We start from the raw sequence: 72,089 nt of genomic DNA on the forward strand, positions 1-72,089 counted from the left end.
CCACTACCACTATCAGATTAGAGCCATAAGGGAGACTAGACATCTACCACCCCACTACCACTATCAGACTAGAGTCATAAGGGAGACTAGACATCTACCACCCCACTATCAGATTAGAGCCATAAGGGAGACTAGACATCTACCACCCCACTACCACTATCAGATTAGAGCCATAAGGGAGACTAGACATCTACCACCCCACTACCGCTGTCAGATTAGAGCCATAAGGGAGAATAGACATCTACCACCCCACTACCACTATCATATTAGAGCCATAAGGGAGACTAGACATCTACCAACCCACTACCACTATCAGATTAGAGTCATAAGGGAGACTAGACATCTACCACCCCTCTACCACTATCATATTAGAGCCATAAGGGAGACTAGACGTCTACCACCCCACTATCAGATTAGAGCCACAAGGGAGTCTAGACATCTACCACTATCAGATTAGAGCCATAAGGGAGACTAGACATCTACCACCCCACTACCACTCTCAGATTAGAGCCATAAGGGAGACTAGACATATACCACCCCACTACCACTATCAGATTAGAGCCATAAGGGAGACTAGACATCTACCACCCCACTATCAGATTAGAGCCATAAGGGAGACTAGACATCTACCACTATCAGATTAGAGCCATAAGGGAGACTAGACATCCACCCCACTACCACTATCAGATTAGAGCCATAAGGGAGCCTAGACATCTACCACCCCACTACCACTATCAGATTAGAGCCATAAGGGAGCCTAGACATCTACCACCCCACTACCACTATCAGATTAGAGCCATAATGGAGACTAGACATCTACCACCCCACTATCAGATTAGAGCCATAAGGGAGACTAGACATCTACCACCCCACTACCACTATCAGATTAGAGTCATAAGGGAGACTAGACATCTACCACCCCTCTACCACTATCAGATTAGAGCCATAAGGGAGACTAGACATCTACCACCCCATTATCAGATTAGAGCCATAAGGGAGAATAGACATCTACCATTATCAGATTAGAGCCATAAGGGAGACTAGACATCTACCACCCCACTACCACTAACAGATTAGAGTCATAAAGGAGACTAGACATCTACAACCCAGCTATCAGATTAGAGCCATAAGGGAGACTAGACATCTACCACTATCAGATTAGAGCCATAAGGGAGTCTAGACATCTACCACCCCACTATCAGATTAGAGCCATAAAGGAGACTAAACATCTACCACCCCACTACCACTATCAGATTAGAGCCATAAGGGAGCCTAGACATCTACCACCTCACTACAACTATCAGATTAGAGTGATAAGGTAGACTAGACATCTACCACCCCACTACCACTATCAGATTAGAGTCATAAAGGAGACTAGACATCTACCACCCCACTATCAGATTAGAGCCATAAGGGAGACTAGACATCTACCACTATCAGATTAGAGCCATGAGGGAGACTAGACATCTACCACCCCACTATCAGATTAGAGCCATAAAGAAGACTAGACATCTACCACCCTCTACCAGATTAGAGCCATAAGGGAGACTAGACATCTACAACGCCACTACCACTATCATATTACAGCCATATGGGAGAATAGACTTCTACCACCCCACTACCACTATCATATTAGAGCCATAAGTGAGACTAGACATCTACCACCCCTCTACCACTATCAGATTAGAGCCATTAGGGAGACTAGACATCGACCACTATCAGATTAGAGCCATAAGGGAGACTAGACATCTACCACCCCACTACCACTATCAGAATAGAGCCATAAGGGAGACTAGACATAGACCACCCCACTATCAGATTAGAGCCATAAGGGAGACTAGACATCTACCACGATCAGATTAGAGCCATAAGGGAGACTAGACATCTACCACCCCACTACCACTATCAGATTAGAGCCATAAGGGAGACTAGACATCTACCACCCCACTACCACTATCAGATTAGAGTCATAAGGGAGAATAGACATCTACCACCCCTCTACCACTATCAGATTAGAGCCATAAGGGAGACTAGACATCTACCACCCCACTATCAGATTAGAGCCATACGGGAGACTAGACATCTACCACTATCAGATTAGAGCCATAAGGGAGACTAGACATCTACCACCCCACTACCACTATCAGAATAGAGCCATGAGGGAGACTAGACATATACCACCCCACTATCATATTAGAGCCATAAGGGAGACTAGACATCTACCACTATCAGATTAGAGCCATAAGGGAGACTAGACATCTACCACCCCACTACCACTATCAGATTAGAGCCATAATGGAGACTAGACATCTACCACCCCACTATCAGATTAGAGCCATAAGGGAGACTAAACATCTACCACCCCACTACCACTATCAGATTAGAGCCATAAGGGAGACTAGACATCTACCACCCCACTACCACTATCAGAATAGAGTCATAAGGGAGACTAGACATCTACCACCCCACTATCAGATAAGAGCCATAAGGGAGACTAGACATCTACCACCCCACTACCACTATCAGATTAGAGCCATAAGGGAGACTAGACATCTACCACCCCACTACCACTGTCAGATTAGAGCCATAAGGGAGACTAGACATCTACCACCCCATTACCACTATCATATTAGAGCCATAAGGGAGACTAGACATCTACCACCCCACTATCAGATTAGAGCCACAAGGGAGTCTAGACATCTACCACTATCAGATTAGAGCCATAAGGGAGACTAGACATCTACCACCCCACTACCACTCTCAGATTAGAGCCATAAGGGAGACTAGACATATACCACCCCACTACCACTATCAGATTAGAGCCATAAGGGAGACTAGACATCTACCACCCCACTATCAGATTAGAGCCATAAGGGAGACTAGACATCTACCACTATCAGATTAGAGCCATAAGGGAGACTAGACATCCACCCCACTACCACTATCAGATTAGAGCCATAAGGGAGCCTAGACATCTACCACCCCACTACCACTATCAGATTAGAGCCATAAGGGAGCCTAGACATCTACCACCCCACTACCACTATCAGATTAGAGCCATAATGGAGACTAGACATCTACCACCCCACTATCAGATTAGAGCCATAAGGGAGACTAGACATCTACCACCCCACTACCACTATCAGATTAGAGTCATAAGGGAGACTAGACATCTACCACCCCTCTACCACTATCAGATTAGAGCCATAAGGGAAACTAGACATCTACCACCCCATTATCAGATTAGAGCCATAAGGGAGAATAGACATCTACCATTATCAGATTAGAGCCATAAGGGAGACTAGACATCTACCACCTCACTACCACTATCAGATTAGAGCCATAAGGGAGACTAGACATCTACCACCCCACTACCGCTGTCAGATTAGAGCCATAAGGGAGACTAGACATCTACCACCCCACTACCACTATCAGATTAGAGCCATAAGGGAGACTAGACATCTACCACCCCACCACCACTATCAGATTAGAGCCATAAGGGAGACTAGACATCTACCACCCCACTACCACTATCAGATTAGATCCATAAGGGAGACTAGACATCTACCACCCCTCTACCACTATCAGATTAGAGTCATAAAGGAGACTAGACATCTACCACCCCACTACCACTATCATATTAGAGCCATAAGGGAGACTAGACATCTACCAACCCACTACCACTATCAGATTAGAGTCATAAGGGAGACTAGACATCTACCACCCCTCTACCACTATCAGATTAGAGCCATAAAGGAGACTAGACGTCTACCACCCCACTATCAGATTAGAGCCACAAGGGAGTCTAGACATCTACCACTATCAGATTAGAGCCATAAGGGAGACTAGACATCTACCACCCCACTACCACTCTCAGATTAGAGCCATAAGGGAGGCTAGACATCTACCACCCCACTACCACTATCAGATTAGAGCCATAAGGGAGACTAGACATCCACCACCCCACTATCAGATTAGAGCCATAAGGTAGACTAGACATCTACCACTATCAGATTAGAGCCATAAGGGAGACTAGACATCCACCCCACTACCACTATCAGATTAGAGCCATAAGGGAGCCTAGACATCTACCACCCCACTACCACTATCAGATTAGAGCCATAATGGAGACTAGACATCTACCACCCCACTATCAGATTAGAGCCATAAGGGAGACTAGACATCTACCACCCCACTACCACTATCAGATTAGAGTCATAAGGGAGACTAGACATCTACCACCCCTCTACCACTATCAGATTAGAGCCATAAGGGAGACTAGACATCTACCACCCCATTATCAGATCAGAGCCATAAGGGAAACTAGACATCTACCATTATCAGATTAGAGCCATAAGGGAGACTAGACATCTACCACCTCACTACCACTATCAGATTAGAGCCAAAAGGGAGACTAGACATCTACCACCCCACTACCGCTGTCAGATTAGAGCCATAAGGGAGACTAGACATCTACCACCCCACTACCACTATCAGATTAGAGCCATAAGGGAGACTAGACATCTACCACCCCACTACCACTATCAGATTAGAGCCAAAAGGGAGAGTAGACATCTACCACCCCACTACCACTATCAGATTAGAGCCATAAGGGAGACTAGACATCTACCACCCCTCTACCACTATCAGATTAGAGCCATAAGGGAGACTAGACATCTACCACCCCACTATCAGATTAGAGCCATACGGGAGACTAGACATCTACCACTATCAGATTAGAGCCATAAGGGAGACTAGACATCTACCACCCCACTACCACTATCAGAATAGAGCCATAAGGGAGACTAGACATATACCACCCCACTATCAGATTAGAGCCATAAGGGAGACTAGACATCTACCACTATCAGATTAGAGCCATAAGGGAGACTAGACATCTACCACCCCACTACCACTATCAGATTAGAGCCATAATGGAGACTAGACATCTACCACCCCACTTCCACTATCAGATTAGAGCCATAAGGGAGACTAGACATATACCACCCCACTACCACTATCAGATTAGAGTCATAAGGGAGACTAGACATCTACCACCCCACTATCAGATTAGAGCCATAAGGGAGACTAGACATCTACCACCCCACTACCACTATCAGATTAGAGCCATAAGGGAGTCTAGACATCTACCACCCCACTACCGCTGTCAGATTAGAGCCATAAGGGAGACTAGACATCTACCACCCCACTACCTCTATCAGATTAGAGCCATAAGGGAGACAAGACATCTACCACCCCACTACCACTATCATATTAGAGCCATAAGGGAGACTAGACATCTACCACCCCACTACTACTAACAGATTAGAGTCATAAAGGAGACTAGACATCTACCACCCCACTACCACTATCATATTAGAGCCATAAGGGAGACTAGACATCTACCAACCCACTACCACTATCAGATTAGAGTCATAAGGGAGACTAGACATCTACCACCCCTCTACCACTATCAGATTAGAGCCATAAGGGAGACTAGACGTCTACCACCCCACTATCAGTTAGAGCCACAAGGGAGACTAGACATCTACCACTATCAGATTAGAGCCATAAGGGAGACTAGACATCTACCACCCCACTACCACTCTCAGATTAGAGCCATAATGGAGACTAGACATCTACCACCCCACTATCAGATTAAAGCCATAAGGGAGACTAGACATCTACCACCCCACTACCACTATCAGATTAGAGTCATAAGGGAGACTAGACATCTACCACCCCTCTACCACTATCAGATTAGAGCCATAAGGGAGACTAGACATCTACCACCCCATTATCAGATCAGAGCCATAAGGGAAACTAGACATCTACCATTATCAGGTTAGAGCCATAAGGGAGACTAGACATCTACCACCTCACTACCACTATCAGATTAGAGCCAAAAGGGAGACTAGACATCTACCACCCCACTACCACTATCAGATTAGAGCCATAAGGGAGACTAGACATCTACCACCCCACTACCACTATCAGATTAGAGCCATAAGGGAGACTAGACATCTACCACCCCACTACCACTATCAGATTAGAGCCAAAAGGGAGACTAGACATCTACCACCCCACTACCACTATCAGATTAGAGCCATAAGGGAGACTAGACATCTACCACCCCTCTACCACTATCAGATTAGAGCCATAAGGGAGACTAGACATCTACCACCCCACTATAAGATTAGAGCCATACGGGAGACTAGACATCTACCACTATCAGATTAGAGCCATAAGGGAGACTAGACATCTACCACCCCACTACCACTATCAGAATAGAGCCATAAGGGAGACTAGACATATACCACCCCACTATCAGATTAGAGCCATAAGGGAGACTAGACATCTACCACTATCAGATTAGAGCCATAAGGGAGACTAGACATCTACCACCCCACTACCACTATCAGATTAGAGCCATAATGGAGACTAGACATCTACCACCCCACTATCAGATTAGAGCCATAAGGGAGACTAGACATATACCACCCCACTACCACTATCAGATTAGAGTCATAAGGGAGACTAGACATCTACCACCCCACTATCAGATTAGAGCCATAAGGGAGACTAGACATCTACCACCCCACTACCACTATCAGATTAGAGCCATAAGGGAGTCTAGACATCTACCACCCCACTACCGCTGTCAGATTAGAGCCATAAGGGAGACTAGACATCTACCACCCCACTACCACTATCAGATTAGAGCCATAAGGGAGACAAGACATCTACCACCCCACTACCACTATCATATTAGAGCCATAAGGGAGACTAGACATCTACCACCCCACTACTACTAACAGATTAGAGTCATAAAGGAGACTAGACATCTACCACCCCACTACCACTATCATATTAGAGCCATAAGGGAGACTAGACATCTACCAACCCACTACCACTATCAGATTAGAGTCATAAGGGAGACTAGACATCTACCACCCCTCTACCACTATCAGATTAGAGCCATAAGGGAGACTAGACGTCTACCACCCCACTATCAGTTAGAGCCACAAGGGAGACTAGACATCTACCACTATCAGATTAGAGCCATAAGGGAGACTAGACATCTACCACCCCACTACCACTCTCAGATTAGAGCCATAAGGGAGACTAGACATCTACCACCCCACTACCACTATCAGATTAGAGCCATAAGGGAGACTAGACATCTACCACCCCACTATCAGATTAGAGCCATAAGGAAGACTAGACATCTACCACTATCAGATTAGAGCCATAAGGGAGACTAGACATCTACCACCCCACTACCACTATCAGATTAGAGCCATAAGGGAGCCTAGACATCTACCACCCCACTACCACTATCAGATTAGAGCCATAAGGGAGCCTAGACATCTACCACCCCACTACCACTATCAGATTAGAGCCATAATGGAGACTAGACATCTACCACCCCACTATCAGATTAGAGCCATAAGGGAGACTAGACATCTACCACCCCACTACCACTATCAGATTAGAGTCATAAGGGAGACTAGACATCTACCACCCCTCTACCACTATCAGATTAGAGCCATAAGGGAGACTAGACATCTACCACCCCATTATCAGATTAGAGCCATAAGGGAGACTAGACATCTACCACCTCACTACCACTATCAGATTAGAGCCATAAGGGAGACTAGACATCTACCACCCCACTACCGCTGTCAGATTAGAGCCATAGGGGAGACTAGATATCTACCACCCCACTACCACTATCAGATTAGAGCCATAAGGGAGACTAGACATCGACCACCCCACTACCACTATCAGATTAGAGCCATAAGGGAGACTAGACATCTACCACCCCACTACCACTAACAGATTAGAGTCATAAAGGAGACTAGACAACTACCACCCCACTACCACTATCATATTAGAGCCATAAGGGAGACTAGACATCTACCAACCCACTACCACTATCAGATTAGAGTCATAAGGGAGACTAGACATCTACCACCCCTCTACCACTATCAGATTAGAGTCATAAGGGAGACTAGACATCTACCACCCCACTATCAGATTAGAGCCATAAGGGAGACTAGACATCTACCACCCCACTACCACTATCAGATTAGAGCCATAAGGGATACTAGACATCTACCACCCCACTATCAGATTAGAGCCATAAGGGAGACTAGACATCTACCATCTACCACTATCAGATTAGAGCCATAAGGGAGACTAGACATCTACCACCCCACTACCACGATCAGATTAGAGCCATAAGGGAGACTAGACATCTACCACCCCACTACCACTATCAGATTAGAGCCATAAGGGAGACTAGACATCTACCACCCCACTATCAGATTAGAGCCATAAGGGAGACTAGACATCTACCACCCCACTACCACTATCAGATTAGAGCCATAAGGGATACTAGACATCTACCACCCCACTATCAGATTAGAGCCATAAGGGAGACTAGACATCTACCACTATCAGATTAGAGCCATAAGGGAGACTAGACATCTACCACCCCACTACCACTATCAGATTAGAGCCATAAGGGAGACTATACATCTACCACCCCACTACCACTATCAGATTAGAGCCATAATGGAGACTAGACATCTACCACCCCACTATCAGATTAGAGCCATAAGGGAGACTAGACATCTACCACCCCACTACCACTATCAGATTAGAGCCATAAGGGATACTAGACATCTACCACCCCACTATCAGATTAGAGCCATAAGGGAGACTAGACATCTACCACTATCAGATTAGAGCCATAAGGGAGACTAGACATCTACCACCCCACTACCACGATCAGATTAGAGCCATAAGGGAGACTATACATCTACCACCCGACTACCACTATCAGATTAGAGCCATAATGGAGACTAGACATCTACCACCCCACTATCAGATTAGAGCCATAATGGAGACTAGACATCTACCACCCCACTATCAGATTAGAGTCATAAGGGAGACTAGACATCTACCACCCCACTATCAGATTAGAGGCATACGGGAGACTAGACATCTACCACCCCACTACCACTATCAGATTAGAGTCATAAAGGAGACTAGACATCTACCACCCCACTACCACTATCAGATTAGAGTCATAAAGGAGACTAGACATCTACCACCCCACTATCAGATTAGAGCCATAAGGGAGACTAGACATCTACCACCCCACTACCACTATCAGATTAGAGTCATAAGGGAGACTAGACATCTACCACCCCACTATCAGATTAGAGCCATAAGGTAGACTAGACATCTACCACCCCAATACCACTATCAGATTAGAGCCATAAGGGAGACTAGACATCTACCACCCCACTACCACTAACAGATTAGAGTCATAAAAGAGACTAGACATCTACCACCCCACTACCACTATCATATTAGAGCCATAAGGGAGACTAGACATCTACCACCCCACTACCACTATCAGATTAGAGCCATAATGGAGACTAGACATCTACCACCACACTATCAGATTAGAGCCATAAGGGAGACTAGACATATACCACCCCACTACCACTATCAGATTAGAGTCATAAGGGAGACTAGACATCTACCACCCCACTATCAGATTAGAGCCATAAGGGAGACTAGACATCTACCACCCCACTACCACTATCAGATTAGAGCCATAAGGGAGACTAGACATCTACCACCCCACTACCACTGTCAGATTAGAGCCATAAGGGAGACTAGACATCTACCACCCCACTACCACTATCCGATTAGAGCCATAAGGGAGACTAGACATCTACCACCCCACTACCACTATCAGATTAGAGCCATAAGGGAGACTAGACATCTACCACCCCACTACTACTAACAGATTAGAGTCATAAAGGAGACTAGACATCTACCACCCCACTACCACTATCATATTAGAGCCATAAGGGAGACTAGACATCTACCAACCCACTACCACTATCAGATTAGAGCCATAAGGGAGACTAGACATCTACCACCCCACTACCACTATCAGATTAGAGCCATAAGGGAGACTAGACATCTACCACCCCACTATCAGATTAGAGCCATAAGGAAGACTAGACATCTACCACTATCAGATTAGAGCCATAAGGGAGACTAGACATCTACCACCCCACTACCACTATCAGATTAGAGCCATAAGGGAGCCTAGACATCTACCACCCCACTACCACTATCAGATTAGAGCCATAAGGGAGCCTAGACATCTACCACCCCACTACCACTATCAGATTAGAGCCATAATGGAGACTAGACATCTACCACCCCACTATCAGATTAGAGCCATAAGGGAGACTAGACATCTACCACCCCACTACCACTATCAGATTAGAGTCATAAGGGAGACTAGACATCTACCACCCCTCTACCACTATCAGATTAGAGCCATAAGGGAGACTAGACATCTACCACCCCATTATCAGATTAGAGCCATAAGGGAGACTAGACATCTACCATTATCAGATTAGAGCCATAAGGGAGACTAGACATCTACCACCTCACTACCACTATCAGATTAGAGCCATAAGGGATACTAGACATCTATCACCCCACTACCACTATCAGATTAGAGTCATAAAGTAGACTAGACATATACCACCCCACTACCGCTGTCAGATTAGAGCCATAAGGGAGACTAGATATCTACCACCCCACTACCACTATCAGATTAGAGCCATAAGGGAGACTAGACATCGACCACCCCACTACCACTATCAGATTAGAGCCATAAGGGAGACTAGACATCTACCACCCCACTACCACTAACAGATTAGAGTCATAAAGGAGACTAGACAACTACCACCCCACTACCACTATCATATTAGAGCCATAAGGGAGACTAGACATCTACCAACCCACTACCACTATCAGATTAGAGTCATAAGGGAGACTAGACATCTACCACCCCTCTACCACTATCAGATTAGAGCCATAAGGGAGACTAGACATCTACCACCCCACTATCAGATTAGAGCCATAAGGGAGTCTAGACATGTACCACCCCACTATCAGATTAGAGCCATAAGGGAGACTAGACATCTACCACCCCACTACCACTATCAGATTAGAGCCATAAGGGAGACTAGACATCTACCACCCCACTACCACTATCAGATTAGAGCCATAAGGGATACTAGACATCTACCACCCCACTATCAGATTAGAGCCATAAGGGAGACTAGACATCTACCACTATCAGATTAGAGCCATAAGGGAGACTAGACATCTACCACCCCACTACCACGATCAGATTAGAGCCATAAGGGAGACTATACATCTACCACCCCACTACCACTATCAGATTAGAGTCATAAAGGAGACTAGACATCTACCACCCCACTATCAGATTAGAGCCATAAGGGAGACTAGACATCTACCACCCCACTACCACTATCAGATTAGAGCCATAAGGGAGACTAGACATCTACCACCCCACTATCAGATTAGAGCCATAAGGTAGACTAGACATCTACCACCCCACTACCACTATCAGATTAGAGTCATAAGGGAGACTAGACATCTACCACCCCACTATCAGATTAGAGCCATAAGGGAGACTAGACATCTACCACCCCAATACCACTATCAGATTAGAGCCATAAGGGAGACTAGACATCTACCACCCCACTACCACTAACAGATTAGAGTCATAAAAGAGACTAGACATCTACCACCCCACTACCACTATCATATTAGAGCCATAAGGGAGACTAGACATCTACCAACCCACTACCACTATCAGATTAGAGTCATAAGGGAGGCTAGACATCTACCACCCCTCTACCACTATCAGATTAGAGTCATAAGGGAGACTAGACATCTACCACCCCACTATCAGATTAGAGCCATAAGGGAGGATAGACATCTACCACCCCACTATCAGATTAGAGCCATAAGGGAGCCTATACATCTACCACCCCACTACCACTATCAGATTAGAGCCATAAGGGAGACTAGACATCTACCATCCCACTACCACTATCAGATTAGAGCCATAAGGGAGACTAGACATCTACCACTATCAGATTAGAGCCATAAGGGAGTCTAGACATCTACCACCCCACTACCACTATCAGATTAGAGTCATAAGGGAGACTAGACATCTACCACCCCACTATCAGATTAGAGCCATAAGGGAGACTAGACATCTACCACCCCACTATCAGATTAGAGCCATAAGGGAGCCTATACATCTACCACCCCACTACCACTATCAGATTAGAGCCATAAGGGATTCTAGACATCTACCACCCCACTACCACTATCAGATTAGAGTCATAAGGGAGACTAGACATCTACCACCCCACTATCAGATTAGAGCCATAAGGGAGACTAGACATATACCACCCCACTACAACTATCAGATTAGAGCCATAAGGGAGACTAGACATCTACCACCCCACTACCGCTGTCAGATTATAGCCACAAGGGAGACTAGACATCTACCACCCCACTACCACTATCAGATTAGAGCCATAAGGGAGACTAGACATCTACCACCCCACTACTACTAACAGATTAGAGTCATAAAGGAGACTAGACATCTACCACCCCACTACCACTATCATATTAGAGCCATAAGGGAGACTAGACATCTACCAACCCACTACCACTATCAGATTAGAGCCATAAGGGAGACTAGACGTCTACCACCCCACTATCAGATTAGAGCCACAAGGGAGACTAGACATTTACCTCTATCAGATTAGAGCCATAAGGGAGACTAGACATCTACCACCCCACTACCACTCTCAGATTAGAGCCATAAGGGAGACTAGACATCTACCACCCCACTACCACTATCAGATTAGAGCCATAAGGGAGACTAGACATCTACCACCCCACTATCAGATTAGAGCCATAAGGGAGACTAGACATCTACCACTATCAGATTAGAGCCATAAGGGAGACTAGACATCCACCCCACTACCACTATCAGATTAGAGCCATAAGGGAGCCTAGACATCTACCACCCCACTACCACTATCAGATTAGAGCCATAAGGGAGCCTAGACATCTACCACCCCACTACCACTATCAGATTAGAGCCATAATGGAGACTAGACATCTACCACCCCACTATCAGATTAGAGCCATAAGGGAGACTAGACATCTACCACCCCACTACCACTATCAGATTAGAGTCATAAGGGAGACTAGACATCTACCACCCCACTATCAGATTAGAGCCATACGGGAGACTAGACATCTACCACCCCACTACCACTATCAGATTAGAGTCATAAGGGAGACTAGACATCTACCACCCCACTATCAGATTAGAGGCATACGGGAGACTAGACATCTACCACCCCACTACCACTATCAGATTAGAGTCATAAGGGAGACTAGACATCTACCACCCCACTACCACTATCAGATTAGAGTCATAAAGGAGACTAGACATCTACCACCCCACTACCACTCTCAGATTAGAGCCATAAGGGAGACTAGACATCTACCACCCCTCTACCACTATCAGATTAGAGCCATAAGGGAGACTAGACGTCTACCACCCCACTATCAGATTAGAGCCACAAGGGAGACTAGACATCTACCACTATCAGATTAGAGCCATAAGGGAGACTAGACATCTACCACCCCACTACCACTCTCAGATTAGAGCCATAAGGGAGACTAGACATCTACCACCCCACTACCACTATCAGATTAGAGCCATAAGGGAGACTAGACATCTACCACCCCACTATCAGATTAGAGCCATAAGGAAGACTAGACATCTACCACTATCAGATTAGAGCCATAAGGGAGACTAGACATCTACCACCCCACTATCAGATTAGAGCCATAAGGGAGTCTAGACATCTACCACCCCACTATCAGATTAGAGCCATAAGGGAGACTAGACATCTACCACCCCACTACCACTATCAGATTAGAGCCATAAGGGAGACTAGACATCTACCACCCCACTACCACTATCAGATTAGAGCCATAAGGGATACTAGACATCTACCACCCCACTATCAGATTAGAGCCATAAGGGAGACTAGACATCTACCACTATCAGATTAGAGCCATAAGGGAGACTAGACATCTACCACCCCACTACCACGATCAGATTAGAGCCATAAGGGAGACTATACATCTACCACCCGACTACCACTATCAGATTAGAGCCATAATGGAGACTAGACATCTACCACCCCACTATCAGATTAGAGCCATAAGGGAGACTAGACATCTACCACCCCACTACCACAATCAGATTAGAGTCATAAGGGAGACTAGACATCTACCACCCCACTACCACTATAAGATTAGAGTCATAAGGGAGACTAGACATCTACCAACCCACTACCACTATCAGATTAGAGTCATAAGGGAGGCTAGACATCTACCACCCCTCTACCACTATCAGATTAGAGCCATAAGGGAGACTAGACATCTACCACCCCACTATCAGATTAGAGCCATAAGGGAGGATAGACATCTACCACCCCACTATCAGATTAGAGCCATAAGGGAGCCTATACATCTACCACCCCACTACCACTATCAGATTAGAGCCATAAGGGAGTCTAGACATCTACCACCCCACTACCACTATCAGATTAGAGTCATAAGGGAGACTAGACATCTACCACCCCACTATCAGATTAGAGCCATAAGGGAGACTAGACATATACCACCCCACTACAACTATCAGATTAGAGCCATAAGGGAGACTAGACATCTACCACCCCACTACCGCTGTCAGATTATAGCCACAAGGGAGACTAGACATCTACCACCCCACTACCACTATCAGATTAGAGCCATAAGGGAGACTAGACATCTACCACCCCACTACTACTAACAGATTAGAGTCATAAAGGAGACTAGACATCTACCACCCCACTACCACTATCATATTAGAGCCATAAGGGAGACTAGACATCTACCACCCCACTACCACTATCAGATTAGAGCCATAAGGGAGACTAGACGTCTACCACCCCACTATCAGATTAGAGCCACAAGGGAGACTAGACATTTACCTCTATCAGATTAGAGCCATAAGGGAGACTAGACATCTACCACCCCACTACCACTCTCAGATTAGAGCCATAAGGGAGACTAGACATCTACCACCCCACTACCACTATCAGATTAGAGCCATAAGGGAGACTAGACATCTACCACCCCACTATCAGATTAGAGCCATAAGGGAGACTAGACATCTACCACTATCAGATTAGAGCCATAAGGGAGACTAGACATCCACCACCCCACTATCAGATTAGAGCCATAAGGGAGACTAGACATCTACCACCCCACTACCACTATCAGATTAGAGTCATAAGGGAGACTAGACATCTACCACCCCACTATCAGATTAGAGCCATACGGGAGACTAGACATCTACCACCCCACTACCACTATCAGATTAGAGTCATAAGGGAGACTAGACATCTACCACCCCACTACCACTATCAGATTAGAGTCATAAAGGAGACTAGACATCTACCACCCCACTACCACTCTCAGATTAGAGCCATAAGGGAGACTAGACATCTACCACCCCTCTACCACTATCAGATTAGAGCCATAAGGGAGACTAGACGTCTACCACCCCACTATCAGATTAGAGCCATAAGGGAGACTAGACATCTACCACTATCAGATTAGAGCCATAAGGGAGACTAGACATCTACCACCCCACTACCACTCTCAGATTAGAGCCATAAGGGAGACTAGACATCTACCACCCCACTACCACTATCAGATTAGAGCCATAAGGGAGACTAGACATCTACCACCCCTACCACTATCAGATTAGAGCCATAAGGAAGACTAGACATCTACCACTATCAGATTAGAGCCATAAGGGAGACTAGACATCTACCACCCCACTATCAGATTAGAGCCATAAGGGAGTCTAGACATCTACCACCCCACTATCAGATTAGAGCCATAAGGGAGACTAGACATCTACCACCCCACTACCACTATCAGATTAGAGCCATAAGGGAGACTAGACATCTACCACCCCACTACCACTATCAGATTAGAGCCATAAGGGATACTAGACATCTACCACCCCACTATCAGATTAGAGCCATAAGGGAGACTAGACATCTACCACTATCAGATTAGAGCCATAAGGGAGACTAGACATCTACCACCCCACTACCACGATCAGATTAGAGCCATAAGGGAGACTATACATCTACCACCCGACTACCACTATCAGATTAGAGCCATAATGGAGACTAGACATCTACCACCCCACTATCAGATTAGAGCCATAAGGGAGACTAGACATCTACCACCCCACTACCACTATCAGATTAGAGTCATAAGGGAGACTAGACATCTACCACCCCACTATCAGATTAGAGGCATACGGGAGACTAGACATCTACCACCCCTCTACCACTATCAGATTAGAGCCATAAGGGAGACTAGACATCTACCACCCCACTATCAGATTAGAGCCATAAGGGAGTCTAGACATCTACCACCCCACTATCAGATTAGAGCCATAAGGGAGACTAGACATCTACCACCCCACTACCACTATCAGATTAGAGCCATAAGGGAGACTAGACATCTACCACCCCACTACCACTATCAGATTGGAGCCATAAGGGAGACTAGACATCTACCACCCCACTATCAGATTAGAGCCATAAGGGAGACTAGACATCTACCACTATCAGATTAGAGCCATAAGGGAGACTAGACATCTACCACCCCACTACCACGATCAGATTAGAGCCATAAGGGAGACTATACATCTACCACCCGACTACCACTATCAGATTAGAGCCATAATGGAGACTAGACATCTACCACCCCACTATCAGATTAGAGCCATAAGGGATACTAGACATCTACCACCCCACTACCACTATCAGATTAGAGTCATAAGGGAGACTAGACATCTACCACCCCACTATCAGATTAGAGGCATACGGGAGACTAGACATCTACCACCCCACTACCACTATCAGATTAGAGTCATAAAGGAGACTAGACATCTACCACCCCACTATAAGATTAGAGCCATAAGGGAGACTAGACATCTACCACCCCACTACCACTATCAGATTAGAGCCATAAGGGAGACTAGACATCTACCACCCCACTATCAGATTAGAGCCATAAGGTAGACTAGACATCTACCACCCCACTACCACTAACAGATTAGAGTCATAAAGGAGACTAGACAACTACCACCCCACTACCACTATCATATTAGAGCCATAAGGGAGACTAGACATCTACCAACCCACTACCACTATCAGATTAGAGTCATAAGGGAGACTAGACATCTACCACCCCTCTACCACTATCAGATTAGAGCCATAAGGGAGACTAGACATCTACCACCCCACTATCAGATTAGAGCCATAAGGGAGACTAGACATCTACCACCCCACTATCAGATTAGAGCCATAAGGGAGACTAGACATCTACCACCCCACTACCACTATCAGATTAGAGCCATAAGGGAGACTAGACATATACCACCCCACTATCAGATTAGAGCCATAAGGGAGACTAGACATCTACCACCCCACTATCAGATTAGAGCCATAAGGGAGACTAGACATCTACCACTATCAGATTAGAGCCATAAGGGAGACTAGACATCTACCACCCCACTACCACGATCAGATTAGAGCCATAAGGGAGACTATACATCTACCACCCGACTACCACTATCAGATTAGAGCCATAATGGAGACTAGACATCTACCACCCCACTATCAGATTAGAGCCATAAGGGAGACTAGACATCTACCACCCCTCTACCACTATCAGATTAGAGCCATAAGGGAGACTAGACATCTACCACCCCATTATCAGATTAGAGCCATAAGGGAGACTAGACATCTACCATTATCAGATTAGAGCCATAAGGGAGACTAGACATCTACCACCTCACTACCACTATCAGATTAGAGCCATAAGGGAGACTAGACATCTACCACCCCACTACCGCTGTCAGATTAGAGCCATAAGGGAGACTAGATATCTACCACCCCACTACCACTATCAGATTAGAACCATAAGGGAGACTAGACATCGACCACCCCACTACCACTATCAGATTAGAGCCATAAGGGAGACTAGACATCTACCACCCCACTGCCACTAACAGATTAGAGTCATAAAGGAGACTAGACAACTACCACCCCACTACCACTATCATATTAGAGCCATAAGGGAGACTAGACATCTACCAACCCACTACCACTATCAGATTAGAGTCATAAGGGAGACTAGACATCTACCACCCCTCTACCACTATCAGATTAGAGCCATAAGGGAGACTAGACATCTACCACCCCACTATCAGATTAGAGCCATAAGGGAGTCTAGACATCTACCACCCCACTATCAGATTAGAGCCATACGGGAGACTAGACATCTACCACCCCACTACCACTATCAGATTAGAGCCATAAGGGAGACTAGACATCTACCACCCCACTACCACTATCAGATTAGAGCCATAAGGGATACTAGACATCTACCACCCCACTATCAGATTAGAGCCATAAGGGAGACTAGACATCTACCACCCCACTATCAGATTAGAGCCATAAGGGAGACTAGACATCTACCACCCCTCTACCACTATCAGATTAGAGCCATAAGGGAGACTAGACATCTACCACCCCATTATCAGATTAGAGCCATAAGGGAGACTAGACATCTACCATTATCAGATTAGAGCCTTAAGGGAGACTAGACATCTACCACCTCACTACCACTATCAGATTAGAGCCATAAGGGAGACTAGACATCTACCACCCCACTACCGCTGTCAGATTAGAGCCATAAGGGAGACTAGATATCTACCACCCCACTACCACTATCAGATTAGAACCATAAGGGAGACTAGACATCGACCACCCCACTACCACTATCAGATTAGAGCCATAAGGGAGACTAGACATCTACCACCCCACTGCCACTAACAGATTAGAGTCATAAAGGAGACTAGACAACTACCACCCCACTACCACTATCATATTAGAGCCATAAGGGAGACTAGACATCTACCAACCCACTACCACTATCAGATTAGAGTCATAAGGGAGACTAGACATCTACCACCCCTCTACCACTATCAGATTAGAGCCATAAGGGACACTAGACATCTACCACCCCACTATCAGATTAGAGCCATAAGGGAGTCTAGACATCTACCACCCCACTATCAGATTAGAGCCATACGGGAGACTAGACATCTACCACCCCACTACCACTATCAGATTAGAGCCATAAGGGAGACTAGACATCTACCACCCCACTACCACTATCAGATTAGAGCCATAAGGGATACTAGACATCTACCACCCCACTATCAGATTAGAGCCATAAGGGAGACTAGACATCTACCACTATCAGATTAGAGCCATAAGGGAGACTAGACATCTACCACCCCACTACCACGATCAGATTAGAGCCATAAGGGAGACTATACATCTACCACCCGACTACCACTATCAGATTAGAGCCATAATGGAGACTAGACATCTACCACCCCACTATCAGATTAGAGCCATAAGGGAGACTAGACATAAGGGAGACTAGACATCTACCACCCCACTATCAGATTAGAGGCATACGGGAGACTAGGCATCTACCACCCCACTACCACTATCAGATTAGAGTCATAAGGGAGACTAGACATCTACCACCCCACTACCACTATCAGATTAGAGTCATAAAGGAGACTAGACATCTACCACCCCACTATCAGATTAGAGCCATAAGGGAGACTAGACATCTACCACCCCACTACCACTATCAGATTAGAGTCATAAGGGAGACTAGACATCTACCACCCCACTATCAGATTAGAGCCATAAGGTAGACTAGACATCTACCACCCCACTACCACTATCAGATTAGAGTCATAAGGGAGACTAGACATCTACCACCCCACTATCAGATTAGAGCCATAAGGGAGACTAGACATCTACCACCCCAATACCACTATCAGATTAGAGCCATAAGGGAGACTAGACATCTACCACCCCACTACCACTAACAGATTAGAGTCATAAAAGAGACTAGACATCTACCGCCCCACTACCACTATCATATTAGAGCCATAAGGGAGACTAGACATCTACCAACCCACTACCACTATCAGATTAGAGTCATAAGGGAGGCTAGACATCTACCACCCCTCTACCACTATCAGATTAGAGCCATAAGGGAGACTAGACATCTACCACCCCACTATCAGATTAGAGCCATAAGGGAGGATAGACATCTACCACCCCACTATCAGATTAGAGCCATAAGGGAGCCTATACATCTACCACCCCACTACCACTATCAGATTAGAGCCATAAGGGAGACTAGACATCTACCATCCCACTACCACTATCAGATTAGAGCCATAAGGGAGACTAGACATCTACCACTATCAGATTAGAGCCATAAGGGAGTCTAGACATCTACCACCCCACTACCACTATCAGATTAGAGTCATAAGGGAGACTAGACATCTACCACCCCACTATCAGATTAGAGCCATAAGGGAGACTAGACATCTACCACCCCACTACCACTATCAGATTAGAGCCATAAGGGAGACTAGACATCTACCACCCCACTACCACTATCAGATTAGAGTCATAAGGGAGACTAGACATCTACCACCCCACTATCAGATTAGAGCCATAAGGTAGACTAGACACCTACCACCCCACTACCACTATCAGATTAGAGTCATAAGGGAGACTAGACATCTACCACCCCACTATCAGATTAGAGCCATAAGGGAGACTAGACATCTACCACCCCAATACCACTATCAGATTAGAGCCATAAGGGAGACTAGACATCTACCACCCCACTATCACTAACAGATTAGAGTCATAAAAGAGACTAGACATCTACCACCCCACTACCACTATCATATTAGAGCCATAAGGGAGACTAGACATCTACCAACCCACTACCACTATCAGATTAGAGTCATAAGGGAGGCTAGACATCTACCACCCCTCTACCACTATCAGATTAGAGCCATAAGGGAGACTAGACATCTACCACCCCACTATCAGATTAGAGCCATAAGGGAGACTAGACATCTACCACCCCACTACCACTATCAGATTAGAGCCATAAGGGAGACTAGACATATACCACCCCACTATCAGATTAGAGCCATAAGGGAGACTAGACATCTACCACCCCACTATCAGATTAGAGCCATAAGGGAGACTAGACATCTACCACTATCAGATTAGAGCCATAAGGGAGACTAGACATCTACCACCCCACTACCACGATCAGATTAGAGCCATAAGGGAGACTAGACATCTACCACCCCACTACCACTATCAGATTAGAGCCATAATGGAGACTAGACATCTACCACCCCACTATCAGATTAGAGCCATAAGGGAGACTAGACATCTACCACCCCTCTACCACTATCAGATTAGAGCCATAAGGGAGACTAGACATCTACCACCCCATTATCAGATTAGAGCCATAAGGGAGACTAGACATCTACCATTATCAGATTAGAGCCATAAGGGAGACTAGACATCTACCACCTCACTACCACTATCAGATTAGAGCCATAAGGGAGACTAGACATCTACCACCCCACTACCGCTGTCAGATTAGAGCCATAAGGGAGACTAGATATCTACCACCCCACTACCACTATCAGATTAGAACCATAAGGGAGACTAGACATCGACCACCCCACTACCACTATCAGATTAGAGCCATAAGGGAGACTAGACATCTACCACCCCACTGCCACTAACAGATTAGAGTCATAAAGGAGACTAGACAACTACCACCCCACTACCACTATCATATTAGAGCCATAAGGGAGACTAGACATCTACCAACCCACTACCACTATCAGATTAGAGTCATAAGGGAGACTAGACATCTACCACCCCTCTACCACTATCAGATTAGAGCCATAAGGGAGACTAGACATCTACCACCCCACTATCAGATTAGAGCCATAAGGGAGTCTAGACATCTACCACCCCACTATCAGATTAGAGCCATACGGGAGACTAGACATCTACCACCCCACTACCACTATCAGATTAGAGCCATAAGGGAGACTAGACATCTACCACCCCACTACCACTATCAGATTAGAGCCATAAGGGATACTAGACATCTACCACCCCACTATCAGATTAGAGCCATAAGGGAGACTAGACATCTACCACCCCACTATCAGATTAGAGCCATAAGGGAGACTAGACATCTACCACCCCTCTACCACTATCAGATTAGAGCCATAAGGGAGACTAGACATCTACCACCCCATTATCAGATTAGAGCCATAAGGGAGACTAGACATCTACCATTATCAGATTAGAGCCTTAAGGGAGACTAGACATCTACCACCTCACTACCACTATCAGATTAGAGCCATAAGGGAGACTAGACATCTACCACCCCACTACCGCTGTCAGATTAGAGCCATAAGGGAGACTAGATATCTACCACCCCACTACCACTATCAGATTAGAACCATAAGGGAGACTAGACATCGACCACCCCACTACCACTATCAGATTAGAGCCATAAGGGAGACTAGACATCTACCACCCCACTACCACTACCAGATTAGAGTCATAAAGGAGACTAGACAACTACCACCCCACTACCACTATCATATTAGAGCCATAAGGGAGACTAGACATCTACCAACCCACTACCACTATCAGATTAGAGTCATAAGGGAGACTAGACATCTACCACCCCTCTACCACTATCAGATTAGAGCCATAAGGGACACTAGACATCTACCACCCCACTATCAGATTAGAGCCATAAGGGAGTCTAGACATCTACCACCCCACTATCAGATTAGAGCCATACGGGAGACTAGACATCTACCACCCCACTACCACTATCAGATTAGAGCCATAAGGGAGACTAGACATCTACCACCCCACTACCACTATCAGATTAGAGTCATAAGGGAGACTAGACATCTACCACCCCACTATCAGATTAGAGGCATACGGGAGACTAGGCATCTACCACCCCACTACCACTATCAGATTAGAGTCATAAGGGAGACTAGACATCTACCACCCCACTACCACTATCAGATTAGAGTCATAAAGGAGACTAGACATCTACCACCCCACTATCAGATTAGAGCCATAAGGGAGACTAGACATCTACCACCCCACTACCACTATCAGATTAGAGTCATAAGGGAGACTAGACATCTACCACCCCACTATCAGATTAGAGCCATAAGGTAGACTAGACATCTACCACCCCACTACCACTATCAGATTAGAGTCATAAGGGAGACTAGACATCTACCACCCCACTATCAGATTAGAGCCATAAGGGAGACTAGACATCTACCACCCCAATACCACTATCAGATTAGAGCCATAAGGGAGACTAGACATCTACCACCCCACTACCACTAACAGATTAGAGTCATAAAAGAGACTAGACATCTACCGCCCCACTACCACTATCATATTAGAGCCATAAGGGAGACTAGACATCTACCAACCCACTACCACTATCAGATTAGAGTCATAAGGGAGGCTAGACATCTACCACCCCTCTACCACTATCAGATTAGAGCCATAAGGGAGACTAGACATCTACCACCCCACTATCAGATTAGAGCCATAAGGGAGGATAGACATCTACCACCCCACTATCAGATTAGAGCCATAAGGGAGCCTATACATCTACCACCCCACTACCACTATCAGATTAGAGCCATAAGGGAGACTAGACATCTACCATCCCACTACCACTATCAGATTAGAGCCATAAGGGAGACTAGACATCTACCACTATCAGATTAGAGCCATAAGGGAGTCTAGACATCTACCACCCCACTACCACTATCAGATTAGAGTCATAAGGGAGACTAGACATCTACCACCCCACTATCAGATTAGAGCCATAAGGGAGACTAGACATCTACCACCCCACTACCACTATCAGATTAGAGCCATAAGGGAGACTAGACATCTACCACCCCACTACCACTATCAGATTAGAGTCATAAGGGAGACTAGACATCTACCACCCCACTATCAGATTAGAGCCATAAAGGAGACTAGACACCTACCACCCCACTACCACTATCAGATTAGAGCCATAAGGGAGACTAGACATCTACCAACCCACTACCACTATCAGATTAGAGCCATAAGGGAGACTAGACATCTACCACCCCACTACCACTATCAGATTAGAGCCATAAGGGAGACTAGACATCTACCACCCCACTATCACTAACAGATTAGAGTCATAAAAGAGACTAGACATCTACCACCCCACTACCACTATCATATTAGAGCCATAAGGGAGACTAGACATCTACCAACCCACTACCACTATCAGATTAGAGTCATAAGGGAGGCTAGACATCTACCACCCCTCTACCACTATCAGATTAGAGCCATAAGGGAGACTAGACATCTACCACCCCACTATCAGATTAGAGCCATAAGGGAGACTAGACATCTACCACCCCACTACCACTATCAGATTAGAGCCATAAGGGAGACTAGACATATACCACCCCACTATCAGATTAGAGCCATAAGGGAGACTAGACATCTACCACCCCACTATCAGATTAGAGCCATAAGGGAGACTAGACATCTACCACTATCAGATTAGAGCCATAAGGGAGACTAGACATCTACCACCCCACTACCACGATCAGATTAGAGCCATAAGGGAGACTATACATCTACCACCCGACTACCACTATCAGATTAGAGCCATAATGGAGACTAGACATCTACCACCCCACTATCAGATTAGAGCCATAAGGGAGACTAGACATCTACCACCCCTCTACCACTATCAGATTAGAGCCATAAGGGAGACTAGACATCTACCACCCCATTATCAGATTAGAGCCATAAGGGAGACTAGACATCTACCATTATCAGATTAGAGCCATAAGGGAGACTAGACATCTACCACCTCACTACCACTATCAGATTAGAGCCATAAGGGAGACTAGACATCTACCACCCCACTACCGCTGTCAGATTAGAGCCATAAGGGAGACTAGATATCTACCACCCCACTACCACTATCAGATTAGAACCATAAGGGAGACTAGACATCGACCACCCCACTACCACTATCAGATTAGAGCCATAAGGGAGACTAGACATCTACCACCCCACTGCCACTAACAGATTAGAGTCATAAAGGAGACTAGACAACTACCACCCCACTACCACTATCATATTAGAGCCATAAGGGAGACTAGACATCTACCAACCCACTACCACTATCAGATTAGAGTCATAAGGGAGACTAGACATCTACCACCCCTCTACCACTATCAGATTAGAGCCATAAGGGAGACTAGACATCTACCACCCCACTATCAGATTAGAGCCATAAGGGAGTCTAGACATCTACCACCCCACTATCAGATTAGAGCCATACGGGAGACTAGACATCTACCACCCCACTACCACTATCAGATTAGAGCCATAAGGGAGACTAGACATCTACCACCCCACTACCACTATCAGATTAGAGCCATAAGGGATACTAGACATCTACCACCCCACTATCAGATTAGAGCCATAAGGGAGACTAGACATCTACCACCCCACTATCAGATTAGAGCCATAAGGGAGACTAGACATCTACCACCCCTCTACCACTATCAGATTAGAGCCATAAGGGAGACTAGACATCTACCACCCCATTATCAGATTAGAGCCATAAGGGAGACTAGACATCTACCATTATCAGATTAGAGCCTTAAGGGAGACTAGACATCTACCACCTCACTACCACTATCAGATTAGAGCCATAAGGGAGACTAGACATCTACCACCCCACTACCGCTGTCAGATTAGAGCCATAAGGGAGACTAGATATCTACCACCCCACTACCACTATCAGATTAGAACCATAAGGGAGACTAGACATCGACCACCCCACTACCACTATCAGATTAGAGCCATAAGGGAGACTAGACATCTACCACCCCACTGCCACTAACAGATTAGAGTCATAAAGGAGACTAGACAACTACCACCCCACTACCACTATCATATTAGAGCCATAAGGGAGACTAGACATCTACCAACCCACTACCACTATCAGATTAGAGTCATAAGGGAGACTAGACATCTACCACCCCTCTACCACTATCAGATTAGAGCCATAAGGGACACTAGACATCTACCACCCCACTATCAGATTAGAGCCATAAGGGAGTCTAGACATCTACCACCCCACTATCAGATTAGAGCCATACGGGAGACTAGACATCTACCACCCCACTACCACTATCAGATTAGAGCCATAAGGGAGACTAGACATCTACCACCCCACTACCACTATCAGATTAGAGCCATAAGGGATACTAGACATCTACCACCCCACTATCAGATTAGAGCCATAAGGGAGACTAGACATCTACCACTATCAGATTAGAGCCATAAGGGAGACTAGACATCTACCACCCCACTACCACGATCAGATTAGAGCCATAAGGGAGACTATACATCTACCACCCCACTACCACTATCAGATTAGAGCCATAATGGAGACTAGACATCTACCACCCCACTATCAGATTAGAGCCATAAGGGAGACTAGACATCTACCACCCCACTACCACTATCAGATTAGAGTCATAAGGGAGACTAGACATCTACCACCCCACTATCAGATTAGAGCCATAAGGGAGACTAGACATCTACCACCCCACTATCAGATTAGAGCCATAAGGGAGACTAGACATCTACCACCCCTCTACCACTATCAGATTAGAGCCATAAGGGAGACTAGACATCTACCACCCCATTATCAGATTAGAGCCATAAGGGAGACTAGACATCTACCATTATCAGATTAGAGCCTTAAGGGAGACTAGACATCTACCACCTCACTACCACTATCAGATTAGAGCCATAAGGGAGACTAGACATCTACCACCCCACTACCGCTGTCAGATTAGAGCCATAAGGGAGACTAGATATCTACCACCCCACTACCACTATCAGATTAGAACCATAAGGGAGACTAGACATCGACCACCCCACTACCACTATCAGATTAGAGCCATAAGGGAGACTAGACATCTACCACCCCACTGCCACTAACAGATTAGAGTCATAAAGGAGACTAGACAACTACCACCCCACTACCACTATCATATTAGAGCCATAAGGGAGACTAGACATCTACCAACCCACTACCACTATCAGATTAGAGTCATAAGGGAGACTAGACATCTACCACCCCTCTACCACTATCAGATTAGAGCCATAAGGGACACTAGACATCTACCACCCCACTATCAGATTAGAGCCATAAGGGAGTCTAGACATCTACCACCCCACTATCAGATTAGAGCCATACGGGAGACTAGACATCTACCACCCCACTACCACTATCAGATTAGAGCCATAAGGGAGACTAGACATCTACCACCCCACTACCACTATCAGATTAGAGCCATAAGGGATACTAGACATCTACCACCCCACTATCAGATTAGAGCCATAAGGGAGACTAGACATCTACCACTATCAGATTAGAGCCATAAGGGAGACTAGACATCTACCACCCCACTACCACGATCAGATTAGAGCCATAAGGGAGACTATACATCTACCACCCGACTACCACTATCAGATTAGAGCCATAATGGAGACTAGACATCTACCACCCCACTATCAGATTAGAGCCATAAGGGAGACTAGACATCTACCACCCCACTACCACTATCAGATTAGAGTCATAAGGGAGACTAGACATCTACCACCCCACTATCAGATTAGAGGCATACGGGAGACTAGACATCTACCACCCCACTACCACTATCAGATTAGAGTCATAAGGGAGACTAGACATCTACCACCCCACTACCACTATCAGATTAGAGTCATAAAGGAGACTAGACATCTACCACCCCACTATCAGATTAGAGCCATAAGGGAGACTAGACATCTACCACCCCACTACCACTATCAGATTAGAGTCATAAGGGAGACTAGACATCTACCACCCCACTATCAGATTAGAGCCATAAGGTAGACTAGACATCTACCACCCCACTACCACTATCAGATTAGAGTCATAAGGGAGACTAGACATCTACCACCCCACTATCAGATTAGAGCCATAAGGGAGACTAGACATCTACCACCCCAATACCACTATCAGATTAGAGCCATAAGGGAGACTAGACATCTACCACCCCACTACCACTAACAGATTAGAGTCATAAAAGAGACTAGACATCTACCGCCCCACTACCACTATCATATTAGAGCCATAAGGGAGACTAGACATCTACCAACCCACTACCACTATCAGATTAGAGTCATAAGGGAGGCTAGACATCTACCACCCCTCTACCACTATCAGATTAGAGCCATAAGGGAGACTAGACATCTACCACCCCACTATCAGATTAGAGCCATAAGGGAGGATAGACATCTACCACCCCACTATCAGATTAGAGCCATAAGGGAGCCTATACATCTACCACCCCACTACCACTATCAGATTAGAGCCATAAGGGAGACTAGACATCTACCATCCCACTACCACTATCAGATTAGAGCCATAAGGGAGACTAGACATCTACCACTATCAGATTAGAGCCATAAGGGAGTCTAGACATCTACCACCCCACTACCACTATCAGATTAGAGTCATAAGGGAGACTAGACATCTACCACCCCACTATCAGATTAGAGCCATAAGGGAGACTAGACATCTACCACCCCACTACCACTATCAGATTAGAGCCATAAGGGAGACTAGACATCTACCACCCCACTACCACTATCAGATTAGAGTCATAAGGGAGACTAGACATCTACCACCCCACTATCAGATTAGAGCCATAAGGGAGACTAGACACCTACCACCCCACTACCACTATCAGATTAGAGTCATAAGGGAGACTAGACATCTACCACCCCACTATCAGATTAGAGCCATAAGGGAGACTAGACATCTACCACCCCAATACCACTATCAGATTAGAGCCATAAGGGAGACTAGACATCTACCACCCCACTATCACTAACAGATTAGAGTCATAAAAGAGACTAGACATCTACCACCCCACTACCACTATCATATTAGAGCCATAAGGGAGACTAGACATCTACCAACCCACTACCACTATCAGATTAGAGTCATAAGGGAGGCTAGACATCTACCACCCCTCTACCACTATCAGATTAGAGCCATAAGGGAGACTAGACATCTACCACCCCACTATCAGATTAGAGCCATAAGGGAGGATAGACAATTACCACCCCACTATCAGATTAGAGCCATAAGGGAGCCTATACATCTACCACCCCACTACCACTATCAGATTAGAGCCATAAGGGAGAATAGACATCTACCATCCCACTACCACTATCAGATTAGAGCCATAAGGGAGTCTAGACATCTACCACCCCACTACCACTATCAGATTAGAGTCATAAGGGAGACTAGACATCTACCACCCCACTATCAGATTAGAGCCATAAGGGAGACTAGACATATACCACCCCACTACAACTATCAGATTAGAGCCATAAGGGAGACTAGACATCTACCACCCCACTACCGCTGTCAGATTATAGCCACAAGGGAGACTAGACATCTACCACCCCACTACCACTATCAGATTAGAGCCATAAGGGAGACTAGACATCTACCACCCCACTACTACTAACAGATTAGAGTCATAAAGGAGACTAGACATCTACCACCCCACTACCACTATCATATTAGAGCCATAAGGGAGACTAGACATCTACCAACCCACTACCACTATCAGATTAGAGCCATAAGGGAGAATAGACGTCTACCACCCCACTATCAGATTAGAGCCACAAGGGAGACTAGACATTTACCTCTATCAGATTAGAGCCATAAGGGAGACTAGACATCTACCACCCCACTACCACTCTCAGATTAGAGCCATAAGGGAGACTAGACATCTACCACCCCACTACCACTATCAGATTAGAGCCATAAGGGAGACTAGACATCTACCACCCCACTATCAGATTAGAGCCATAAGGGAGACTAGACATCTACCACTATCAGATTAGAGCCATAAGGGAGACTAGACATCTACCACCCCACTACCACTATCAGATTAGAGCCATAAGGGAGCCTAGACATCTACCACCCCACTACCACTATCAGATTAGAGCCATAATGGAGACTAGACATCTACCACCCCACTATCAGATTAGAGCCATAAAGGAGACTAGACATCTACCACCCCACTACCACTATCAGATTAGAGCCATAAGGGAGACTAGCCATCTACCACCCCACTATCAGATTAGAGCCATACGGGAGACTAGACGTCTACCACCCCACTATCAGATTAGAGCCACAAGGGAGACTAGACATCTACCACTATCAGATTAGAGCCATAATGGAGACTAGACATCTACCACCCCACTACCACTCTCAGATTAGAGCCATAAGGGAGACTAGACATCTACCACCCCACTACCACTATCAGATTAGAGCCATAAGGGAGACTAGACATCTACCACCCCACTATCAGATTAGAGCCATAAGGAAGACTAGACATCTACCACTATCAGATTAGAGCCATAAGGGAGACTAGACATCTACCACCCCACTACCACTATCAGATTAGAGCCATAAGGGAGCCTAGACATCTACCACCCCACTACCACTATCAGATTAGAGCCATAAGGGAGCCTAGACATCTACCACCCCACTACCACTATCAGATTAGAGCCATAATGGAGACTAGACATCTACCACCCCACTATCAGATTAGAGCCATAAGGGAGACTAGACATCTACCACCCCACTACCACTATCAGATTAGAGTCATAAGGGAGACTAGACATCTACCACCCCACTATCAGATTAGAGCCATACGGGAGACTAGACATCTACCACCCCACTACCACTATCAGATTAGAGTCATAAGGGAGACTAGACATCTACCACCCCACTATCAGATTAGAGGCATACGGGAGACTAGACATCTACCACCCCACTACCACTATCTTATTAGAGTCATAAGGGAGACTAGACATCTACCACCCCACTACCACTATCAGATTAGAGTCATAAAGGAGACTAGACATCTACCACCCCACTACCACTCTCAGATTAGAGCCATAAGGGAGACTAGACATCTACCACCCCTCTACCACTATCAGATTAGAGCCATAAGGGAGACTAGACGTCTACCACCCCACTATCAGATTAGAGCCACAAGGGAGACTAGACATCTACCACTATCAGATTAGAGCCATAATGGAGACTAGACATCTACCACCCCACTACCACTCTCAGATTAGAGCCATAAGGGAGACTAGACATCTACCACCCCACTTCCACTATCAGATTAGAGCCATAAGGGAGACTAGACATCTACCACCCCACTATCAGATTAGAGCCATAAGGAAGACTAGACATCTACCACTATCAGATTAGAGCCATAAGGGAGACTAGACATCTACCACCCCACTACCACTATCAGATTAGAGCCATAAGGGAGCCTAGACATCTACCACCCCACTACCACTATCAGATTAGAGCCATAAGGGAGCCTAGACATCTACCACCCCACTACCACTATCAGATTAGAGCCATAATGGAGACTAGACATCTACCACCCCACTATCAGATTAGAGCCATAATGGAGACTAGACATCTACCACCCCACTATCAGATTAGAGCCATAAGGGAGACTAGACATCTACCACCCCACTACCACTATCAGATTAGAGTCATAAGGGAGACTAGACATCTACCACCCCACTATCAGATTAGAGGCATACGGGAGACTAGACATCTACCACCCCTCTACCACTATCAGATTAGAGCCATAAGGGAGACTAGACATCTACCACCCCACTATCAGATTAGAGCCATAAGGGAGTCTAGACATCTACCACCCCACTATCAGATTAGAGCCATAAGGGAGACTAGACATCTACCACCCCACTACCACTATCAGATTAGAGCCATAAGGGAGACTAGACATCTACCACCCCACTACCACTATCAGATTAGAGCCATAAGGGATACTAGACATCTACCACCCCACTATCAGATTAGAGCCATAAGGGAGACTAGACATCTACCACTATCAGATTAGAGCCATAAGGGAGACTAGACATCTACCACCCCACTTCCACGATCAGATTAGAGCCATAAGGGAGACTATACATCTACCACCCGACTACCACTATCAGATTAGAGCCATAATGGAGACTAGACATCTACCACCCCACTATCAGATTAGAGCCATAAGGGAGACTAGACATCTACCACCCCACTACCACTATCAGATTAGAGTCATAAGGGAGACTAGACATCTACCACCCCACTATCAGATTAGAGGCATACGGGAGACTAGACATCTACCACCCCTCTACCACTATCATATTAGAGCCATAAGGGAGACTAGACATCTACCACCCCACTATCAGATTAGAGCCATAAGGGAGTCTAGACATCTACCACCCCACTATCAGATTAGAGCCATAAGGGAGACTAGACATCTACCACCCCACTACCACTATCAGATTAGAGCCATAAGGGAGACTAGACATCTACCACCCCACTACCACTATCAGATTAGAGCCATAAGGGATACTAGACATCTACCACCCCACTATCAGATTAGAGCCATAAGGGAGACTAGACATCTACCACTATCAGATTAGAGCCATAAGGGAGACTAGACATCTACCACCCCACTACCACGATCAGATTAGAGCCATAAGGGAGACTAGACATCTACCACCCCACTACCACTATCAGATTAGAGCCATAAGGGAGACTAGACATCTACCACCCCACTACCACTATCAGATTAGAGCCATAAGGGAGACTAGACATCTACCACCCCACTACCACTATCAGATTAGAGTCATAAGGGAGACTAGACATCTACCACCCCACTATCAGATTAGAGGCATACGGGAGACTAGACATCTACCACCCCACTACCACTATCAGATTAGAGTCATAAAGGAGACTAGACATCTACCACCCCACTATAAGATTAGAGCCATAAGGGAGACTAGACATCTACCACCCCACTACCACTATCAGATTAGAGCCATAAGGGAGACTAGACATCTACCACCCCACTATCAGATTAGAGCCATAAGGTAGACTAGACATCTACCACCCCACTACCACTAACAGATTAGAGTCATAAAGGAGACTAGACAACTACCACCCCACTACCACTATCATATTAGAGCCATAAGGGAGACTAGACATCTACCAACCCACTACCACTATCAGATTAGAGTCATAAGGGAGACTAGACATCTACCACCCCTCTACCACTATCAGATTAGAGCCATAAGGGAGACTAGACATCTACCACCCCACTATCAGATTAGAGCCATAAGGGAGTCTAGACATCTACCACCCCACTACCACTATCAGATTAGAGCCATAAAGGAGACTAGACATCTACCACCCCACTACCACTATCAGATTAGAGCCATAAGGGAGACTAGACATCTACCACCCCACTATCAGATTAGAGCCATAAGGGAGACTAGACATCTACCACCCCACTACCACTCTCAGATTAGAGTCATAAAGGAGACTAGACATCTACCACCCCACTACCACTCTCAGATTAGAGCCATAAGGGAGACTAGACATCTACCACCCCTCTACCACTATCAGATTAGAGCCATAAGGGAGACTAGACATCTACCACCACTATCAGATTAGAGCCATAAAGGAGACTAGACATCTACCACCCCACTACCACTATCAGATTAGAGCCATAAGGGAGACTAGACATCTACCACCCCACTACCACTCTCAGATTAGAGCCATAAGGGAGACTAGACATCTACCACCCCACTACCACTATCAGATTAGAGCCATAAGGGAGACTAGACATCTACCACCCCACTACCACTATCAGATTAGAGCCATAAGGAAGACTAGACATCTACCACCCCACTACCACTATCAGATTAGAGTCATAAGGGAGACTAGACATCTACCACCCCACTATCAGATTAGAGGCATACGGGAGACTAGACATCTACCACCCCACTACCACTATCAGATTAGAGTCATAAGGGAGACTAGACATCTACCACCCCAATACCACTATCAGATTAGAGTCATAAAGGAGACTAGACATCTACCACCCCACTATCAGATTAGAGCCATAAGGGAGACTAGACATCTACCACCCCACTACCACTATCAGATTAGAGTCATAAAGGAGACTAGACATCTACCACCCCACTATCAGATTAGAGCCATAAGGTAGACTAGACATCTACCACCCCAATACCACTATCAGATTAGAGCCATAAGGGAGACTAGACATCTACCACCCCACTACCACTAACATATTAGAGTCATAAAAGAGACTAGACATCTACCAACCCACTACCACTATCAGATTAGAGCCATAAGGGAGCCTATACATCTACCACCCCTCTACCACTATCAGATTAGAGCCATAAGGGAGACTAGACATCTACCACCCCACTATCAGATTAGAGCCATAAGGGAGCCTATACATCTACCACCCCACTTCCACTATCAGATTAGAGCCATAAGGGAGACTAGACATCTACCATCCCACTACCACTATCAGATTAGAGCCATAAGGGAGACTAGACATCTACCACTATCAGATTAGAGCCATAAGGGAGTCTAGACATCTACCACCCCACTACCACTATCAGATTAGAGTCATAAGGGAGACTAGACATCTACCACCCCACTATCAGATTAGAGCCATAAGGGAGACTAGACATCTACCACCCCACTACCACTATCAGATTAGAGTCATAAGGGAGACTAGACATCTACCACCCCACTATCAGATTAGAGGCATACGGGAGACTAGACATCTACCACCCCACTACCACTATCAGATTAGAGTCATAAAGGAGACTAGACATCTACCACCCCACTATAAGATTAGAGCCATAAGGGAGACTAGACATCTACCACCCCACTACCACTATCAGATTAGAGCCATAAGGGAGACTAGACATCTACCACCCCACTATCAGATTAGAGCCATAAGGTAGACTAGACATCTACCACCCCACTACCACTAACAGATTAGAGTCATAAAGGAGACTAGACAACTACCACCCCACTACCACTATCATATTAGAGCCATAAGGGAGACTAGACATCTACCAACCCACTACCACTATCAGATTAGAGTCATAAGGGAGACTAGACATCTACCACCCCTCTACCACTATCAGATTAGAGCCATAAGGGAGACTAGACATCTACCACCCCACTATCAGATTATAGCCATAAGGGAGTCTAGACATCTACCACCCCACTATCAGATTAGAGCCATAAGGGAGACTAGACATCTACCACCCCACTACCACTATCAGATTAGAGCCATAAGGGAGACTAGACATATACCACCCCACTATCAGATTAGAGCCATAAGGGAGACTAGACATCTACCACCCCACTACCACTCTCAGATTAGAGTCATAAAGGAGACTAGACATCTACCACCCCACTACCACTCTCAGATTAGAGCCATAAGGGAGACTAGACATCTACCACCCCTCTACCACTATCAGATTAGAGCCATAAGGGAGACTAGACGTCTACCACCCCACTATCAGATTAGAGCCACAAGGGAGACTAGACATCTACCACTATCAGATTAGAGCCATAAGGGAGACTAGACATCTACCACCCCACTACCACTCTCAGATTAGAGCCATAAGGGAGACTAGACATCTACCACCCCACTACCACTATCAGATTAGAGCCATAAGGGAGACTAGACATCTACCACCCCACTATCAGATTAGAGCCATAAGGAAGACTAGACATCTACCACCCCACTACCACTATCAGATTAGAGTCATAAGGGAGACTAGACATCTACCACCCCACTATCAGATTAGAGGCATACGGGAGACTAGACATCTACCACCCCACTACCACTATCAGATTAGAGCCATAAGGGAGACTAGACATCTACCACCCCAATACCACTATCAGATTAGAGTCATAAAGGAGACTAGACATCTACCACCCCACTATCAGATTAGAGCCATAAGGGAGACTAGACATCTACCACCCCACTACCACTATCAGATTAGAGTCATAAAGGAGACTAGACATCTACCACCCCACTATCAGATTAGAGCCATAAGGTAGACTAGACATCTACCACCCCAATACCACTATCAGATTAAAGCCATAAGGGAGACTAGACATCTACCACCCCACTACCACTAACAGATTAGAGTCATAAAAGAGACTAGACATCTACCAACCCACTACCACTATCAGATTAGAGTCATAAGGGAGGCTAGACATCTACCACCCCTCTACCACTATCAGATTAGAGCCATAAGGGAGACTAGACATCTACCACCCCACTATCAGATTAGAGCCATAAGGGAGCCTATACATCTACCACCCCACTACCACTATCAGATTAGAGCCATAAGGGAGACTAGACATCTACCATCCCACTACCACTATCAGATTAGAGCCATAAGGGAGACTAGACATCTACCACTATCAGATTAGAGCCATAAGGGAGTCTAGACATCTACCACCCCACTACCACTATCAGATTAGAGTCATAAGGGAGACTAGACATCTACCACCCCACTATCAGATTAGAGCCATAAGGGAGACTAGACATCTACCACCCCACTACCACTATCAGATTAGAGCCATAAGGGAGACTAGACATCTACCACCCCACTACCGCTGTCAGATTAGAGCCACAAGGGAGACTAGACATCTACCACCCCACTACCACTATCAGATTAGAGCCATAAGGGAGACTAGACATCTACCACCCCACTACCACTATCAGATTAGAGCCATAAGGGAGACTAGACATCTACCACCCCACTATCAGATTAGAGCCATAAGGGAGACTAGACATCTACCACTATCAGATTAGAGCCATAAGGGAGACTAGACATCTACCACCCCACTACCACGATCAGATTAGAGCCATAAGGGAGACTATACATCTACCACCCGACTACCACTATCAGATTAGAGCCATAATGGAGACTAGACATCTACCACCCCACTATCAGATTAGAGCCATAAGGGAGACTAGACATCTACCACCCCACTACCACTATCAGATTAGAGTCATAAGGGAGACTAGACATCTACCACCCCACTATCAGATTAGAGGCATACGGGAGACTAGACATCTACCACCCCACTACCACTATCAGATTAGAGTCATAAGGGAGACTAGACATCTACCACCCCAATACCACTATCAGATTAGAGTCATAAAGGAGACTAGACATCTACCACCCCACTATCAGATTAGAGCCATAAGGGAGACTAGACATCTACCACCCCACTACCACTATCAGATTAGAGTCATAAAGGAGACTAGACATCTACCACCCCACTATCAGATTAGAGCCATAAGGTAGACTAGACATCTACCACCCCAATACCACTATCAGATTAGAGCCATAAGGGAGACTAGACATCTACCACCCCACTTCCACTAACAGATTAGAGTCATAAAAGAGACTAGACATCTACCAACCCACTACCACTATCAGATTAGAGTCATAAGGGAGGCTAGACATCTACCACCCCTCTACCACTATCAGATTAGAGCCATAAGGGAGACTAGACATCTACCACCCCACTATCAGATTAGAGCCATAAGGGAGCCTATACATCTACCACCCCACTACCACTATCAGATTAGAGCCATAAGGGAGACTAGACATCTACCATCCCACTACCACTATCAGATTAGAGCCATAAGGGAGACTAGACATCTACCACTATCAGATTAGAGCCATAAGGGAGTCTAGACATCTACCACCCCACTACCACTATCAGATTAGAGTCATAAGGGAGACTAGACATCTACCACCCCACTATCAGATTAGAGCCATAAGGGAGACTAGACATCTACCACCCCACTACCACTATCAGATTAGAGCCATAAGGGAGACTAGACATCTACCACCCCACTACCGCTGTCAGATTAGAGCCACAAGGGAGACTAGACATCTACCACCCCACTACCACTATCAGATTAGAGCCATAAGGGAGACTAGACATCTACCACCCCACTACCACTATCAGATTAGAGCCATAAGGGAGACTAGACATCTACCACCCCACTACTACTAACAGATTAGAGTCATAAAGGAGACTAGACATCTACCACCCCACTACCACTATCATATTAGAGCCATAAGGGAGACTAGACATCTACCAACCCACTACCACTATCAGATTAGAGTCATAAGGGAGACTAGACATCTACTACCCCTCTACCACTATCAGATTAGAGCCATAAGGGAGACTAGACATCTACCACCCCCATATCAGATTAGAGCCATAAGGGAGTCTAGACATCTACCACCCCACTATCAGATTAGAGCCATAAGGGAGACTAGACATCTACCACCCCACTACCACTATCAGATTAGAGCCACAAGGGAGACTAGACATCTACCACCCCACTACCACTATCAGATTAGAGCCATATGGGATACTAGACATCTACCACCCCACTATCAGATTAGAGCCATAAGGGAGACTAGACATCTACCACTATCAGATTAGAGCCATAAGGGAGACTAGACATCTACCACCCCACTACCACTATCAGATTAGAGCCATAAGGGAGACTATACATCTACCACCCGACTACCACTATCAGATTAGAGCCATACTGGAGACTAGACATCTACCACCCCACTATCCGATTAGAGCAATAAGGGAGACTAGAGATTTACCACCCCACTACCACTATCAGATTAGAGTCATAAAGGAGACTAGACATCTACCACCCCACTATCAGATTAGAGCCATAAGGGAGACTAGACATCTACCACCCCACTACCACTAACAGATTAGAGTCATAAAAGAGACTAGACATCTACCACCCCACTACCACTATCATATTAGAGCCATAAGGGAGACTAGACATCTACCACCCCTCTACCACTATCAGATTAGAGCCATAAGGGAGACTAGACATCTACCACCCCACTATCAGATTAGAGCCATAAGGGAGCCTAGACATCTACCACCCCACTACCACTATCAGATTAGAGCCATAAGGGAAACTAGACATCTACCATCCCACTACCACTATCAGATTAGAGCAATAAGGGAGACTAGACATCTACCACCCAGCTATCAGATTAGAGCCATAAGGGAGACTAGACATCTACCACTATCAGATTAGAGCCATAAGGGAGTCTAGACATCTACCACCCCACTACCACTATCAGATTAGAGTCATAAGGGAGACTAGACATCTACCACCCCACTATCAGATTAGAGCCATAAGGGAGAATAGACATCTACCACCCCACTACCACTATCAGATTAGAGCCATAAGGGAGACTAGACATCTACCACCCCACTACCGCTGTCAGATTAGAGCCATAAGGGAGACTAGACATCTACCACCCCACTACCACTATCAGATTAGAGCCATAAGGGAGACTAGACATCTACCACCCCACTACCACTATCAGATTAGAGCCATAAGGGAGACTAGACATCTACCACCCCACTACTACTAACAGATTAGAGTCATAAAGGAGACTAGACATCTACCACCCCACTACCACTATCATATTAGAGCCATAAGGGAGACTAGACATCTACCAACCCACTACCACTATCAGATTAGAGTCATAAGGGAGACTGGACATATACCACCCCTCTACCACTATCAGATTAGAGCCATAAGGGAGACTAGATGTCTACCACCCCACTATCAGATTAGAGCCACAGGGAGACTAGACATTTACCACTATCAGATTAGAGCCATAAGGGAGACTAGACATCTACCACCCCACTACCACTCTCAGATTAGAGCCATAAGGGAGACTAGACATCTACCACCCCACTACCACTATCAGATTAGAGCCATAAGGGAGACTAGACATCTACCACCCCACTATCAGATTAGAGCCATAAGGGAGACTAGACATCTACCACTATCAGATTAGAGCCATAAGGGAGACTAGACATCTACCACCCCACTACCACTATCAGATTAGAGCCATAAGGGAGCCTAGACATCTACCACCCCACTACCACTATCAGATTAGAGCCATAAGGGAGCCTAGACATCTACCACCCCACTACCACTATCAGATTAGAGTCATAAGGGAGACTAGACATCTACCACCCCACTATCAGATTAGAGCCATAAGGGAGACTAGACATCTACCACCCCTCTACCACTATCAGATTAGAGCCATAAGGGAGACTAGACATCTACCACCCCACTATCAGATTAGAGCCATAAGGGAGACTAGACATCTACCACCCCACTATCAGATTAGAGCCATAAGGGAGCCTAGACATCTACCACCCCACTACCACTATCAGATTAGAGTCATAAGGGAGACTAGACATCTACCACCCCACTATCAGATTAGAGCCATAAGGGAGACTAGACATCTACCACCCCTCTACCACTATCAGATTAGAGCCATAAGGGAGACTAGACATCTACCACTACCACTATCATATTAGAGCCATAAGGGAGACTAGACATCTACCACCCCTCTACCACTATCAGATTAGAGCCATAAGGGAGCCTAGACATCTACCACCCCACTATCAGATTAGAGCCATAAGGGAGGATAGACATCTACCACCCCACTATCAGATTAGAGCCATAAGGGAGCCTAGACATCTACCACCCCTCTACCACTATCAGATTAGAGCCATAAGGGAGACTAGACGTCTACCACCCCACTATCAGATTAGAGCCACAAGGGAGACTAGACATCTACCACTATCAGATTAGAGCCATAAGGGAGACTAGACATCTACCACCCCACTACCACTATCAGATTAGAGCCATAAGGGAGACTAGACATCTACCACCCCACTATCAGATTAGAGCCATAAGGGAGACTAGACATCTACCACTATCAGATTAGAGCCATAAGGGAGACTAGACATCTACCACCCCACTACCACTATCAGATTAGAGCCATAAGGGAGCCTAGACATCTACCACCCCACTACCACTATCAGATTAGAGCCATAAGGGAGCCTAGACATCTACCACCCCACTACCACTATCAGATTAGAGTCATAAGGGAGACTAGACATCTACCACCCCACTATCAGATTAGAGCCATAAGGGAGACTAGACATCTACCACCCCTCTACCACTATCAGATTAGAGCCATAAGGGAGACTAGACATCTACCACCCCACTATCAGATTAGAGCCATAAGGGAGACTAGACATCTACCACCCCACTATCAGATTAGAGCCATAAGGGAGCCTAGACATCTACCACCCCACTACCACTATCAGATTAGAGCCATACGGGAGACTAGACATCTACCATCCCACTATCAGATTAGAGCCACAAGGGAGACTAGACATCTACCACTATCAGATTAGAGCCATAAGGGAGACTAGACATCTACCACCCCACTACCACTATCAGATTAGAGCCATAAGGGAGACTAGACATCTACCACCCCACTATCAGATTAGAGCCATAAGGGAGACTAGACATCTACCACTATCAGATTAGAGCCATAAGGGAGACTAGACATCTACCACCCCACTACCACTATCAGATTAGAGCCATAAGGGAGCCTAGACATCTACCACCCCACTACCACTATCAGATTAGAGCCATAAGGGAGCCTAGACATCTACCACCCCACTACCACTATCAGATTAGAGTCATAAGGGAGACTAGACATCTACCACCCCACTATCAGATTAGAGCCATAAGGGAGACTAGACATCTACCACCCCTCTACCACTATCAGATTAGAGCCATAAGGGAGACTAGACATCTACCACCCCACTATCAGATTAGAGCCATAAGGGAGACTAGACATCTACCACCCCACTATCAGATTAGAGCCATAAGGGAGCCTAGACATCTACCACCCCACTACCACTATCAGATTAGAGCCATACGGGAGACTAGACATCTACCATCCCACTACCACTATCAGATTAGAGCCATAAGGGAGACTAGACATCTACCACCCAGCTATCAGATTAGAGCCATAAGGGAGACTAGACACCTACCACTATCAGATTAGAGCCATAAGGGAGACTAGACATCTACCACCCCACTACCGCTGTCAGATTAGAGCCATAAGGGAGACTAGACATCTACCACCCCACTACCACTATCAGATTAGAGCCATAAGGGAGACTAGACATCTACCACCCCACTACCACTATCAGATTAGAGCCATAAGGGAGACTAGACATCTACCACCCCACTACTACTAACAGATTAGAGTCATAAAGGAGACTAGACATCTACCACCCCACTACCACTATCATATTAGAGCCATAAGGGAGACTAGACATCTACCAACCCACTACCACTATCAGATTAGAGTCATAAGGGAGACTAGACATCTACCACCCCTCTACCACTATCAGATTAGAGCCATAAGGGAGACTAGACGTCTACCACCCCACTATCAGATTAGAGCCACAAGGGAGACTAGACATTTACCACTATCAGATTAGAGCCATAAGGGAGAACTAGACATCTACCACCCCACTACCACTCTCAGATTAGAGCCATAAGGGACACTAGACATCTACCACCCCACTACCACTATCAGATTAGAGCCATAAGGGAGACTAGACATCTACCACCCCACTATCAGATTAGAGCCATAAGGGAGACTAGACATCTACCACTATCAGATTAGAGCCATAAGGGAGACTAGACATCCACCCCACTACCACTATCAGATTAGAGCCATAAGGGAGCCTAGACATCTACCACCCCACTACCACTATCAGATTAGAGCCATAAGGGAGCCTAGACATCTACCAACTTGTAAGTCGCTCTGGATAAGAGCGTCTGCTAAATGACTTAAATGTAATGTAATGTAATGTACCACCCCACTACCACTATCAGATTAGAGCCATAATGGAGACTAGACATCTACCACCCCACTATCAGATTAGAGCCATAAGGGAGACTAGACATCTACCACCCCACTACCACTATCAGATTAGAGTGATAAGGGAGACTAGACATCTACCACCCCTCTAACACTATCAGATTAGAGCCATAAGGGAGACTAGACATCTACCACCCCATTATCAGATTAGAGCCATAAGGGAGACTAGACATCTACCATTATCAGATTAGAGCCATAAGGGAGACTAGACATCTACCATCCCACTACCACTATCAGATTAGAGCCATAAGGGAGACTAGACATCTACCACCCCACTATCAGATTAGAGCCATAAGGGAGACTAGACATCTACCACCCCACTACCACTATCAGATTAGAGCCATAAGGGAGACTAGACATCTACCATCCCACTACCACTATCAGATTAGAGCCATAAGGGAGACTAGACATCTACCACTATCAGATTAGAGCCATAAGGGAGTCTAGACATCTACCACCCCACTACCACTATCAGATTAGAGTCATAAGGGAGACTAGACATCTACCACCCCACTATCAGATTAGAGCCATAAGGGAGACTAGACATCTACCACCCCACTACCACTATCAGATTAGAGCCATAAGGGAGACTAGACATCTACCACCCCACTACCGCTGTCAGATTAGAGCCACAAGGGAGACTAGACATCTACCACCCCACTACCACTATCAGATTAGAGCCATAAGGGAGACTAGACATCTACCACCCCACTACCACTATCAGATTAGAGCCATAAGGGAGACTAGACATCTACCACCCCACTATCAGATTAGAGCCATAAGGGAGACTAGACATCTACCACTATCAGATTAGAGCCATAAGGGAGACTAGACATCTACCACCCCACTACCACGATCAGATTAGAGCCATAAGGGAGACTATACATCTACCACCCGACTACCACTATCAGATTAGAGCCATAATGGAGACTAGACATCTACCACCCCACTATCAGATTAGAGCCATAAGGGAGACTAGACATCTACCACCCCACTACCACTATCAGATTAGAGTCATAAGGGAGACTAGACATCTACCACCCCACTATCAGATTAGAGGCATACGGGAGACTAGACATCTACCACCCCACTACCACTATCAGATTAGAGTCATAAGGGAGACTAGACATCTACCACCCCAATACCACTATCAGATTAGAGTCATAAAGGAGACTAGACATCTACCACCCCACTATCAGATTAGAGCCATAAGGGAGACTAGACATCTACCACCCCACTACCACTATCAGATTAGAGTCATAAAGGAGACTAGACATCTACCACCCCACTATCAGATTAGAGCCATAAGGTAGACTAGACATCTACCACCCCAATACCACTATCAGATTAGAGCCATAAGGGAGACTAGACATCTACCACCCCACTACCACTAACAGATTAGAGTCATAAAAGAGACTAGACATCTACCAACCCACTACCACTATCAGATTAGAGTCATAAGGGAGGCTAGACATCTACCACCCCTCTACCACTATCAGATTAGAGCCATAAGGGAGACTAGACATCTACCACCCCACTATCAGATTAGAGCCATAAGGGAGCCTATACATCTACCACCCCACTACCACTATCAGATTAGAGCCATAAGGGAGACTAGACATCTACCATCCCACTACCACTATCAGATTAGAGCCATAAGGGAGACTAGACATCTACCACTATCAGATTAGAGCCATAAGGGAGACTAGACATCTACCATCCCACTACCACTATCAGATTAGAGCCATAAGGGAGACTAGACATCTACCACTATCAGATTAGAGCCATAAGGGAGTCTAGACATCTACCACCCCACTACCACTATCAGATTAGAGTCATAAGGGAGACTAGACATCTACCACCCCACTATCAGATTAGAGCCATAAGGGAGACTAGACATCTACCACCCCACTACCACTATCAGATTAGAGCCATAAGGGAGACTAGACATCTACCACCCCACTACCGCTGTCAGATTAGAGCCACAAGGGAGACTAGACATCTACCACCCCACTACCACTATCAGATTAGAGCCATAAGGGAGACTAGACATCTACCACCCCACTACCACTATCAGATTAGAGCCATAAGGGAGACTAGACATCTACCACCCCACTACTACTAACAGATTAGAGTCATAAAGGAGACTAGACATCTACCACCCCACTACCACTATCATATTAGAGCCATAAGGGAGACTAGACATCTACCAACCCACTACCACTATCAGATTAGAGTCATAAGGGAGACTAGACATCTACTACCCCTCTACCACTATCAGATTAGAGCCATAAGGGAGACTAGACATCTACCACCCCCATATCAGATTAGAGCCATAAGGGAGTCTAGACATCTACCACCCCACTATCAGATTAGAGCCATAAGGGAGACTAGACATCTACCACCCCACTACCACTATCAGATTAGAGCCACAAGGGAGACTAGACATCTACCACCCCACTACCACTATCAGATTAGAGCCATATGGGATACTAGACATCTACCACCCCACTATCAGATTAGAGCCATAAGGGAGACTAGACATCTACCACTATCAGATTAGAGCCATAAGGGAGACTAGACATCTACCACCCCACTACCACTATCAGATTAGAGCCATAAGGGAGACTATACATCTACCACCCGACTACCACTATCAGATTAGAGCCATACTGGAGACTAGACATCTACCACCCCACTATCAGATTAGAGCAATAAGGGAGACTAGAGATTTACCACCCCACTACCACTATCAGATTAGAGTCATAAAGGAGACTAGACATCTACCACCCCACTATCAGATTAGAGCCATAAGGGAGACTAGACATCTACCACCCCACTACCACTATCAGATTAGAGTCATAAGGGAGACTAGACATCTACCACCCCACTACCACTATCATATTAGAGCCATAAGGGAGACTAGACATCTACCACCCCTCTACCACTATCAGATTAGAGCCATAAGGGAGACTAGACATCTACCACCCCACTATCAGATTAGAGCCATAAGGGAGCCTAGACATCTACCACCCCACTACCACTATCAGATTAGAGCCATAAGGGAAACTAGACATCTACCACCCCACTACCACTATCAGATTAGAGCAATAAGGGAGACTAGACATCTACCACCCAGCTATCAGATTAGAGCCATAAGGGAGACTAGACATCTACCACTATCAGATTAGAGCCATAAGGGAGTCTAGACATCTACCACCCCACTACCACTATCAGATTAGAGTCATAAGGGAGACTAGACATCTACCACCCCACTATCAGATTAGAGCCATAAGGGAGAATAGACATCTACCACCCCACTACCACTATCAGATTAGAGCCATAAGGGAGACTAGACATCTACCACCCCACTACCGCTGTCAGATTAGAGCCATAAGGGAGACTAGACATCTACCACCCCACTACCACTATCAGATTAGAGCCATAAGGGAGACTAGACATCTACCACCCCACTACCACTATCAGATTAGAGCCATAAGGGAGACTAGACATCTACCACCCCACTACTACTAACAGATTAGAGTCATAAAGGAGACTAGACATCTACCACCCCACTACCACTATCATATTAGAGCCATAAGGGAGACTAGACATCTACCAACCCACTACCACTATCAGATTAGAGTCATAAGGGAGACTGGACATATACCACCCCTCTACCACTATCAGATTAGAGCCATAAGGGAGACTAGACGTCTACCACCCCACTATCAGATTAGAGCCACAAGGGAGACTAGACATTTACCACTATCAGATTAGAGCCATAAGGGAGACTAGACATCTACCACCCCACTACCACTCTCAGATTAGAGCCATAAGGGAGACTAGACATCTACCACCCCACTACCACTATCAGATTAGAGCCATAAGGGAGACTAGACATCTACCACCCCACTATCAGATTAGAGCCATAAGGGAGACTAGACATCTACCACTATCAGATTAGAGCCATAAGGGAGACTAGACATCTACCACCCCACTACCACTATCAGATTAGAGCCATAAGGGAGCCTAGACATCTACCACCCCACTACCACTATCAGATTAGAGCCATAAGGGAGACTAGACATCTACCACCCCACTACCACTATCAGATTAGAGTCATAAGGGAGACTAGACATCTACCACCCCACTATCAGATTAGAGCCATAAGGGAGACTAGACATCTACCACCCCTCTACCACTATCAGATTAGAGCCATAAGGGAGACTAGACATCTACCACCCCACTATCAGATTAGAGCCATAAGGGAGACTAGACATCTACCACCCCACTATCAGATTAGAGCCATAAGGGAGCCTAGACATCTACCACCCCACTACCACTATCAGATTAGAGTCATAAGGGAGACTAGACATCTACCACCCCACTATCAGATTAGAGCCATAAGGGAGACTAGACATCTACCACCCCTCTACCACTATCAGATTAGAGCCATAAGGGAGACTAGACATCTACCACTACCACTATCATATTAGAGCCATAAGGGAGACTAGACATCTACCACCCCTCTACCACTATCAGATTAGAGCCATAAGGGAGCCTAGACATCTACCACCCCACTATCAGATTAGAGCCATAAGGGAGGATAGACATCTACCACCCCACTATCAGATTAGAGCCATAAGGGAGCCTAGACATCTACCATCCCACTACCACTATCATATTAGAGCCATAAGGGAGACTAGACATCTACCACCCCTCTACCACTATCAGATTAGAGCCATAAGGGAGACTAGACGTCTACCACCCCACTATCAGATTAGAGCCACAAGGGAGACTAGACATCTACCACCCCACTACCACTATCAGATTAGAGCCATAAGGGAGACTAGACATCTACCACCCCACTACTACTAACAGATTAGAGTCATAAAGGAGACTAGACATCTACCACCCCACTACCACTATCATATTAGAGCCATAAGGGAGACTAGACATCTACCAACCCACTACCACTATCAGATTAGAGTCATAAGGGAGACTGGACATATACCACCCCTCTACCACTATCAGATTAGAGCCATAAGGGAGACTAGACGTCTACCACCCCACTATCAGATTAGAGCCACAAGGGAGACTAGACATTTACCACTATCAGATTAGAGCCATAAGGGAGACTAGACATCTACCACCCCACTACCACTATCAGATTAGAGCCATAAGGGAGACTAGACATCTACCACCCCACTACCACTATCAGATTAGAGCCATAAGGGAGACTAGACATCTACCACCCCACTATCAGATTAGAGCCATAAGGGAGACTAGACATCTACCACTATCAGATTAGAGCCATAAGGGAGACTAGACATCTACCACCCCACTACCACTATCAGATTAGAGCCATAAGGGAGCCTAGACATCTACCACCCCACTACCACTATCAGATTAGAGCCATAAGGGAGACTAGACATCTACCACCCCACTACCACTATCAGATTAGAGTCATAAGGGAGACTAGACATCTACCACCCCACTATCAGATTAGAGCCATAAGGGAGACTAGACATCTACCACCCCTCTACCACTATCAGATTAGAGCCATAAGGGAGACTAGACATCTACCACCCCACTATCAGATTAGAGCCATAAGGGAGACTAGACATCTACCACCCCACTATCAGATTAGAGCCATAAGGGAGCCTAGACATCTACCACCCCACTACCACTATCAGATTAGAGTCATAAGGGAGACTAGACATCTACCACCCCACTATCAGATTAGAGCCATAAGGGAGACTAGACATCTACCACCCCTCTACCACTATCAGATTAGAGCCATAAGGGAGACTAGACATCTACCACTACCACTATCATATTAGAGCCATAAGGGAGACTAGACATCTACCACCCCTCTACCACTATCAGATTAGAGCCATAAGGGAGCCTAGACATCTACCACCCCACTATCAGATTAGAGCCATAAGGGAGGATAGACATCTACCACCCCACTATCAGATTAGAGCCATAAGGGAGCCTAGACATCTACCATCCCACTACCACTATCATATTAGAGCCATAAGGGAGACTAGACATCTACCACCCCTCTACCACTATCAGATTAGAGCCATAAGGGAGACTAGACGTCTACCACCCCACTATCAGATTAGAGCCACAAGGGAGACTAGACATCTACCACTATCAGATTAGAGCCATAAGGGAGACTAGACATCTACCACCCCACTACCACTATCAGATTAGAGCCATAAGGGAGACTAGACATCTACCACCCCACTATCAGATTAGAGCCATAAGGGAGACTAGACATCTACCACTATCAGATTAGAGCCATAAGGGAGACTAGACATCTACCACCCCACTACCACTATCAGATTAGAGCCATAAGGGAGCCTAGACATCTACCACCCCACTACCACTATCAGATTAGAGCCATAAGGGAGCCTAGACATCTACCACCCCACTACCACTATCAGATTAGAGTCATAAGGGAGACTAGACATCTACCACCCCACTATCAGATTAGAGCCATAAGGGAGACTAGACATCTACCACCCCTCTACCACTATCAGATTAGAGCCATAAGGGAGACTAGACATCTACCACCCCACTATCAGATTAGAGCCATAAGGGAGACTAGACATCTACCACCCCACTACCACTATCAGATTAGAGTCATAAGGGAGACTAGACATCTACCACCCCACTATCAGATTAGAGCCATAAGGGAGACTAGACATCTACCACCCCACTACCACTATCAGATTAGAGCCATAAGGGAGACTAGACATCTACCACCCCACTACTACTAACAGATTAGAGTCATAAAGGAGACTAGACATCTACCACCCCACTACCACTATCATATTAGAGCCATAAGGGAGACTAGACATCTACCAACCCACTACCACTATCAGATTAGAGTCATAAGGGAGACTGGACATATACCACCCCTCTACCACTATCAGATTAGAGCCATAAGGGAGACTAGACGTCTACCACCCCACTATCAGATTAGAGCCACAAGGGAGACTAGACATTTACCACTATCAGATTAGAGCCATAAGGGAGACTAGACATCTACCACCCCACTACCACTCTCAGATTAGAGCCATAAGGGAGACTAGACATCTACCACCCCACTACCACTATCAGATTAGAGCCATAAGGGAGACTAGACATCTACCACCCCACTATCAGATTAGAGCCATAAGGGAGACTAGACATCTACCACTATCAGATTAGAGCCATAAGGGAGACTAGACATCTACCACCCCACTACCACTATCAGATTAGAGCCATAAGGGAGCCTAGACATCTACCACCCCACTACCACTATCAGATTAGAGCCATAAGGGAGACTAGACATCTACCACCCCACTACCACTATCAGATTAGAGTCATAAGGGAGACTAGACATCTACCACCCCACTATCAGATTAGAGCCATAAGGGAGACTAGACATCTACCACCCCTCTACCACTATCAGATTAGAGCCATAAGGGAGACTAGACATCTACCACCCCACTATCAGATTAGAGCCATAAGGGAGACTAGACATCTACCACCCCACTATCAGATTAGAGCCATAAGGGAGCCTAGACATCTACCACCCCACTACCACTATCAGATTAGAGTCATAAGGGAGACTAGACATCTACCACCCCACTATCAGATTAGAGCCATAAGGGAGACTAGACATCTACCACCCCTCTACCACTATCAGATTAGAGCAATAAGGGAGACTAGACATCTACCACTACCACTATCATATTAGAGCCATAAGGGAGACTAGACATCTACCACCCCTCTACCACTATCAGATTAGAGCCATAAGGGAGCCTAGACATCTACCACCCCACTATCAGATTAGAGCCATAAGGGAGGATAGACATCTACCACCCCACTATCAGATTAGAGCCATAAGGGAGCCTAGACATCTACCATCCCACTACCACTATCATATTAGAGCCATAAGGGAGACTAGACATCTACCACCCCTCTACCACTATCAGATTAGAGCCATAAGGGAGACTAGACGTCTACCACCCCACTATCAGATTAGAGCCACAAGGGAGACTAGACATCTACCACTATCAGATTAGAGCCATAAGGGAGACTAGACATCTACCACCCCACTACCACTATCAGATTAGAGCCATAAGGGAGACTAGACATCTACCACCCCACTATCAGATTAGAGCCATAAGGGAGACTAGACATCTACCACTATCAGATTAGAGCCATAAGGGAGACTAGACATCTACCACCCCACTACCACTATCAGATTAGAGCCATAAGGGAGCCTAGACATCTACCACCCCACTACCACTATCAGATTAGAGCCATAAGGGAGCCTAGACATCTACCACCCCACTACCACTATCAGATTAGAGTCATAAGGGAGACTAGACATCTACCACCCCACTATCAGATTAGAGCCATAAGGGAGACTAGACATCTACCACCCCTCTACCACTATCAGATTAGAGCCATAAGGGAGACTAGACATCTACCACCCCACTATCAGATTAGAGCCATAAGGGAGACTAGACATCTACCACCCCACTATCAGATTAGAGCCATAAGGGAGCCTAGACATCTACCACCCCACTACCACTATCAGATTAGAGCCATACGGGAGACTAGACATCTACCATCCCACTACCACTATCAGATTAGAGCCATAAGGGAGACTAGACATCTACCACCCCACTACCACTATCAGATTAGAGCCATAAGGGAGACTAGACACCTACCACTATCAGATTAGAGCCATAAGGGAGACTAGACATCTACCACCCCACTACCACTATCAGATTAGAGCCATAAGGGAGACTAGACATCTACCACCCCACTACCACTATCAGATTAGAGCCATAAGGGAGACTAGACATCTACCACCCCACTACCACTATCAGATTAGAGCCATAAGGGAGACTAGACATCTACCACCCCACTACTACTAACAGATTAGAGTCATAAAGGAGACTAGACATCTACCACCCCACTACCACTATCATATTAGAGCCATAAGGGAGACTAGACATCTACCAACCCACTACCACTATCAGATTAGAGTCATAAGGGAGACTAGACATCTACCACCCCTCTACCACTATCAGATTAGAGCCATAAGGGAGACTAGACGTCTACCACCCCACTATCAGATTAGAGCCACAAGGGAGACTAGACATTTACCACTATCAGATTAGAGCCATAAGGGAGAACTAGACATCTACCACCCCACTACCACTCTCAGATTAGAGCCATAAGGGACACTAGACATCTACCACCCCACTACCACTATCAGATTAGAGCCATAAGGGAGACTAGACATCTACCACCCCACTATCAGATTAGAGCCATAAGGGAGACTAGACATCTACCACTATCAGATTAGAGCCATAAGGGAGACTAGACATCCACCCCACTACCACTATCAGATTAGAGCCATAAGGGAGCCTAGACATCTACCACCCCACTACCACTATCAGATTAGAGCCATAAGGGAGCCTAGACATCTACCAACTTGTAAGTCGCTCTGGATAAGAGCGTCTGCTAAATGACTTAAATGTAATGTAATGTAATGTACCACCCCACTACCACTATCAGATTAGAGCCATAATGGAGACTAGACATCTACCACCCCACTATCAGATTAGAGCCATAAGGGAGACTAGACATCTACCACCCCACTACCACTATCAGATTAGAGTGATAAGGGAGACTAGACATCTACCACCCCTCTAACACTATCAGATTAGAGCCATAAGGGAGACTAGACATCTACCACCCCATTATCAGATTAGAGCCATAAGGGAGACTAGACATCTACCATTATCAGATTAGAGCCATAAGGGAGACTAGACATCTACCACCTCACTACCACTATCAGATTAGAGCCATAAGGGAGCCTAGACATCTACCACCCCACTACCGCTGTCAGATTAGAGCCATAAGGGAGACTAGACATCTACCACCCCACTACCACTATCAGATTAGAGCCATAAGGGAGACTATACATCTACCACCCCACTACCACTATCAGATTAGAGCCATAAGGGAGACTAGACATCTACCACCCCACTACCACTAACAGATTAGAGTCATAAAGGAGACTAGACATCTACCACCCCACTACCACTATCAGATTAGAGCCATAAGGGAGACTAGACATCTACCACCCCACTACTACTAACAGATTAGAGTCATAAAGGAGACTAGACATCTACCACCCCACTACCACTATCATATTAGAGCCATAAGGGAGACTAGACATCTACCAACCCACTACCACTATCAGATTAGAGTCATAAGGGAGACTAGACATCTACCAACCCTCTACCACTATCAGATTAGAGCCATAAGGGAGACTAGACGTCTACCACCCCACTATCAGATTAGAGCCACAAGGGAGACTAGACATCTATTACTATCAGATTAGAGCCATAAGGGAGACTAGACATCTACCACCCCTCTACCACTATCAGATTAGAGCCATAAGGGAGACTAGACATCTACCACCCCACTATCAGATTAGAGCCATAAGGGAGACTAGAAATCTACCACTATCAGATTAGAGCCATAAGGGAGACTAGACATCTACCACCCCACTACCACTATCAGATTAGAGTGATAAGGGAGACTAGACATCTACCACCACACTACCACTATCAGATTAGAGCCATAAGGGAGACTAAACATCTACCACCCCACTACCACTAACAGATTAGAGTCATAAAGGAGACTAGACAACTACCACCCCACTACCACTATCATATTAGAGCCATAAGGGAGACTAGACATCTACCAACCCACTACCACTATCAGATTAGAGTCATAAGGGAGACTAGACATCTACCACCCCTCTACCACTATCAGATTAGAGCCATAAGGGAGACTAGACATCTACCACCCCACTATCAGATTAGAGCCATAAGGGAGTCTAGACATCTACCACCCCACTATCAGATTAGAGCCATAAGGGAGACTAGACATCTACCACCCCACTACCACTATCAGATTAGAGCCATAAGGGAGACTAGACATCTACCACCCCACTACCACTATCAGATTAGAGCCATAAGGGAGACTAGACATCTACCCCCCCACTATCAGATTAGAGCCATAAGGGAGACTAGACATCTACCACTATCAGATTAGATCCATAAGGGAGACTAGACATCTTCCAACCCACTACCACTATTAGATTAGAGCCATAATGGAGACTAGACATCTACCACCCCACTATCAGAATAGAGCCATAAGGGAGACTAGACATCTACCACCCCACTACCACTATCAGATTAGAGTCATAAGGGAGACTAGACATCTACCACCCCTCTACCACTATCAGATTAGAGCCATAAGGGAGACTAGACGTCTACCACCCCACTATCAGATTAGAGCCACAAGGGAGACTAGACATCTACCACTATCAGATTAGAGCCATAAGGGAGACTAGACATCTACCACCCCTCTACCACTATCAGATTAGAGCCATAAGGGAGACTAGACATCTACCACCCCACTATCAGATTAGAGCCATAAGGGAGACTAGAAATCTACCACTATCAGATTAGAGCCATAAGGGAGCCTAGACATCTACCACCCCACTACCACTATCAGATTAGAGTGATAAGGGAGACTAGACATCTACCACCACACTACCACTATCAGATTAGAGCCATAAGGGAGACTAGACATCTACCACCCCACTACCACTAACAGATTAGAGTCATAAAGGAGACTAGACAACTACCACCCCACTACCACTATCATATTAGAGCCATAAGGGAGACTAGACATCTACCAACCCACTACCACTATCAGATTAGAGTCATAAGGGAGACTAGACATCTACCACCCCTCTACCACTATCAGATTAGAGCCATAAGGGAGACTAGACATCTACCACCCCACTATCAGATTAGAGCCATAAGGGAGTCTAGACATCTACCACCCCACTATCAGATTAGAGCCATAAGGGAGACTAGACATCTACCACCCCACTACCACTATCAGATTAGAGCCATAAGGGAGACTAGACATCTACCACCCCACTACCACTATCAGATTAGAGCCATAAGGGATACTAGACATCTACCCCCCCACTATCAGATTAGAGCCATAAGGGAGCCTAGACATCTACCACTATCAGATTAGATCCATAAGGGAGACTAGACATCTTCCAACCCACTACCACTATTAGATTAGAGCCATAATGGAGACTAGACATCTACCACCCCACTATCAGAATAGAGCCATAAGGGAGACTAGACATCTACCACCCCACTACCACTATCAGATTAGAGTCATAAGGGAGACTAGACATCTACCACCCCACTATCAGATTAGAGCCATACGGGAGACTAGACATCTACCACCCCACTACCACTATCAGATTAGAGTCATAAGGGAGACTAGACATCTACCACCCCACTACCACTATCAGATTAGATTCATAAAGGAGACTAGACATCTACCACCCCACTATCAGATTAGAGCCATAAGGGAGACTAGACATCTACCACCCCACTACCACTATCAGATTAGAGTCATAAGGGAGACTAGACATCTACCACCCCACTATCAGATTAGAGCCATAAGGGAGACTAGACATCTACCACCCCACTACCACTATCAGATTAGAGCCATAAGGGAGACTAGACATCTACCACCCCACTACCACTAACAGATTAGAGTCATAAAAGAGACTAGACATCTACCACCCCACTACCACTATCATATTAGAGCCATAAGGGAGACTAGACATCTACCAACCCACTACCACTATCAGATTAGAGTCATAAGGGAGGCTAGACATCTACCACCCCTCTACCACTATCAGATTAGAGCCATAAGGGAGACTAGACATCTACCACCCCACTACCACTATCAGATTAGAGCCATAAGGGAGCCTAGACATCTACCACCCCACTACCACTATCAGATTAGAGCCATAAGGGAGACTAGACATCTACCATCCCACTACCACTATCAGATTAGAGCCATAAGGGAGACTAGACATCTACCACCCTACTATCAGATTAGAGCCATAAGGGAGACTAGACATCTACCACTATCAGATTAGAGCCATAAGGGAGTCTAGACATCTACCACCCCACTATCAGATTAGAGCCATAAAGGAGACTAGACATCTACCACTATCAGATTAGAGCCATGAGGGAGACTAGACATCTACCACCCCACTATCAGATTAGAGTCATAAAGGAGACTAGACATCTACCACCCCACTATCAGAATAGAGCCATAAGGGAGACTAGACATCTACCACCCCACTACCACTACCAGATTAGAGCCATAAGGGAGACTAGACATCTACCACCCCACTATCATATTAGAGCCATAAAGAAGACTAGACATCTACCACCCACTACCAGATTAGAGCCAGAAGGGAGACTAGACATCTACCACCCCACTACCACTATCAGATTAGAGCCATAAGGGAGACTAGACATCTACCACCCCACTACCACTATCAGATTAGAGCCATAAGGGAGACTAGACATCTACCACCCCACCCACTATCAGATTAGAGCCATAAGGGAGTCTAGACATCTACCACCCACTATCAGATTAGAGCCATAAGGGAGACTAGACATCTACCACCCCACTACCACTATCAGATTAGAGCCATAAGGGAGACTAGACATCTACCACCCCACTACCACTATCAGATTAGAGCCATAAGGGATACTAGACATCTACCACCCCACTATCACATTAGAGCCATAAGGGAGACTAGACATCTACCACTATCAGATTAGAGCCATAAGGGAGACTAGACATCTTCCACCCCACTACCACTATCAGATTAGAGCCATAATGGAGACCAGACATCTACCACCCCACTATCAGAATAGAGCCATAAGGGAGACTAGACATCTACCACCCCACTACCACTATCAGATTAGAGTCATAAGGGAGACTAGACATCTACCACCCCACTATCAGATTAGAGCCATACGGGAGACTAGACATCTACCACCCCACTACCACTATCAGATTAGAGCCATAAGGGAGACTAGACATCTACCACCCCACTATCAGATTAGAGCCATAAAGAAGACTAGACATCTACCACCCACTACCAGATTAGAGCCATAAGGGAGACTAGACATCTACAACCCCACTACCACTATCATATTAGAGCCATATGGGAGAATAGACATCTACCACCCCACTACCACTATCATATTAGAGCCATAAGGGAGACTAGACATCTACCACCCCACTATCAGATTAGAGCCATAAGGGAGACTAGACATCTACCACCCCACTACCACTATCAGATTAGAGTCATAAGGGAGACTAGACATCTACCACCCCACTATCAGATTAGAGCCATAAGGGAGACTAGACATCTACCACCCCACTACCACTATCAGATTAGAGCCATAAGGGAGACTAGACATCTACCACCCCACTACCACTAACAGATTAGAGTCATAAAAGAGACTAGACATCTACCACCCCACTACCACTATCATATTAGAGCCATAAGGGAGACTAGACATCTACCAACCCACTACCACTATCAGATTAGAGTCATAAGGGAGGCTAGACATCTACCACCCCACTATCAGATTAGTGCCATAAGGGAGGATAGACATCTACCACCCCACTATCAGATTAGAGCCATAAGGGAGCCTAGACATCTACCACCCCACTACCACTATCAGATTAGAGCCATAAGGGAGACTAGACATCTACCATCCCACTACCACTATCAGATTAGAGCCATAAGGGAGACTAGACATCTACCACCCAGCTATCAGATTAGAGCCATAAGGGATACTAGACATCTACCACTATCAGATTAGAGCCATAAGGGAGTCTAGACATCTACCACCCCACTATCAGATTAGAGCCATAAAGGAGACTAGACATCTACCACTATCAGATTAGAGCCATGAGGGAGACTAGACATCTACCACCCCACTATCAGAATAGAGCCATAAGGGAGACTAGACATCTACCACCCCACTACCACTACCAGATTAGAGCCATAAGGGAGACTAGACATCTACCACCCCACTATCAGATTAGAGCCATAAAGAAGACTAGACATCTACCACCCACTACCAGATTAGAGCCATAAGGGAGACTAGACATCTACAACCCCACTACCACTATCATATTAGAGCCATATGGGAGAATAGACATCTACCACCCCACTACCACTATCATATTAGAGCCATAAGTGAGACTAGACATCTACCACCCCACTACCACTATCAGATTAGAGTCATAAGGGAGACTAGACATCTACCACCCCTCTACCACTATCAGATTAGAGCAATAAGGGAGACTAGACATATACCACCCCACTATCAGATTAGAGCCATAAGGGAGACTAGACATCTACCACTATCAGATTAGAGCCATAAGGGAGACTAGACATCTACCACCCCACTCCCACTATCAGATTAGAGCCATAAGGGAGACTAGACATCTACCACCCCACTACCACTATCAGATTAGAGTTATATGGGAGACTAGACATCTACCACCCCTCTACCACTATCAGATTAGAACCATAAGGGAGACTAGACATCTACCACCCCACTATCAGATTAGAGCCATACGGGAGACTAGACATCTACCACTATCAGATTAGAGCCATAAGGGAGACTAGACATCTACCACCCCACTACCACTATCAGAATAGAGCCATAAGGGAGACTAGACATATACCACCCCACTATCAGATTAGAGCCATAAGGGAGAGTAGACATCTACCACTATCAGATTAGAGCCATAAGGGAGGCTAGACATCTACCACCCCACTACCACTATCAGATTAGAGCCATAAGGGAGACTAGACATCTACCACCCCACTACCACTATCAGATTAGAGCCATAATGGAGACTAGACATCTACCACCCCACTATCAGTTTAGAGCCATAAGGGAGACTATACATATACCACCTCACTACCACTATCAGATTAGAGTCATAAGGGAGACTAGACATCTACCACCCCACTACCACTATCAGATTAGAGTTATATGGGAGACTAGACATCTACCACCCCTCTACCACTATCAGATTAGAACCATAAGGGAGACTAGACATCTACCACCCCACTATCAGATTAGAGCCATACGGGAGACTAGACATTTACCACTATCAGATTAGAGCCATAAGGGAGACTAGACATCTACCACCCCACTACCACTATCAGAATAGAGCCATAAGGGAGACTAGACATATACCACCCCACTATCAGATTAGAGCCATAAGGGAGAGTAGACATCTACCACTATCAGATTAGAGCCATAAGGGAGACTAGACATCTACCACCCCACTACCACTATCAGATTAGAGCCATAAGGGAGACTAGACATCTACCACCCCACTACCACTATCAGATTAGAGCCATAATGGAGACTAGACATCTACCACCCCACTACCACTATCAGATTAGAGTTATATGGGAGACTAGACATCTACCACCCCTCTACCACTATCAGATTAGAACCATAAGGGGGACTAGACATCTACCACCCCACTATCAGATTAGAGCCATACGGGAGACTAGACATTTACCACTATCAGATTAGAGCCATAAGGGAGACTAGACATCTACCACCCCACTACCACTATCAGAATAGAGCCATAAGGGAGACTAGACATATACCACCCCACTATCAGATTAGAGCCATAAGGGAGAGTAGACATCTACCACTATCAGATTAGAGCCATAAGGGAGACTAGACATCTACCACCCCACTACCACTATCAGATTAGAGCCATAAGGGAGACTAGACATCTACCACCCCACTACCACTATCAGATTAGAGCCATAATGGAGACTAGACATCTACCACCCCACTATCAGTTTAGAGCCATAAGGGAGACTAGACATATACCACCTCACTACCACTATCAGATTAGAGTCATAAGGGAGACTAGACATCTACCACCCCACTACCACTATCAGATTAGAGTCATAAGGGAGACTAGACATCTACCACCCCTCTACCACTATCAGATTAGAGCAATAAGGGAGACAAGACGTCTACCACCCCACTATCAGATTAGAGCCACAAGGGAGACTAGACATCTACCACTATCAGATTAGAGCCATAAGGGAGACTAGACATCTACCACCCCTCTACCACTATCAGATTAGAGCCATAAGGGAGACTAGACATCTACCACCCCACTATCAGATTAGAGCCATAAGGGAGACTAGAAATCTACCACTATCAGATTAGAGCCATAAGGGAGCCTAGACATCTACCACCCCACTACCACTATCAGATTAGAGTGATAAGGGAGACTAGACATCTACCACCACACTACCACTATCAGATTAGAGCCATAAGGGAGACTAAACATCTACCACCCCACTACCACTAACAGATTAGAGTCATAAAGGAGACTAGACAACTACCACCCCACTACCACTATCATATTAGAGCCATAAGGGAGACTAGACATCTACCAACCCACTACCACTATCAGATTAGAGTCATAAGGGAGACTAGACATCTACCACCCCTCTACCACTATCAGATTAGAGCCATAAGGGAGACTAGACATCTACCACCCCACTATCAGATTAGAGCCATAAGGGAGTCTAGACATCTACCACCCCACTATCAGATTAGAGCCATAAGGGAGACTAGACATCTACCACCCCACTACCACTATCAGATTAGAGCCATAAGGGAGACTAGACATCTACCACCCCACTACCACTATCAGATTAGAGCCATAAGGGATACTAGACATCTACCCCCCCACTATCAGATTAGAGCCATAAGGGAGCCTAGACATCTACCACTATCAGATTAGATCCATAAGGGAGACTAGACATCTTCCAACCCACTACCACTATTAGATTAGAGCCATAATGGAGACTAGACATCTACCACCCCACTATCAGAATAGAGCCATAAGGGAGACTAGACATCTACCACCCCACTACCACTATCAGATTAGAGTCATAAGGGAGACTAGACATCTACCACCCCACTATCAGATTAGAGCCATACGGGAGACTAGACATCTACCACCCCACTACCACTATCAGATTAGAGTCATAAGGGAGACTAGACATCTACCACCCCACTACCACTATCAGATTAGATTCATAAAGGAGACTAGACATCTACCACCCCACTATCAGATTAGAGCCATAAGGGAGACTAGACATCTACCACCCCACTACCACTATCAGATTAGAGTCATAAGGGAGACTAGACATCTACCACCCCACTATCAGATTAGAGCCATAAGGGAGACTAGACATCTACCACCCCACTACCACTATCAGATTAGAGCCATAAGGGAGACTAGACATCTACCACCCCACTACCACTAACAGATTAGAGTCATAAAAGAGACTAGACATCTACCACCCCACTACCACTATCATATTAGAGCCATAAGGGAGACTAGACATCTACCAACCCACTACCACTATCAGATTAGAGTCATAAGGGAGGCTAGACATCTACCACCCCTCTACCACTATCAGATTAGAGCCATAAGGGAGACTAGACATCTACCACCCCACTATCAGATTAGTGCCATAAGGGAGGATAGACATCTACCACCCCACTATCAGATTAGAGCCATAAGGGAGCCTAGACATCTACCACCCCACTACCACTATCAGATTAGAGCCATAAGGGAGACTAGACATCTACCATCCCACTACCACTATCAGATTAGAGCCATAAGGGAGACTAGACATCTACCACCCAGCTATCAGATTAGAGCCATAAGGGAGACTAGACATCTACCACTATCAGATTAGAGCCATAAGGGAGTCTAGACATCTACCACCCACTATCAGATTAGAGCCATAAAGGAGACTAGACATCTACCACTATCAGATTAGAGCCATGAGGGAGACTAGACATCTACCACCCCACTATCAGATTAGAGTCATAAAGGAGACTAGACATCTACCACCCCACTATCAGAATAGAGCCATAAGGGAGACTAGACATCTACCACCCCACTACCACTACCAGATTAGAGCCATAAGGGAGACTAGACATCTACCACCCCACTATCATATTAGAGCCATAAAGAAGACTAGACATCTACCACCCACTACCAGATTAGAGCCAGAAGGGAGACTAGACATCTACAACCCCACTACCACTATCAGATTAGAGCCATAAGGGAGACTAGACATCTACCACCCCACTACCACTATCAGATTAGAGCCATAAGGGAGACTAGACATCTACCACCCCACTACCACTATCAGATTAGAGCCATAAGGGAGTCTAGACATCTACCACCCACTATCAGATTAGAGCCATAAGGGAGACTAGACATCTACCACCCCACTACCACTATCAGATTAGAGCCATAAGGGAGTATAGACATCTACCACCCCACTACCACTATCAGATTAGAGCCATAAGGGATACTAGACATCTACCACCCCACTATCACATTAGAGCCATAAGGGAGACTAGACATCTACCACTATCAGATTAGAGCCATAAGGGAGACTAGACATCTTCCACCCCACTACCACTATCAGATTAGAGCCATAATGGAGACCAGACATCTACCACCCCACTATCAGAATAGAGCCATAAGGGAGACTAGACATCTACCACCCCACTACCACTATCAGATTAGAGTCATAAGGGAGACTAGACATCTACCACCCCACTATCAGATTAGAGCCATACGGGAGACTAGACATCTACCACCCCACTACCACTATCAGATTAGAGCCATAAGGGAGACTAGACATCTACCACCCCACTATCAGATTAGAGCCATAAAGAAGACTAGACATCTACCACCCACTACCAGATTAGAGCCATAAGGGAGACTAGACATCTACAACCCCACTACCACTATCATATTAGAGCCATATGGGAGACTAGACATCTACCACCCCACTACCACTATCAGATTAGAGCCATAAGGGAGACTAGACATCTACCACCACTACCACTATCAGATTAGAGCCATAAGGGAGACTAGACATCTACCACCCCACTACCACTATCAGATTAGAGTCATAAGGGAGACTAGACATCTACCACCCCACTATCAGATTAGAGCCATAAGGGAGACTAGACATCTACCACCCCACTACCACTATCAGATTAGAGCCATAAGGGAGACTAGACATCTACCACCCCACTACCACTAACAGATTAGAGTCATAAAAGAGACTAGACATCTACCACCCCACTACCACTATCAGATTAGAGCCATGAGGGAGACTAGACATCTACCACCCCACTATCAGATTAGAGTCATAAAGGAGACTAGACATCTACCACCCCACTATCAGAATAGAGCCATAAGGGAGACTAGACATCTACCACCCCACTACCACTACCAGATTAGAGCCATAAGGGAGACTAGACATCTACCACCCCACTATCATATTAGAGCCATAAAGAAGACTAGACATCTACCACCCACTACCAGATTAGAGCCAGAAGGGAGACTAGACATCTACCACCCCACTACCACTATCAGATTAGAGCCATAAGGGAGACTAGACATCTACCACCCCACTACCACTATCAGATTAGAGCCATAAGGGAGACTAGACATCTACCACCCCACTATCAGATTAGAGCCATAAGGGAGTCTAGACATCTACCACCCACTATCAGATTAGAGCCATAAGGGAGACTAGACATCTACCACCCCACTACCACTATCAGATTAGAGCCATAAGGGAGTATAGACATCTACCACCCCACTACCACTATCAGATTAGAGCCATAAGGGATACTAGACATCTACCACCCCACTATCACATTAGAGCCATAAGGGAGACTAGACATCTACCACTATCAGATTAGAGCCATAAGGGAGACTAGACATCTTCCACCCCACTACCACTATCAGATTAGAGCCATAATGGAGACCAGACATCTACCACCCCACTATCAGAATAGAGCCATAAGGGAGACTAGACATCTACCACCCCACTACCACTATCAGATTAGAGTCATAAGGGAGACTAGACATCTACCACCCCACTATCAGATTAGAGCCATACGGGAGACTAGACATCTACCACCCCACTACCACTATCAGATTAGAGCCATAAGGGAGACTAGACATCTACCACCCCACTATCAGATTAGAGCCATAAAGAAGACTAGACATCTACCACCCACTACCAGATTAGAGCCATAAGGGAGACTAGACATCTACAACCCCACTACCACTATCATATTAGAGCCATATGGGAGAATAGACATCTACCACCCCACTACCACTATCATATTAGAGCCATAAGGGAGACTAGACATCTACCACCCCACTATCAGATTAGAGCCATAAGGGAGACTAGACATCTACCACCCCACTACCACTATCAGATTAGAGTCATAAGGGAGACTAGACATCTACCACCCCACTATCAGATTAGAGCCATAAGGGAGACTAGACATCTACCACCCCACTACCACTATCAGATTAGAGCCATAAGGGAGACTAGACATCTACCACCCCACTACCACTAACAGATTAGAGTCATAAAAGAGACTAGACATCTACCACCCCACTACCACTATCATATTAGAGCCATAAGGGAGAATAGACATCTACCACCCCACTACCACTATCATATTAGAGCCATAAGGGAGACTAGACATCTACCACCCCACTATCAGATTAGAGCCATAAGGGAGTCTAGACATCTACTACCCACTATCAGATTAGAGCCATAAGGGAGACTAGACATCTACCACCCCACTACCACTATCAGATTAGAGCCATAAGGGAGACTAGACATCTACCACCCCACTACCACTATCAGATTAGAGCCATAAGGGATACTAGACATCTACCACCCCACTATCACATTAGAGCCATAAGGGAGACTAGACATCTACCACTATCAGATTAGAGCCATAAGGGAGACTAGACATCTTCCACCCCACTACCACTATCAGATTAGAGCCATAATGGAGACCAGACATCTACCACCCCACTATCAGAATAGAGCCATAAGGGAGACTAGACATCTACCACCCCACTACCACTATCAGATTAGAGTCATAAGGGAGACTAGACATCTACCACCCCACTATCAGATTAGAGCCATACGGGAGACTAGACATCTACCACCCCACTACCACTATCAGATTAGAGCCATAAGGGAGACTAGACATCTACCACCCCACTATCAGATTAGAGCCATAAAGAAGACTAGACATCTACCACCCACTACCAGATTAGAGCCATAAGGGAGACTAGACATCTACAACCCCACTACCACTATCATATTAGAGCCATATGGGAGAATAGACATCTACCACCCCACTACCACTATCATATTAGAGCCATAAGGGAGACTAGACATCTACCACCCCACTATCAGATTAGAGCCATAAGGGAGACTAGACATCTACCACCCCACTACCACTATCAGATTAGAGTCATAAGGGAGACTAGACATCTACCACCCCACTATCAGATTAGAGCCATAAGGGAGACTAGACATCTACCACCCCACTACCACTATCAGATTAGAGCCATAAGGGAGACTAGACATCTACCACCCCACTACCACTAACAGATTAGAGTCATAAAAGAGACTAGACATCTACCACCCCACTACCACTATCATATTAGAGCCATAAGGGAGACTAGACATCTACCAACCCACTACCACTATCAGATTAGAGTCATAAGGGAGGCTAGACATCTACCACCCCACTATCAGATTAGTGCCATAAGGGAGGATAGACATCTACCACCCCACTATCAGATTAGAGCCATAAGGGAGCCTAGACATCTACCACCCCACTACCACTATCAGATTAGAGCCATAAGGGAGACTAGACATCTACCATCCCACTACCACTATCAGATTAGAGCCATAAGGGAGACTAGACATCTACCACCCAGCTATCAGATTAGAGCCATAAGGGATACTAGACATCTACCACTATCAGATTAGAGCCATAAGGGAGTCTAGACATCTACCACCCCACTATCAGATTAGAGCCATAAAGGAGACTAGACATCTACCACTATCAGATTAGAGCCATGAGGGAGACTAGACATCTACCACCCCACTATCAGAATAGAGCCATAAGGGAGACTAGACATCTACCACCCCACTACCACTACCAGATTAGAGCCATAAGGGAGACTAGACATCTACCACCCCACTATCAGATTAGAGCCATAAAGAAGACTAGACATCTACCACCCACTACCAGATTAGAGCCATAAGGGAGACTAGACATCTACAACCCCACTACCACTATCATATTAGAGCCATATGGGAGAATAGACATCTACCACCCCACTACCACTATCATATTAGAGCCATAAGTGAGACTAGACATCTACCACCCCACTACCACTATCAGATTAGAGTCATAAGGGAGACTAGACATCTACCACCCCTCTACCACTATCAGATTAGAGCCATAAGGGAGACTAGACATCTACCACCCCACTATCAGATTAGAGCCATAAGGGAGACTAGACATCTACCACCCCACTACCACTATCAGATTAGAGCCATAAGGGAGACTAGACATCTACCACCCCACTCCCACTATCAGATTAGAGCCATAAGGGAGACTAGACATCTACCACCCCACTACCACTATCAGATTAGAGTTATATGGGAGACTAGACATCTACCACCCCTCTACCACTATCAGATTAGAACCATAAGGGAGACTAGACATCTACCACCCCACTATCAGATTAGAGCCATACGGGAGACTAGACATCTACCACTATCAGATTAGAGCCATAAGGGAGACTAGACATATACCACCCCACTATCAGATTAGAGCCATAAGGGAGACTAGACATCTACCACTATCAGATTAGAGCCATAAGGGAGACTAGACATCTACCACCCCACTCCCACTATCAGATTAGAGCCATAAGGGAGACTAGACATCTACCACCCCACTACCACTATCAGATTAGAGCCATAATGGAGACTAGACATCTACCACCCCACTATCAGTTTAGAGCCATAAGGGAGACTATACATATACCACCTCACTACCACTATCAGATTAGAGTCATAAGGGAGACTAGACATCTACCACCCCACTACCACTATCAGATTAGAGTTATATGGGAGACTAGACATCTACCACCCCTCTACCACTATCAGATTAGAACCATAAGGGAGACTAGACATCTACCACCCCACTATCAGATTAGAGCCATACGGGAGACTAGACATTTACCACTATCAGATTAGAGCCATAAGGGAGACTAGACATCTACCACCCCACTACCACTATCAGAGATTAGAGCCATAAGGGAGAGTAGACATCTACCACTATCAGATTAGAGCCATAAGGGAGACTAGACATCTACCACCCCACTACCACTATCAGATTAGAGCCATAAGGGAGACTAGACATCTACCACCCCACTACCACTATCAGATTAGAGCCATAATGGAGACTAGACATCTACCACCCCACTATCAGTTTAGAGCCATAAGGGAGACTAGACATATACCACCTCACTACCACTATCAGATTAGAGTCATAAGGGAGACTAGACATCTACCACCCCACTACCACTATCAGATTAGAGTCATAAGGGAGACTAGACATCTACCACCCCTCTACCACTATCAGATTAGAGCAATAAGGGAGACAAGACATATACCACCCCACTATCAGATTAGAGCCATAAGGGAGACTAGACATCTACCACTATCAGATTAGAGCCACAAGGGAGACTAGACATCTACCACCCCACTCCCACTATCAGATTAGAGCCATAAGGGAGACTAGACATCTACCACCCCACTACCACTATCAGATTAGAGTTATATGGGAGACTAGACATCTACCACCCCTCTACCACTATCAGATTAGAACCATAAGGGAGACTAGACATCTACCACCCCACTATCAGATTAGAGCCATACGGGAGACTAGACATCTACCACTATCAGATTAGAGCCATAAGGGAGACTAGACATCTACCACCCCACTACCACTATCAGAATAGAGCCATAAGGGAGACTAGACATATACCACTATCAGATTAGAGCCATAAGGGAGACTAGACATCTACCACCCCACTACCACTATCAGATTAGAGCCATAAGGGAGAGTAGACATCTACCACTATCAGATTAGAGCCATAAGGGAGACTAGACATCTACCACCCCACTACCACTATCAGATTAGAGCCATAAGGGAGACTAGACATCTACCACCCCACTACCACTATCAGATTAGAGCCATAATGGAGACTAGACATCTACCACCCCACTATCAGTTTAGAGCCATAAGGGAGACTAGACATATACCACCTCACTACCACTATCAGATTAGAGTCATGAGGGAGACTAGACATCTACCACCCCACTATCAGATTAGAGTCATAAGGGAGACTAGACATCTACCACCCCACTACCACTATCAGATTAGAGCCATAAGGGAGACTAGACATCTACCACCCCACTACCGCTGTCAGATTAGAGCCATAAGGGAGACTAGACATTTACCAACCCACTACCACTATCAGATTAGAGCCATAAGGGAGACTAGACATCTACCACCCCACTACCACTATCAGATTAGAGCCATAAGGGAGACTAGACATCTACCACCCCACTACTACTAACAGATTAGAGTCATAAAGGAGACTAGACATCTACCACCCCACTACCACTATCATATTAGAGCCATAAGGGAGACTAGACATCTACCAACCCACTACCACTATCAGATTAGAGTCATAAGGGAGACTAGACATCTACCACTATCAGATTAGAGCCATAAGGGAGACTAGACATCTACCACCCCACTACCACTATCAGATTAGAGCCATAAGGGAGACTAGACATCTACCACCCCACTACCACTATCAGATTAGAGCCATAAGGGAGACTAGACATCTACCACCCCACTACCACTATCAGATTAGAGCCATAAGGGAGACTAGACATCTACCACTATCAGATTAGAGCCATAAGGGAGCCTAGACATCTACCACCCCACTACCACTATCAGATTAGAGCCATAAGGGAGCCTAGACATCTACCACCCCACTACCACTATCAGATTAGAGCCATAATGGAGACTAGACATCTACCACCCCACTATCAGATTAGAGCCATAAGGGAGACTAGACATCTACCACCCCACTACCACTATCAGATTAGAGTGATAAGGGAGACTAGACATCTACCACCCCTCTACCACTATCAGATTAGAGCCATAAGGGACTCTAGACATCTACCACCCCATTATCAGATTAGAGCCATACGGGAGACTAGACATCTACCATTATCAGATTAGAGCCATAAAGGAGACTAGACATCTACCACCTCACTACCACTATCAGATTAGAGCCATAAGGGAGACTAGACATCTACCACCCCACTACCGCTGTCAGATTAGAGCCATAAGGGAGACTAGACATCTACCACCCCACTACCACTATCAGATTAGAGCCATAAGGGAGACTAGACATCTACCACCCCACTACCACTATCAGATTAGAGCCATAAGGGAGACTAGACATCTACCACCCAACTATCAGATTAGAGCCATAAGGGAGACTAGACATCTACCACCCCACTATCAGATTAGAGCCATAAGGGAGACTAGACATCTACCACCCCACTACCACTATCAGATTAGAGCCATAAGGGAGACTAGACGTCTACCACCCCACTATCAGATTAGAGCCACAAGGGAGACTAGACATCTACCACTATCAGATTAGAGCCATAAGGGAGACTAGACATCTACGACCCCTCTACCACTATCAGATTAGAGCCATAAGGGAGACTAGACATCTACCACCCCATTATCAGATTAGAGCCATAAGGGAGACTAGACATCTACCATTATCAGATTAGAGCCATAAAGGAGACTAGACATCTACCACCTCACTACCACTATCAGATTAGAGCCATAAGGGAGACTAGACATCTACCACCCCACTACCGCTGTCAGATTAGAGCCATAAGGGAGACTAGACATCTACCACCCCACTACCACTATCAGATTAGAGCCATAAGGGAGACTAGACATCTACCACCCCACTACCACTATTAGATTAGAGCCATAAGGGAGACTAGACATCTACCACCCCACTATCAGATTAGAGCCATAAGGGAGACTAGACATCTACCACCCCACTATCAGATTAGAGCCATAAGGGAGACTAGACATCTACCACCCCACTTCACTATCAGATTAGAGCCATAAGGGAGACTAGACGTCTACCACCCCACTATCAGATTAGAGACACAAGGGAGACTAGACATCTACCACTATCAGATTAGAGCCATAAGGGAGACTAGACATCTACCACCCCACTACCACTCTCAGATTAGAGCCATAAGGGAGACTAGACATCTACCACCCCACTACCACTATCAGATTAGAGCCATAAGGGAGACTAGACATCTACCACCCCACTACCGCTGTCAGATTAGAGCCATAAGGGAGACTAGACATCTACCACCCCACTACCACTATCAGATTAGAGCCATAAGGGAGACTAGACATCTACCACCCCTCTACCACTATCAGATTAGAGCCATAAGGGAGACTAGACATCTACCACCCCACTACCACTATCAGATTAGAGCCATAATGGAGACTAGACATCTACCACCCCACTATCAGTTTAGAGCCATAAGGGAGACTAGACATATACCACCTCACTACCACTATCAGATTAGAGTCATGAGGGAGACTAGACATCTACCACCCCACTATCAGATTAGAGTCATAAGGGAGACTAGACATCTACCACCCCACTACCACTATCAGATTAGAGCCATAAGGGAGACTAGACATCTACCACCCCACTACCACTGTCAGATTAGAGCCATAAGGGAGACTAGACATTTACCACCCCACTACCACTATCAGATTAGAGCCATAAGGGAGACTAGACATCTACCACCCCACTACCACTATCATATTAGAGCCATAAGGGAGACTAGACATCTACCACCCCACTACTACTAACAGATTAGAGTCATAAAGGAGACTAGACATCTACCACCCCACTACCACTATCATATTAGAGCCATAAGGGAGACTAGACATCTACCAACCCACTACCACTATCAGATTAGAGTCATAAGGGAGACTAGACATCTACCACTATCAGATTAGAGCCATAAGGGAGACTAGACATCTACCACCCCACTACCACTATCAGATTAGAGCCATAAGGGAGACTAGACATCTACCACCCCACTACCACTATCAGATTAGAGCCATAAGGGAGACTAGACATCTACCACCCCACTACCACTATCAGATTAGAGCCATAAGGGAGACTAGACATCTACCACTATCAGATTAGAGCCATAAGGGAGCCTAGACATCTACCACCCCACTACCACTATCAGATTAGAGCCATAAGGGAGCCTAGACATCTACCACCCCACTACCACTATCAGATTAGAGCCATAATGGAGACTAGACATCTACCACCCCACTATCAGATTAGAGCCATAAGGGAGACTAGACATCTACCACCCCACTACCACTATCAGATTAGAGTGATAAGGGAGACTAGACATCTACCACCCCTCTACCACTATCAGATTAGAGCCATAAGGGACTCTAGACATCTACCACCCCATTATCAGATTAGAGCCATACGGGAGACTAGACATCTACCATTATCAGATTAGAGCCATAAAGGAGACTAGACATCTACCACCTCACTACCACTATCAGATTAGAGCCATAAGGGAGACTAGACATCTACCACCCCACTACCGCTGTCAGATTAGAGCCATAAGGGAGACTAGACATCTACCACCCCACTACCACTATCAGATTAGAGCCATAAGGGAGACTAGACATCTACCACCCCACTACCACTATCAGATTAGAGCCATAAGGGAGACTAGACATCTACCACCCAACTATCAGATTAGAGCCATAAGGGAGACTAGACATCTACCACCCCACTATCAGATTAGAGCCATAAGGGAGACTAGACATCTACCACCCCACTACCACTATCAGATTAGAGCCATAAGGGAGACTAGACGTCTACCACCCCACTATCAGATTAGAGCCACAAGGGAGACTAGACATCTACCACTATCAGATTAGAGCCATAAGGGAGACTAGACATCTACGACCCCTCTACCACTATCAGATTAGAGCCATAAGGGAGACTAGACAT

Source organism: Salvelinus alpinus, chromosome 27 (assembly GCF_045679555.1).
Source record: "Salvelinus alpinus chromosome 27, SLU_Salpinus.1, whole genome shotgun sequence".
Lineage (NCBI taxonomy): Eukaryota > Metazoa > Chordata > Actinopteri > Salmoniformes > Salmonidae > Salvelinus > Salvelinus alpinus.